This window comes from Diceros bicornis, chromosome 32, assembly GCF_020826845.1.
Source record: "Diceros bicornis minor isolate mBicDic1 chromosome 32, mDicBic1.mat.cur, whole genome shotgun sequence".
NCBI classification, from domain to species: domain Eukaryota; kingdom Metazoa; phylum Chordata; class Mammalia; order Perissodactyla; family Rhinocerotidae; genus Diceros; species Diceros bicornis.
The window spans coordinates 15,583,457-15,655,545 of record NC_080771.1 but is presented as its reverse complement, the minus strand read 5'-3'; the positions used below and the strand labels follow the sequence as shown (position 1 = coordinate 15,655,545).

Sequence of the window (72,089 nt, the reverse complement as noted above, 5' to 3'; positions counted from 1 at the left end):
AGCAAACCCAGGAACAAACTGAATCCTTGTGGTGGTGGCAACAGAGGCAGCGGGGGTGGGAGATGGCAGTGGCTACAGTAGCAGCTCCATAGACTCTTTTCTCTTGCTCTTTTACGCCAATATTGACCCAGTCATGGGCCATGTGCAACAGAATGGGGATACTAAAACCTCAGGTTTTAAATCAGAGCAGCAGGAAAGGGGCCACTGGGAATTCAAGAGTATGGAGAAGATTCCGGGAAGGTGGGCAAAAGAGATACTTTGAATCTCTATGTGAGGTCTTGGGCTCTTCTCTGAACAACTCATGTATGGAACTGGTCAGAATGAATAATACAAATTTATGAAGATTGAACAAATGTGTGGATCACTTCCAGGTCCCAGAGTGAACCTTGGATGTTTCAAATCCCGGACATACCAGAATTGTACAGCAAAGGCTTTGAAAACTAAACTGTCATTGGAGATACGGTTCAAAAAAAAGTGAGTCAGGACTTATGGCCTGAATCTAATCAGTGTGACTGATTGCTTTAAAAAAAGTTCTCTAAGAGATTTTGACAGGACTCTCAGTCTCTTAACGGCTTTAAATCATCTATCATTATCATGCACCATGAAGTAAACAGTCTTCAAATGAATGGAAATTTGAAGATTTGTCAGTGAAGTAGAATCTTTAAAAACAGAAATTTTAGAACTGGAAAACACAATAATATACATTTAAAAATCACCAAAAGAACTCATGACATAGGAAAGGGTCAGTGGACTTGAAGACAGATCAATAGAAACCATAATCTAAACCATAGAGAGAAAAAAGTTGAGACAAAATGAACAGAAACTCAGGGACCTGAGTGACAGTGTCAAAAGGTCTAACATTTTTGGCATTGAGAGACTCAATAGGAAGGAGAAAGAGATACATACCAGCAAAATATTTGAATGAACAATGGCTGAAAACTTCCCAAATTTGTCAAAGTCTGTAATTCATAGGTCTAGGAAACTCAGTAAAGTAGGTAAATGTACGTAATGTAGGTAAAGTAAACCATGGCAGACACGTTATAATCAAACTCCTGAAAACCAAAGATAAAGGAAACTATTACAAGCAGCCAGAGAAAAACAACACATTGCACATAGAAGAAAATAATTCAAATGACTCCAGATTTCCAATCAGAATCAATGGAGGCCACAAGAGAGTAGAAAAGTGTTTCTTAAAGTGCTGAGAGAAAAAACAAATGTCAACATAGAATTCTCTATTCAGTAAAACTATCTTTCGGGAATGAAAGTGAAATATATTCTCAGATGAAAGATAATGAAGACAATTTGACATCCATAGACACGCTTTAAAAGAATGCAGAAGGAGTTTGTTCAGATGGAAGAGATATTATAGATAACCTTAGGGATGAATTAAGAGCACAACAATGGCAAATATCTGAGGAAATATAATAGACTACGTTTTGTCTCTTACACTTTTTAAAATATGTATGACTATTGAAAGCAAAAATTATTACATTGTCTGAAAGTTTTTTTCACAGTATGTAGATGTAATATCTACGATGTCTACAACATAAAGTAGGGATCCCTGTCGTTGCACGGTGTTTATATTTTACTTGGAATGACTTTGCAAGGAACCAGCATCTTATTTTATTGCATAGTTCAAAAATTGTGTTCTTGAATAGGAAGACTCAATGTAGTTAAGATGCCAATTCTTCCCAAAGTGATCTTTAGGTTTAATGAAATCTCCATCAAAATCTCAGAAGATATTTTGTAAATATAAACAAGCTGATTCTAAAATTTATTTGGAAAGAGAAGGGAACTAGAAGAGCCAAAACAATTTTGAGAAAGAATAACAGTTAAGAGACACACTTCTTGATTTTAAGACTCACAAAAAAGCTTCACTGATCAAGGCTGTGTGGTATTGGTGAAAGGATAGACACATAGAACAGAATAAAGAGTGCAGAAATGGAGACAAATATGGTCGATTAAGTTTTGAAAAAGTTACAAATGCAATTCAATAGAGAGAGCATAGTCTTTTCAGCAAATATTGCTGAAATAATTAGATAGCCATATATAAAAAAATAAAAGAACTTTGATCTAAACTTTACGCTGTATGTAAAAATTAACTCTAAATGGATCATAGACCTAAATGTAAAATATAAACATTTAAAAAAAACTTTGAGAAGAAAACATAGGAGAAAATCTTTGTGACCTTGAATTTGGCTAACTCTTCTTATTTATGACAACAAAATAATGATTAATAAAAAAATGATAAATTGAACTTCATCAAAATTAAAAACTGTTGCTCTGTAAAAGACACTGTTATGGACATGAAAAAATAAGCCAAGACTTCAAAAAGAGTTTCAATTTACATACCTAACAAAAAACTTTATCTAGGATTCATAAAGACGTCTTCACTCTCAACAATGGTAAAGCAAATAAACCAATTTAAACAGGCAAAATATGTGAACAGATACTTCACTGAAGAAAATACATTAATAGCAACTATATACATGAAAAGCAGCTTAATATCAATTAGTCATTAAGGAAATATAAATTAAAACTAGAATGATATACTAATAAACACCTATTAGAATGGCTAAAATAAACTTTAAAAATATAACAATATGACAATACCAAGTGCCGCCAAGTATATAGAACAGTTGGAACTCTCATCCACTGATGGTGAGAATGCAAAATGTTGCAGCCACTTTGGAAGACAGCTTGGTGGTTTCTTATTAAAGTAAGCATACACCTACCACAGGACCCAGCAATCTCACTTCTAGGCATTTACTCTAGAGAAATACCTATTTATATTCAGACAAAAATCTGTACATGGATAGTTATAGTAGCATTATCCATAGTCACCAAAATCTGGAACCAACTTAAATTCTCTTCAGCATTTGACTAAATAAACAAATTGTGATGTAATGAAATGCTACTCAGCAATTAAAAGGAACAAACTATCGATCACCACAGCAACGTGACTTAATCTCAAATGCATTATGCTAAGTGAAAGAAGCCAGTTCAAAATGTTACATATTATCTGATTTTAAATGTATTGCATTCTGGAAAAGACAAAATTTTGTCTTTTGTCAAAAAGACAAAAGGAGAGAGAATAGATAACTGATTGGCTGGGGTTAGGAATTGTGGGAGTGTTTGACTATCATGGAGCAGCACAAGAGAAATTTGGGGGGTTTTGGAATTATTCTGTATCCTGTTCTTGGTGATGGTTACACAAAATTATACATATGTTAAAATTCATGCAATTATACAGTACATGTGTGTGGTGATGTGTTGTAATTAGTATTTGGGTGGTGACCATGATGTAATCTATGCAGAAATAGAAGTACAATGATGTACACCTGAAATTTTTACAATGTTATAAACCAATGTTACTGCAATAAACAAAAAATTAAAAAAAAAATTCATGCAATTATATCTACAAAAAAACAGTGATTTTTTTACCATATGTAAATTTAAATATGTATTTATATTTATATTATATTATAATATTTCAGAAAAGACCGTATGTAAGTGTGTGTGTGTGTGTATACACACACACAGAAAAAGAGAGCACAATTTTAAAAATCAGTAGTGCAACTTGTTAACATCGCTTACCCAATTGTTCATTTATTTATTAATTCATACATCCTTGCCTCCATTCAACAGATAGTTTCTGGGCCCCAACTTTAAGGCAGCTAGAACTATTTTTAACTTCCTACTTTCTCCATTCTCCATACTCTTCTGCAACGATGAGTGAAGACTGAAAGACAGAAATTCCACCTATAAATAAAGAGGGATTTTGCTCAAATTCGAGGCTACTATTTTCTATCAGTGAATTGAAGGAGAAAAAACAAAGTGACATTTGATTATTTTCTACCTCCTTTTCTCCCTCCCTCTCTCTCTCTCTCTTTCTCTCTCTCAGTCAATCTCTCTCGCTTCTGTCTCTTTCCCCCTTGGTTGTTGGGTCCGGAGGTTCCTGGCTTTGAGAAAACCTGCATATTGAACACAGGGCAGTATAGCCCTAAGCTCTTGAGACAAATACTTTTTCTCTGTGTTTTTTTTAATCTTTTTTTTTTTTAAATTTGTGTCAGTCATTTCTAAATCAGTATGGTAAGACACTGAGGTTTGGATTTGGGGGAGGAGAAATCTTTTTCTAAACTTGCTTACTGGAATATAGTACTAGGTTCTGTAGCCAGTGCCCTTTAAAATGAATAAGATGTACTCTGCTATTATTCCCTATACACATATTATCCTAGAGTATTCTTCAAGGTGCAAGATGGTGTAATCGAGATGCCAAAAAAAAGTGAAAAATTCTTAGTTCTTCTAGATGAATATATTTAAGCACATTTTCTTCCTATTTATGAATATTTATAGTTGCCCAGTATCAATTGTAGTACCAGACACAAATTATTTCTAGATACAAATTGCCTTTATAATTAAGGGTTGAATGTATTTATTTATTTATTTATTTATTAGTAAGAGTGTCATGACATAAAAAATGTCATAAATTCAATAAATAATTTATTCTATTCTCAAGTTAAAGTACAGAGGTAGGTAGTCCAAAGACAGAATGAATTTCTTCATGAAAGCGGAATCTTTCAAGCTGGTTTTCCTCCATGCCTGGATTCTATTTCCAATATGAACTCCTAGTTCAAGATAGCTGATCCAAAAGTAGCCATCACGTTTATAGTCCAACCCAGAAGAAAGAGGAAAATAATAATAAGGGGCCAAGATACGTAGTAACTATCTTTTAAGCTAAAGTTACAAAAATCTGCTACAGAATATTTTTGCTTGAATCTCCCTCATTAGAAGTTACTGATGTAGTAACATCTAGCTGAAAATGAATCTATGAAAAGTCATCTTCATTTTGGGCAGCTCTGGTCCTTATAAAAACAGTAGTTGTAGTACAATGGAAAAGGGGAGACCAAATGTTGAGATGATTGATATTCTCCATCACACTTGTCACACAGTAGTGTCCATGATTCACCCTTCAAATATTAGTCACTTCTTTTTAGAGGTAGTAGGATTGTTATTCTTGGCTAATTATCTGGATAATCATCATATATGATGACATTTTAGATTTAATTATTTGAAACTGATGGTATTCAGTGAGCACTGATTATTTTGTGGAGAAAAGGAAATTCTCTAAAAATGAAGTATAGAAATATTCAATCATGAATTTTCATTTTATCTTCTATCCATACACACACGCATAAACACACATACATACAAATCTTACATCTTTTTAATGAAAATTTATACCAATAATATAATATGATATAGTAATAAAATATTTTTACAGATACAAAAGTGGTGGAATCATAATGGTATCTTTGTTGGTGCCAAGAATAGAAGGAATATTATATTTCAGGAAAGATCAGAGACAGTCCTCTTCACTTTATATATTTGTCCAGAGGGAAATCTATGTTTATTTTCAACCTAACTTCACAGGTCAGAAGATGAAAACATGCAAAGTCGGTAACGCAACTCTACTAAGTAGATGAAAAGGTCAAATTCCCAAGCTTGATCATGTGTCAGAACTGCCATTTATACGGAGAGAGATCCAGGTATTCATAGCTACACATTCCCAAATTATAGTGGGTGTTTATTCAAGTGGCAATAATAAAGTATTTTCCAGGTAAAACTTTATGTCAAAAATGACATTGTTCCTGGAATAATTGGCTTAAAGTAAGAGCTCTAAATATATTATTTTATATTTCCCTACTGAATTATAGAGTGATTAGGTAAGGGGACTCTGTCTTCACCTCTCTAAACCTTGATTTCATCTTCATTTTGGGCAGCTCTGGTCCTTATAAAAACAGTAGTTGTAGTACAATGGAAATTGTAAATTGTACAATTATCTTGACTGTTAAGATAATAAATACTCAGTCATTCATAAATCCATTCCACAAATATTTATTGAGTACCACTTATGTGTTAGGAAGTGTGCCAGGCATTCTGAATGATTTTTCTTAAAGAGAATGGTAAAAATTCATGAATATTCTAATGAGAGTCATAATACTCTGGTTTTACTTTTGACTAGGCCATTTCTTGGCTCTGTGATTTCAAAATGCAGGCTTCAATTCTCTGTTCATTTGCCTTGCTTACTGGAGTAGAAGGGTAAACCAGAAGGATATATTAGGTGCATTTTAATGACGAAATTCTATTGTCAGAATAACATTTATTATAAAATTAAATTTCCATATACTTCTTGAGCCGATACTTTAATTTGCACATTTGTTCCTAGATCGGCAAATTTCACTAAGGCTAGTGTTTCCTAGAGGTCATTATCGTTTCAGAAGCATATGTTCATTCAACTCACAAAACGTGTTTTTATTACAAGAAATCAGAGCACATGCATCTTCCCTCCATAATTTCAAGTTGATACAGTATGAGAGATTAACATTCTCCCAAACCTTCTGCTACCCTATCTTATGATGGCCAGATATTTGATACCAAAAAATAAAGAGTTTCCTCCTGAGGCTGCATTATTTATACTTTTACTCATTTGTGTAGGAAGCAATAATATTCTCACTGTGAATCTAAGTTCCTGTCAGCACTAGGGCTCTCCTGGTAATCACTTCAATGTACTTTGAAACTCTGCAAGGTGGTCTGCTAGTAAATTATGTAGACATCTATATTTTTCATTTTCTTTGGACAGTTAATTTATGTTGACTATAAATATAAATCTTTCACAGATGTAACTACTTTTAGTCCAAGGCTGTATGGAATATTTACTACCCCAGTAAAGCCCTGTTTGTCTTTTCTTCTGGCATGAGAGCTGAATAGGCAGGTTAATAGCCATGCTGGCCAGTCAGCATGCAATTTGGTCTCTGCCATAAGCTTCATCAAGCAGGAAGGCCATTCCAGCATATTGGTGTTCCAGGAGAGAGGACAATCTTGTCTCCTTTTGCACGTCAACAGATTGTGTCAAGGAAGACAAAAGTGTTTCTAAAGGCTGCTTGGAGGAGAGTGCTGTCAAAATGTGAAAGATTCTCTACTATCTTCATAAGGTCAGACTGTATTATGAGATACGCTGGGTTGGAAAAATAGACACCAGACTTTAGAGAAAGATAATACTGAAAGGAAAATAAATACAACAATACAAGTTGATCATGGTGGTCCAAGGTATATCTTGATATGCCAAAAGCCATAAGAGCTTCCAAGCATCAGAACTCAGAATCGGATTTTAGGAGGAAAATGCATACCAACAGTTAATTCTGGCATCCTTAGGACACCCAGAAGCCAAGCAGGCATCAGTCATAGCTGTCAGAGATCTGCACAAACAAGGAAGTTACAGAATGACCAGAAAGTGAAACAAATTGTTCAACTCATCATGAGGAGGAGCTGCTGTAGGAATTCTTTCACCAATTCTTTTATGATTAAGGACAAGGTTCCTGACATAGAAAGGCATTAGGAATACCAGATACTTTTTTGATTGCTTTCCTAGACCTTATTTCAGGAAACCATTACTCCTGCCACCTTCCATTTATATAGTTCAGTCACTGGGACACTGGTGGCTTTTATTAAAAAGAATTCCAATCCCACATTCTCAGTGAATTGGGCTAGAGTTAGGAACATAATCCAAGCTGGCACAATCAGACTTTTTTTTTTTTTTTTTTGGTGAGAAAGATTGGCCCTGAGCTAACATCTGTTGCCAATCTCCCTCTTTTTGCTTGAGAAAGATTGTCACTGAGCTAACATCTGTGCCCTTCTTCCTCTCTTTTGTATGTGGCATGCATCCACAGCATGGCTTGATGAGCGGTGTGTAGGTCCATGGCCAGAATCCGAACTCGCAAACCCTGGGCCACCGAAGCAGAGCGGGCAAACTTGACAACTATGCCACCGGGCTGGCCCCACAGTCAGAATTCTTGTATCAGTAATTTGGCAATTGGAACAAGGTGAGAGTATTTTCTGTCTTCAAGTGGCTGGATATTTAACATGTAAGCTAAGGACTATGCGCAGCCATAAATTGTGCAGTGTGAAACAAAGAAGCAAAGAATGTCAGTCTGAGCAGAAAAGAACAAAACAGTCATTCAGGAAGTAAGGAGGAACAGTAGAGATGGGTTCCTCATGGCATTGGAATATCACTTACCTTTTGACACAAAAGTTTGGTTTCCATGGAATATCTTGTATTCTTATGATACATTTTATACAATTTGTTAACTTAAGAAAAATCTGTTAATTGCAGAAAATGAGTCTTACCTAAAATACAAGAGATAGAGATAGTGGAAGACTACAATGGATCTCGACTCATCAATTTTGTCAATTGGAGTTGAAATTGGGCTTGCCATATAACCAAGGAGATAACAAGGTATGTCTGGGAACTAAATCCGAGTTGGTGATAAAGAACACCGACTCAAGACACATTTGTTCGTGGACCACCAAATTCTGGATCTAGGGCTTAGTTTAAAGCCATGAGGGTCTAAAAAGTTTTTCTATCATCAGAGCTAAGATAGAAACTAAGACTCTCCATTAGGGCACAATTCAGCAAACCAATGAGGGAGGGATGCTTATAAAACCGTCTATCAATTAGGAATAGTATGCAACTTGTCTACGTATCTGTAATTTTCTAATTATTCCATACATCAAGGGAGAGATAACTAACACTTAATAAGTTTGTATAACTTGAGTTCATATAACTTACCAAACACAGGCCTAGTTCATTTAATAATGAAGTTATCCATTATTATCCTACTTATTCAGAGGAGGAAACCAAGGCTTAAGGAGTCATCTTTCCACGGTCAAAAAATTCAAGATTTGATACACCTCTGTGACTACATATTCCATATATAACCTTTCCCCTACACTTTGCCATTTATCGTTTACCACCTGCTATTTATTGAGTGTTTTCTGTATGTAGGCAGTGCAGCCAATACTTTATTTATAATATCTAATCTTTCTAATCATCCTAAGTCCAAGTAGGTATGTGTTGAATGTGACTGATCCAGATTTTAGATTCCAAAGTGTTTGGTTCTGAAGCCTACCACATTAGGCTACTTTGATTTTTTTTTTTTAATTAAGAACATTTGCATATTTGGCTCTTTCCTAGTTGCTAGAAGGAGAAAACCTTCTATTTTCAAGAAACTTAACATATATTCAGGGAGATCAGATACTGGAGAACCAACTACAATGCAATTACAATATTTAAAATCAGGAACTGTAGAGTTCACTCTGGAATATATATCAATACCCTCAGAATGCAGTGGAATAAAATAGTTCTTAATAAGGTTAGGCTTCTTGAAGAGACTTCTGTTGACTTTAAAATGGAATGGGGTTTTGTATTTTAGGGATTTTTATTGGTAGCTTCCTTTTGCAATTATTCAAGAGTGCAGTTCTGGGGTGGTACTAGTTTGCTAGGGCTTCTTTAACAAAGTACCACAAACTGAGTGGCTTAAACAACAGAAATTTATTTTCTCACAGTTCTAGACGCCAGACATCCAAGATCCAAGTGTGGCAGGGTTCATTCCTTCTGATGGCTGTGCCTTTTTTGGCTTAGCTTCTTGTGGTTTGCTGGCAATCTTTGGCCAAGAAGCATCAGTCCATTCTTCGCCTTCCTCTGCATGTGGCATTTGCCCTATGTGTGTACATCTTTGTGTACAAAGATGTGTACATCTTTATCCTTTTTATAAGGACACCAGTCATATAGGATTAGGGCCCACCCTAATCACCTCATCCTAACACAATTAGTTATATCTGCAGTGACCCTGGCTCCAAATAAGGTCAAATTCTGAGGTACTAGGGGTCAGGATTTCAACATATGAATTTCTGGCAGGGGACACAATTCAACCCATGACAAGGTGTTTTGTAGATGAATAGTCTCTAACCTTATCTCTTTACTTGCAACTTGATTTCATATTTGAAGTTGCTCTTTGGGCTTACAGATACTGACTTTGAAGAAGATAAATCGCATCCTCCACATCCCTTCTCTTCTCTATCAATTCCCCATCTTCTGGCTGTCTTCTACTTCATCTCTCCTTCTTTGCCTCCAAGTCTCTGCCATCTCTTACACAACGTCTCTATAATAAGAGAGCTTTTGCTGGTCCATTTGTATTCGGGAAGGAGATTTTGCTGACTACATCACTTCCATCTGTTCTGGATGATTAAATTTCTCTTATATTCTGACCAGGCCATAAATCCAGCATTATTTTCAGGCAATTGCAAAATTGTTCTGTTCATGTCTTTTGTCAAAGAATAAACCAATCAGTAAATTTTACTGGGAAGAGAGTCTGTCTCATAAATTTCTTTTACAAACATCATAAACAGTCATGCTAGAAAAGAGCCAATTTTAATTCATTATTTTTATTCTATGTCATTCTTTTTGAAAAAGATATTTAAAGGTTTTTTCTCGCTGACTTCCACATTTAACATAGAAGTGTTTGGAACTGCTGACTCAGCACAGAGCCTAGTAATGCTTTCATTGTTTCTTTCCTTTACAAATGTCATTCAGCATGTAACATGATTCATTTGTTTTTCCCAACAGTTGGAAAGCCCAAACCACTTGCCATTTACATGAAGCCAGACAGGCATTAGAAATTGATAATAAGAGGGAGATCCAGGAAACTCATTTCAGTTTAGCATCAAAGTGAAGCCCCCTTTTCTGTCCCATTCCTCAACCTCTCCTTGTCTTCCCCAAAACCTGACCTCTAGATTTGCCTAAGACTTTGGATTCTATACAATTCTCTGAGATCTGGAGATCAGTAGCATTTATTTTCTTTGGACTTTTGACCACATCATTGACATAAAGTCATGTCCACTTTCCATTGGTCTCTGTATCTCATCTCCTGTCAGCCCTTCCACAAATACTCCATAGTGGTTTAGTGTTCAGCCAAGTGTTGCACAGATCCCATAAAGAAGACAATTGTATGCATTTAGGATTATAAAAAAGATATTAAAAAGTGAGAGTTATTCAGAAATAATAGAAAATTCTCTTCACAACCATATGTGATAATTAAGAACATATTAGCTCAGTAGCTCTATTATTGGCTAAGTGGAGCAAATATATTTCATTTTTATAACTCCATAGAAATTTTAATGGGCATTTAATCTGTTAGGTTTCAGTTTCTAGGAGGGAAATATCCTTAATCTTTTCTACTATGTAACAAATGATGTCTCAGTTTACCTTGGTCTTCTGAGAAGTAGAAATAATTTACCACAAACTCCACATATAGCTTTGAGTAAATATTCAAAATTGAATCTATGCATGTATTAAAAATGCCTTCACTTTGTCATTGTGGCTGTTCATTATTATTTACGTTGGGATGTGGCAAGAGAACAGAAGAGAAAAAATACCCATTTATTCGGAAATGGCCTCTGTGAGTCATTGAATCTGTTAGAAACTTTTCTAGATAATCAGGCTTCCTCTTGCCCTGTGTCTCTGAATCAAAATCAAATTGAGTTTTGAAAGAAAGACTTGAGGTGGCCAAGCGTCAGAACCTACAGATTTTATATCATTGATATTATTGACAACATGTATGAATTTTAAAATATTTTTAATATTACAGATTATTGAGGAAAATCTTTGATTTTTTTACACCAGAAATAATGTACTTCAAACTGAGGAAATCCTACATTATAAAATGATATAGTTTGTTACAGAAAAAAAAGAAGAGTAGTGGATAGAGATCAGAAGTCTTGATTCTCATATACTTCCATGTTACAGATGAGTAAATCTAAGTTCACAGAAACCAAGAAAATATCCTAAGGCCATAAAGGAAGTTAATTACAAAACAATTACCAAAAAGTGAGGTTTCCGAGTGAGTCCTAGTCAGTTACTTATCCAACATGGCTTTGGATGCCTTTGGTCACTTTTTCCAAAAAAACTAGTTCATATAATGAGACAACAATAAATAAATAAGTTATCAGGCCAAGGGAGCCACGGAAATTGAAGAGATTCATATAATTTCATGAGATTATAAATTCTATTACCCATCATAAGAAGCTGGATGGCATCCCTTCTATGAGAAAATGCAAAAGATACTGTGAATATAAGTAAATGGACTTTGATCCACAAAATCCCTAAAGGTCTGTAATCTAGTCTCTATTTTGTTTTGTTTATTTATTTTCGTTTATTTTTGTTCTTGTCATTAACTTGGCTTATGTTTGTTTAAAATTTGTATTAAACTATAAAACAAAGAAAAAGGGGTAAGATTAGTAAATTAATACTTATTAAGTGCCTTCCAAATGTTAGAAATTATGCTGGCTATTTTCATGTATCTTCTCCACTGATTCCTCACAGCAATACTGAATTTAGTTGTATTAATCCCAATTAATAAGAACAGTTATTGAAGCTATGACATGTATAGACCAAATTCAGAGCAATCGGAATTCCAAAAAAGTATAGAGTGTGATGATTGAAAAATGACTTTAGAAAAATCAAGGATCTTTACTCACATTTTTAAGCAGTTGGGAAATCTCTCTTTTTGTATTTGTCCTGTAGACACCTTGATAAATGCATTGTAATTCTATGGTTTGATTTTATTTAAACTTCAGAATAAGTTTTGAAGATTTCTTAGATGGTTAAATTGTGACAGGCAATAAGTATTAAAATAATCAGTTTCAAATACAATTTCACAAACAACAAATTCAGCTAAGAAAAAAATCTATAAATAATTAAATTTGAAAGATGTCTTTTTACTGGTAATGGAACACTGTGTGAAATCTTACCTACTCCATAGCCCAAGTTCACTTTAGTAGATGTTGTAGAGGCCTGTCATGGACATAATCACCCCAATCATTTCATTTCTCAGTAAGGTTCCAGGAACTAAGGCTTGACTGGAACCATCATCATGTTCTCAAAAAATGTGTCTCATTTCTGTGGAAAATACATACAACAAATTAAAGGAACTGATCTTTCATACTATATTAAGTGTAGTAACTGTACATGTTGATTATTCTTGACAAAGGAATTGTGAGTAATGAACTCATCCAGGCTTTCCACAAATTTTATGAGTGTCTGGTGTGCCCCACCCTACGATAAGCAGTAGTGATAGAAGGATGAATGAAGCATGAACCCTTCCTTCAGGGAACTTGCAAACTACTGAGGTAGATACACATTAAAGAGATGCTTTATAACACCTTGAGATAAGAGATAAGTAAAACTATATAATACCAGAGGAGAAAAGAATATTTGTCATGAGGTGATCATAGTAATACATTTTAACACTTATTGAACTTGTTCCATATGTCAGTGTCTTAAATACTTTATGTGTCTCAACTCATTTATTCCAAATTAAATTCCTGTGATGGGTACTTTACATAAGTAATATTTTTAATCCACAAATATTTACCACAGTGGTACAATAATTAACTTCATTTTACACATGAAGACAGAAAGATTTAGAGGGGTTTAGTTGTCTAAGGCCACACAGTAGAGTACACAATGAAACTGGGTAATTTGAATGGAGTTTAATAAAGGAGCTCATCTATAAAGTATGGGTAAGTTTGGGGAAACCACAAGGGATAGTGCTGTACCCCTGGGTTAATTACAGTAGGAAGCAGGGAGCGTTTGCCATCCACTTGTATAAGGGGGCAGGAAGGGAAGGAGTTAAAGGAACCTGGAGAGGTAGCTGGATAGAGAGATTCACCTGATAGGAGCTGTGGCCTTTGGTAGAGGGTCACTGCTGAACCACAAAACCCAGGTTGAACGTAGTCAGGGGAATAAATATCCCAACATCTCTCTTCCCTGGCCTAAGATCTACTGCTGGTGCCTCCACTGGCTAAAACCACCTGGAAGTCAGAGGTCAAGGGATAATTATGTAGTCCTAAGAAGGGAAGAGATGGGTCGGGAGTAAATATGAGCTGTGGTAATTGGTACTTACCAACAGAGGGGAGAAGAGCACACGTTCAGAGGAAGGTGAGGTGATCGGTCTGAGTGAGGGTGCAGCTAAGGTGCAAGAGATGGGGCTAATAAAGAACTCTATCCTGCATCACTTTTGCACTCTTCCATAGCACCTTCCTATCCATCTTATATCTTTAGCAAAATGTTTTTTTCAAAGTTAGGTACATGAAAGTTGTATGGGACAAATAGGACCAAACATGTGAGTAGGGAAAGTTGACTGAAGAGAATATTGGGAAATTTTGATCAGATTACCAAAGGCATCCACACCTTTTCATTTATTCATGGACATATATTGAGTATCCACCATGTATCTGGCATTGCTCTAGGCACAAAGGAGAACAAAAGACGGTTTCTTTCTTCAAGCACTTTGAGTCCAAATAAAAAGTACAAGCAAATCAATGATTACAATACATCTTGAGAGGTATGTAAAAAAGCACAAGATGCTATGGGAAGAAGAGTAGGACTTAATATGTTATAAATATCATTCCATTTAATTCTCACCACCATCCCAGGGAGATGCTATTTTTATTGACATTTTACAAATAAGTTAAATGAGACTTAGAGAAGTTAAGTCACTTACCCAAGATCTGACAGCAAATAAGTGTCACAGTCATATCTCGCTCCAAAGTCCATGTTCAAATTCCTGTTATAAAAATACCTCTCTTTGTGTCAGGCAATAGAGGTTGACAATTTGGCAATACTCAGATTACTGGGGTAACTATGATATGGTTGTGGATAGAGACAACAACATGGTTTTTAAACAGGTCGTAATGTTTTCCCCATGATGTAGCTGACTGTGTTCCAATCCTGTGGTCAGTTATTGACATTTTCTGGAAAAAAAAAAAAAGTGTAATCTCGAATATAATTCAGATTTCACTGAAGATATATGTGCATATGTACCATCTTGCTCAGATAGTTTCATGGCCCACAGCCTTTTTGCTATGCTCAGTCCTCATATTATAAGTTATTTATGTTCCTGGCACATCATATATTATCCACTGTGATCATGTGAATGTTCATAATCCTCCTCTCTTGGTTCTGTACATTTTCGTCTTTCATCTACTACCCTCCATTTTTACTAAACAAAATAAAAGAGTGAATGTAAGTCTCCTTAAGGATAATTTTCTGCCATCGGGTATGAATGAGTGTTCCATAACTAAGTATTGTGGGAAATATTAAACCCACATTATGAAATAGAATAAATAGAGCTTGGAAAATTGTCAGTCCTTGGTGTGTCTCTCTACTCAATCATGAGATTATATTCATGTTATTTAGTCTTTGAAATCTTTTAAAATATAACAATAGGGAGCTGCTATCATGTGGTTAAGAAAAACTCTGATAGAACACATTTGTCTTAATGCTACTTGACTTTTGTTTCAATCTTATAAAGTATAAGTAACTGCACTAGAAAGAACTGCTGTAGAAAAATATTAGACACTGGAGGAAATAAAGTAAATTTTCTTCAGCACCTAACTATGTGCCAGATAATACTATTGTCATAGAATTATAAATCGGAAATGATTCAGAATAAAAGAAATGCTTCTGCCATTTGTTGTTTTCTTCTGCATTTCCTAAATAATTACAGTAATCCCTCTTTATCCACGGGGGATACATTCCAAGACCCCCAGTGCATGCCTGAAACCACGGATACTATCGAACCCTATATGTACTATGTTTTTTCCTATATATCCGTGCCCATGAAAAAGTTTAATTTATAAATTAGGCACAGTAAGAGGTTAACAACAATAGCTAATAATAACAGAACAATTAGAACAATACACTGTAATAAAAATTATGTGAATGAGGTCTTTCTCTCTCTTACCCATGTGATATTCAGTGACCTTGGTTGACCGCGGGTATCTGAAGCCACAGAAAGTAAGACCGCGGATACATGGGGACAACGGTAATCCAGTTTCGTTTTCAATATGCCAAATGGATAAGCCATCAAAAAGGACTAGATGATTTCAAAAAGAATATAAAGTTTTTTCTTGGAATATATATCTTTTAATTTTGAATGTCTTATCCTATTTCCTAGCATTGTTCTTATTTTCACATTTGAGAATTCCCCGAGGTCATAGGATTCTGCCTGCCTTTTTTTTTTTTTCTTCTGAGGAATATCAGCCCTGAGCTAACATCTGCCAATCCTCCTCTTTTTTTTTTTTTGCAGAGGAAGACTGGCCCTGGGCTAACATCCATGCCCATCTTCCTCCACTTTATATGGGATGCTGCCACAGCATGGCTTGCCAAGCCATGCGTTGGTGCTCATGCGGGATCCAAACCAGTGAACCTGGGGCCGCCACAACGGAGAGCATGCACTTAACCGCTTGCGCCACCGGGGACCCCTGCCTGCCTTCTTTTACGTACCAGATATTTAGTACGAGTTTCTTCACCAAATATTACTGATAGTTAAAAATATTACCATTTGATGTCAAGCCCAGTACTTTCACTGATTGGCATTTTTTCTTTGGTTTGAAATTTTATTTTAAATGCAATTTTTATTCTTTATTGGAATTTGAACTCTGTGCTTCTGATTTTACCCACTGATTGTGGGAATCAAAAGACCTGAATAACTCTAAAGTGTTACTAGTTAATCCCACCTAAGTTTTTAACACGAAGATCCATATAGGATATCTATCACCTTAACTTGGTGATTTCAGTTATGCTTCTCTAATTTGTTACCATTAATTAAAGTTCTATTAACGGTGATGAATTATTGACTTCTGTGCTCAGTGGAACAATATAAGGTGGAAGTGTAGACGAATAAAATCATAGAATGCTTTGTAGAAAAGCATGATTGGAAAGAAGCCAAAACAAGAAGGGAAAAGTCACTCAAGAAACACTTAATTCCTCCACTGCCATTTATCAGTGATTGTATTGATACTGCAAAACTTGATCAAAGTATTAAAATTTAATTGAAATTCTAAATGAATGAATTAATGACTTTTCTAATCAATGGATCCCTTTCTATAAGCACATATGTTTTGGGGAGGGGATTGAAAATAGAAGAATTCTCCAGTAAGGGGTCAGGAAACTAAAGTAATAAATTGTATTATTTGAACATGGAACAAAATATCTAAAGCACAGTAATATAAAATTAATTACAAGAACAACAAAATAAACAACTAAGGCTGTGTTACATACCATATTTAAAAGCTAGTTTTTATTCACTCTCCATTTCACTATACCCACAATTCTACTGGAGATCCAAAACAATTATAATTCAAAGGTCATGCCCTCAAATAATTGTTTTTTACTTGGAGGTCAAAGCTTAAACAAAACCAAGTGAATTAATGATCTCCAGTGTAATGTGATCAGCATCAAATGTCATAGAGTTCAAAGGAGCAAGACCATTGTAAAATGACATAGTCATAGAAAAATTCCAGGGGAAGTGATGTTCTCAGGATGTGCAGAGTTTAATAACAACTCTAACAATGACAACAGATATTTACTGAGCATTACTTTATGTGCTAGACAATATGTATTATACCCATTTTATAGATGAGGATATTGAGTCGTAGAGAGGTAAAACGACTGACTCACAGAGAATGAGATAAGAGTTATTTTACTTGGAGGCAAAATGAAGAAAGTAGTGTGTAGGTGATGTTCTTAGTGTGTGTATTATGTTTACATGGTTACTCTCCACCATTTAGAGCAAGACTTCATTTGTGGACTAGTGAAATCTGTGTTTAGAGAGGTACAGATGAGGATTTTGAAAAATGGGCAAAGGTTTAAAATTTAATCTGGAATCAGTAATTTAGAAGAATTAATACAGTTACATGAATTGGAGGAGTTTGAGTGGTAGGTGACTGATCCTTTAGAAAGCTAATTCTTTTAAGTATCTTATTTTAAATTGTGGCATTGAAGACAGACAGGAAATCATAGTCATGACAGACAGGAAGACTTGGCAGAAATGTATTAATTGAAAATGAAAATAGAGGAATAAAAATATATGCAGGATAATGACTTTGAGACCAGTGGGGAGAGGAACATTGGCTGAGCATCTATTATGAGCCAAGAATTGTAATTATTAATTAAACCATAACTTCTCTAATTTTATCTTCTCACAAAGACTCCATGAAAATTATTAGTATAGCTAATCAATAAATCAAAAATAATATGGCTCAGATAATAACCTGCACAAGTTTGCACAGCTCAGACATGGGAGAGTTGGATTTCATTGAACCCAACCCTCTCTTTCTCTAAAGTACTATCCAACTCCCCAGGCGTCCCTCCTGAGACATTGCAAGATATCAGACTAATTAAAATCTTAAGAATGTGTCAGAACTGTCATGAGTAAGGCAATAAAATGAGTTTTTTGATTTACCTTCAGCTAAACAGAAAGTTTACTTTATCAGACCATAGAATATCCTCTGCATGCTATGCAATTTACATTTCATCACATCAGACTTAATTACAATATAACGTTATCATTGATTGAGTAATCTTCATTTTATATATTTCTGCCCTTACTCCATCTTGTTCTTGTTTCTATAGTACTATTCGAATAGTTTCCAGATTGGACCCGAAAGCATTCTATGTAGGAAGTTATGGCTAGAACATTCATCTTAACGTTTCTTCTCCTTATGGATATGTAGATTCTCTCTTGTACAGCAAACTAATTAAAGTCCCTTCTCAACACAATATACAAACGGCACATAAATATTTAACGGCCTGGTTTAGCATTTTTATTGGATTCTATGATACATCAAAGTATACACTGTTTAAAAGCTGAATCTCAATGATATAGTGCTTTTGAAAACCCCATCATGCATGATGTATTTTACCAATAAAATTTAAAGAAAACATTTAGGCTGTACTGAAGATAAACTATGATTCTTTACTTATTCTATGACTTGAACTTGAGCATTCACCAATAACTCATTATGCTTTTTATTAGTAGTAAGAAGTACTGGATGAGGCGTATAGGATATAACATAACCCAAGGATTATCCTGCATAACGTGGCCAGTAGGAATTCCCTGTAGGCAAGCCTAGGAAAGTGTTCAACATTTTTGACCTTACCTCTTCAAAAACTCCATCTCATAATTTCAACTAGCTCTACCTATTGGCCTTCCCATTGTCCACTCTCCCCTATCTCCAGTTGTTCCTACATCTAATTCTGTCCCCTCGAGGCTTCAAGTCTTTCAGGTTTGTTTTTAGGATTTCCAAATATCCTCTGCTGTCACAGACTGCAGTGAACCCATAACTTCTCAGCAAAGACTCGCCACCGCTATAAGCACCTAATCTTTGCTATCATCTTGGGTTCACCATACTACTGTTCCTGCTCTTTCAAACAAACCCTATTTATGAATACCAGATCTGTGAGCAGTCCTCAAACTATCCATGTGGTTTAAACCTTTGGCTGGTAGTTCATATGTGGGCCTAGATGTAATTTGTGTGGAATGTTAACAGTGAGGTTGAACCAAAATAAGTCAATGAGGTACTTTTCCTATTGGTTTCACCTTTAACCTTCTTGTGGCTCAGCTTGGGGTCTACCCTCTAAAGCAAACATAGCTGAGTTGATAACCGTTATTAAAATGGTAAATGGTTCCAATATTTTGTGCTATTTAAAGAACTAGTATTCTCAAGATTATTTGCTTTTGACAATTTTGACACCATACAATACACTAATAACAGGTGGAGAAAAACTGATAACAGGTGCTGAAAGTACACTATCCCTGGAGTACAGTTTTCCAAGAAGAGGAAAAATAAATACTTAGGTCTAACATTAACTCTCCAAATGTTATTGTTTTAATTATGTTTGTGTTATCAGTTGAAAAAAGTCCGAGTAGAGGCACGTGAAGAGGTGTTTTCAGATACCGCAAGGGCCACACAAATAGTCATTGGATCTTTGAGAATCTAAATGGTAAAACTTAGGGCCTGAGTGGAAATCAGGAAGACTGATTTTGTGATGTTGTTAGAATTGTTGTTGTTGTTGTTGTTTTTACTTAGAAGAATCTCTAAAAATATAATAAGCCTACAAAAGAGCTCCTGTGTTGCCAATCCATAGAAGTGTTCATGGTCAGGGATACTTGAGGATGCCCAAAGCAGAGAAGGATGTGGATGAGAGATTGAAGGCTGTTTCCCTAACCTAACTTGTTGTGTTTTTCACTTTATAAACGGTTTCAGTTATTCCGATCTAGAATTGTAACCTCCTAGTTGATATATCAGGAGGTTTTTCTCCAATTATACTAAACAGGTTGCAGGTCCCAAATACAGCATATTATTTCATGTTTCCTTACCTTTACTAATGATGTTCCTTTCCCCTGTTATATCTTACTTTTCTTTTTTTAGTTAACTCTTTTCTTTCTTCAGTCAAGATTCATGTGAGAAGTGAATATATTGATATTGTTCACTTACAAAGTATTTGGGGGCTTATCTCATAGCTTGAGGCATTGTAGTTGTTCAATAATTATCTGCTTTTGCCATTTTTTTTTTTTTTGGTAAGGAAGATTAGCCCTGAGCTAACATCTGTTGCCCATCCTCCTCTCTTTTTTTTTGCTGAGGAAGATTGGCTCTGGGCTAGCATCTGTGCCCACCTTCCTCTACTTTATATGGGATACCACCACAGCATGGCTTAATGAGCAGTGTGTAGGTCTGCGCCCAGGATCCAACCCTGTGAACCCCAGGCTGCTGAAGTGGAACACGTGAACTTAACCAAGATCCCACTGGGCCGGCCCCTGCTTTTGTCATTTTTATTGCTACATCATCCTCACTGAGAAACCTTTCCTGACCTCAACCCTCTCCATATTTAGCTCAAAGACTCAAATGTTATTTTTCAAACTGTTGTTTTTGCTGCTTTTGTTGTTGCTATTGTTATTGTTATTATTAGGTATCTCTTAGTGACAATAGAAAATCATAGATTAGGCAAGTGGGAATACATATAGGAGCAAACTAAAATATATTTTTTATTTTACAGAGTATCATGTTTCTTTGTAGAGCCAGTCTTGTTATCATATGGACATAAGTATGGCATTAAACCATCATAAACTTTCATGCTTGGGCATAGGTCTGTCTGGGGCACATCTCTTGGAGGCACTATTTACATACACTATAGTTAATGCGAACGAAAGTCTGTGAAAAACAATGTCATCCCTAAAGATGTGCAATAATGCGGCATTGCTTGGGTGCATCCTAGAAGCTGGGTAGTTACCAAACTCACTTAATTTCATGTAGGCACCTTAAGACCCAATGAGTATATAACAAGACTCATTTTGCACAGTTAGTTATATGAAATCTGGTATTTCTTTGCTCAACACTGATCCAGGCTCTTTGTTTAGTGATGGGAACACGTAGAAGAAAATGGCCTAGTTTGCTGCCAATATCCTCATCTGTGGTCATATCTCACTTTACCTACATAATTAAAATATTGTCCACATATATGTGACTCTTCGAGAAAGCTTCATTGTGGATATTATGACTAGAAAGCCAAGAGGTAACTCCTTTATCTTTGACATGCTATTCCATCACACACATCATTAAGCAAAAGAAAAAGAAAGATTAAAGTTCTATTTCCTTGGGGCTGACCCCATGGCTTAGCGGTTAAGTGCTCGTGCTCCGCTACTGGGGGCCTGGGTTTGGATCCCGGGCGCACACCAATGCACCGCTTCTCTGGCCATGCTGAGGCCGCATCCCACATACAGCAACTAGAAGGATGTGCAGCTATGATATACAACTATCTACTGGGGCTTTGGGGGGAAAAAGGAGGAGGATTGGCAATAGATGTTATCTCAGAGCTGGTCCTCCTCAGCAAAAAGAGGAGGATTGGCATGGATGTTAGCTCAGGGCTGATTTTCCTCACAAAAAAAAAAAACAACAAAAAGTTTTATTTTCTAGATGGCTTGATTTATTTTCTCTACCTATCTCCATGTCTTTTGTTGCTTCTATTGTCCTGTGGTGGGGCTATTTCATCACTTTTGAGTTACAAAATTGAAGAAAGTGATGAAAGCTTTAGATTTTCCAAAAATGCACATTCAAATCCATAACTGAATTTTTTACACAATGTCATGGGAATAACAGTTCCCACAAGGAACTATGGACCCATGGGTCCAAGACTAAATATCCTGTCTTGACATGAGTACAGCCATGTTTGGCCGCTCCATTGACCCACAGCCACCAGCACAAAAAGAAATATAAAAGCTGCTTTCTGCGTGGTGGGAACTGGCCCTTCTCCCATGGAGGTAGTTGCAATGTGTAAAAATCTCAAGGCCCTTTGGGCTCCACAGCCTGGGGCAGACTGGCCATCTGTGCCAGGCTGGGATGATAACCCAGGTAAACAATGCACGTACACAACTGCCGTGCTGGGACGATAGCCAGGAGGCTCAGTGCACGTATGCCACTGATAACCATTTGTGCATGGAAACACCGGATGCTTGCTCTGAAAAACACTCTGTAACTGCTTACTCTGAAAATTATTGATGCTATAAAAAACTGCTGAAAACCGAGGCCTGGTGAGAGTTCCACTTGTGGAAGGGACACCTTGCCCAGGATGTGTGATCCCCGCCCAGCTGTGTTGATTGAAAGGACTCTCCCAACAGTGGGGCGTGGATGTTATGAGTAATTGATTTGTTGTGAAGTAATTGATTTATTATAAAATAATTAATTTGTTGTAAATAATTGATCTGATGTATTGTCTTTTCAGTCAACCTGGTGTTTCTCTTTCCGGTTGATTTGTGTCATTTCCCTTCAGTCTATGTGGATGTTTTCCCTTTCCAGTCGATCTGATGTTTTTCCCTCTCATTATATGATCTATTCGAATCTGCTGCTATCTCAGTTGATGTGGATGTTTTCCATTTCCAGTTGAGCTGATGTTTTTCCCTCTTAATATTTGACCTATTTGGATCTGTTTGCAGACTATCTCCTTTACTATCCTCTGTAAAATAAAATATACCTTTAGTCCATTTGTTTGGAGTGAAAAGTTTCTTTTACATCTCCGATCAAATCCCCAAACCTCTCATAATATATCCTCACTCTATGAATTTTATATTCTGGCTGAGGAGATTGTGTTGGCTCTTTTGGCAAATCATGCAGCAGTCAATCACAAATATTCATCACCCATTTGCTGAATATGGGATTCCCATGGTTTTTGACTAGTTTAATTCATGCTCATCTACATATGTGACATGACTGATATCATATTGGTATAACTATGGCATTAGACAATCATAAGCTTGTATGCCTGAACATAGGTCTGTCTGGTGCGCACCTCTTGGTGGAACTATTTATATAAACTACTGTACATGCAAATGGAAGTGTGTACCTGGAACACAGTGTAACCCTTAAAGTTGTGTAATAATGCCACAATACAGCAAATACAGTTATTCTAGGAAAACTCACCCCAGGCCAGATTTGTCTGTATGCCAAAGAAAAAACACTGCCATGCTGAGCTAACATCTAATGAACTTTGTATTCTTGATTATGAAGAGGACTAATTCCAACTAATTCCAACAAAATGATAAATGAGGGTGATGCAAAATATAATCATATCTATATAAGTAAGCCCTTAAGATAATTTTAAAATTTATAGCTTATGTTCTAAAACTAAGTATTTGCTTCTACATCATATTCAACTTCTAATGAACTTCATAGTAGAAGAATTCATTTGAAACTATAGAATAGGGAATAAGAATTTTAAAAATTATAACAGCTAGTCTTTAAATTCTTTTGCAAACACCATAAGCATAAACATAAGCATAGTGTTAAAATATGTCAATCATATTTAATTGACCATAATCTCCAAATATACCATTAGAATTAATTTCACATAAGATGCAAATTTCAAATCGGAACAGTTTAACATATGATTTGAACTAACTCTCCCAATATTAAAATAAAAATATCTACATTTTTGAATAGTAAAAAAACAACCTTCTATAAAGTGATATTTTCTTAAACTCACAATGAATAATTTACTTGCTAAATAATGGCATGTTGTATCTGATTTATCAAGAGGCAAAAATAAACCACTGACAAATGAGATTCATTGTGCCAAAAAAAAAGTCTTATTAAAAGGTATGTTTGGTGTGGTTACAGAATGTCTAAGCGCTATCAAAAGTGTTTAAAGCGCACACACTACCTCAGACTTCACAGTAATTAGAACATATAACAAATCTTTAAGCACTGTGAAAATCAATGTTATTTCACTGTTGTAATGGGAGGAGGACTTACATCAATGTTTCACCTTATGAGTGAAAATCAGTTATTTCCTTTTCCTACCTCCAAACACGGATATCATCAGGACCTTGCAATTATATTATTACCGAAAAAGCTTTTATAATGTTTTAATTTACTTACCCTTTCTAACTATTATTTAACATAATATGCTTTTATGGCCTCGTAGTAGACAGCTCCTAGCACCAAGGCCCTTCTCTGCCATTTCCCAATGATAAACCTTTGCCATGTTACTTTAACTCTCTGAACCTCAGCTTTGTCACCTGCAAAATGAGATTAACTATACCTATCGCTTAAGGTTGCTTTGAGGATGGACTGAAATAGTGTGTTTTATAAAACACTTAGCACTGATTTTTCAGTTAAAGGTGAGCGTAAGGGCATTTTTACTCCTCTTTCCTTTATAACACAGCCAAACCAAGAACAATAACAGCACTATCATCAGAGTATGCAACAACAATAGCAAAGCAGAATGGAAAATAGTACTCTGTTATCAATGAAATTAGGGAAGGAGGAATCCATGGCTATCAGGCACAAGTAAGAATGGTCTTTGAAAAACAGTGAAATTAGACCACAAGAGGGATGGAAGGAGGGTGAGAGTTGACCTAGAATTCTTCATGTCAGAAGCATGATGGGAATTTCCCTGCAATAAGTGTCAAGATCTAGAATTGCTTACAAAGATGAAATCTAGTGGTATCCAGATACCGTGGCATGAAAAAGATCAATACCACAGAATGGAATGGAGGTAGCACCAGTTGAGGTAAGACACAGCAGATCAGCTACCAAAATTTTCTATGACCCAGGCCCGTATGAAATGAGAAGACAGATTGTGAGTTGAAATGAGAAAAGAAAGGGAGCAGAAACCACCAGATCATTCCACCACCACAAGCTGGTGCTTCAAGACTCACTGATGTGAATACCCAAAGCAGAGAAGAGCTGTTCTTTTGAGGCAGAAAACAGAATAAAATAAGTGACAGACTGTTTTTGACATCAAATAAATGATTGCCTCTCTCTTTCTTCAGCAAATAACCAGCAATGAGCTTCCTCCATTCAAACCGAGGGACCTTTGGAGAGATCATGTTTGCTCTGTCAGTTGTTGCCAATGTGTGTGTGTGCTCTTGTGTGTTTTTATGTGAATGTACTTGTGTGTGTATGTACTCATGCACATGCATGTTTTGTATTCTCATGGTATGATTGGTAAAGCTGGTTGTTTGCTAAGATAGTATGGCTATTCCAGACATGGCTCAGAGGATTAAAACAAAGTCAAGGACCAGGAGAATATAGACTTCAACTGATGAACACCAGATCTCTCAAAAAAGTTGGACAAGATAAAAACTTATCATTTAATAGTACACAACAATTAAAGAGCAACCTAGCACGTCTATGATGCTATAGGAAATGGAAAATTGCATGACATGTAAAAAAAATGATTACTTTCCTTACTTTGAAGTCTATTCTGTCTGAAATTAATATAACTATTTCTGCCATTTTCTGATTACTGTTAGCATGGTATATTTTTCTCCACTCATTTACTTTTATCTATGTGTGTCTTTATGTTTAAAGTGGATTTCTTGACAATATGTAGTAGGATCACCTTTTTTGACACAGTCTGATAATTTCTGTCTCTTACTTTGTACGTGTAGATCATTGACATTCAAAGTGATTGTTGATAGAGCTGAATCAATTTCTGCCATCTTCATTACTGTTTTCTATGTGTTACAATTGTTCTTTGTTCCTATTTTTATCTTCCACTGTTTTTCTGCCTTTTGTGGTTTTAATTGAGCGTTTTGTATGATTCCATTTTCTCTCTTTTCTTAGCATATCAATTATACTTTTTTTTCAATTTTTTATTTGTTGCTCTAGAGTTTGCAATATCCATTTACAACTTATTACAACTAATCCAAGTCCACTTTCAAATAACATGATGCCACTTCACAAGTAGTGTGAGTACCAAATAAGAACAAGATAATCATAATTCCTTTGTCCCTTCTTTTGTGTCTTTGCTGTCCTTCATTTCCTTTATGTATAAACATATATATATATACATATATATACATGCACACGTAGACTTAAGATATAAGATATTTACATAAGCATACATAATCAAATACATTGCTGCTATTATTATTTTGAACAGTTATTTGTTAGATCAATTAAGAATAAGGAAAAGTAAGTGTCTTTATTTTCCTTCACTTATTACTTCTTCAGGGCTCTTCTTTATGTCGATCTGCGCTTCTGACCTATATTGTTTTACTTTTCTCTAGAGAACTTCTTCTAACATTTCTTTCAGGTCAGGTCTACTGGCAACAAATTCCCTCATTTTTTTTTTGTCTGAGAAAGTCTTTATGTTTCCTTAACTTTCGAAGGATAATTTTGCAGGATACATGATTCTAGGCTAGTGTTTTTATTTTTCCTCTCTCAACAATTTAAATATTCACTCTACTCTCTTCTTGTTTGAATGGTATCAGAGGAGAAGTCAGATGTAATTCTTATCTTTGTTTCTCTATAGGTAAGGTGTTTTTTTCCTCTCATTTCTTTCCAGATTTTTTCTTTATATTTGACTTTCTGAAGTTTGAGTATGATATACCTACATGTAGGTTTTTTTTTTTTTTTTGGCATTTATCCTATCTGGTATCCTCTGAGCTTCCTGGGTCTTTAGTTTGGTGTGTGATATTAATTTAGGGAAATTGTCTGTCACTGCTTCTGTTCCTTTCTCTCTTTCTTCTCTTTCTGGTATTCCCATTGTTCCTATGTTACACCTTTTGCAGTTGTCCCACAGTTCTTGGATATTCTGTTGTGTTTTTTGAATCTTTTTTCTCTTTGCTTTTTTAGTTTTAGAAGTTTCTGTTGTCATATCCTCAAGCTCAGAGATCCTTTCCTCTGCCATGTCCAGTCTAGGAATAAGCCCATCAAAGGCTTTCTTCATTTCTGTTACGGTGTTTTTGATCCTGAGCAGTTCATTTTGATTCTTAGAATTTTCATCTCTCTGCTTACATTATCCATCTGTTCTTGCTTGTTGTCTACTTTTTCCTTGGAGTCCTCAGCTTATTAATCATAGTTTTTTCCTAATATCTGATTTGATAAGTCAAACATCTCTGCCATCTGACTCTAGTTTTGATGCTTGCTCAGCCTCTGCAAACTGTGTTTTTTGTCTTTTAGTATGCCTTATAATTTTTTGTTGAAATACAAACATAATGTACCCAGCACTAGTTCCTGTGGAAGTCTCTGCTTCTGGCTTTCTGCTCTGGTAAATTGTGATTCTCTGTTTCTCCCTGTCTGTCTCTCCAATTTTGGAGACGGCAGTATGCTCTGTAACTTCACTTCTCTGACAGATGTAAGAATAGGTTTGGTTTTTCCAGTTAATTCATCTTTTTACTTATTAGAACAGAGTGGCAACTTTTAAAGCCACTATTCCACTGGGTTTAATCAATTTTGTTATTTAAAATATCCAACTTTTGGCTTTGTTAATTTTCTCTATCATTTGTTGTCTATTAATTTCAGTTCTTATCATTAATTTTCTTCCTTCTACTTCCTTTAGATTTAATTTGCTCAGTTTTATAGCTTCATAAAGCAGAAACTTAGATCATTGATTTTAAACATTTATTCTTTTCTATTGTGAACATTTAAAGCTCTAACTTTCTCTCTAGGCATTCACTACTTAGCTGCATTCCTCAAGTTGTAAATACATTCTATTTTCCTTATTCTGTTCAAAATAGTTCCTTATTTTTCTTATTATTTCTTCTTTGTAATATGATTTATTTAGAAGGATGTTCTTCACTTTGCAGATATTCTGTTTATAGTATTAGTTTAGATTTCTGATTTAATTCAGTTTTTATCAGAGAGCATACTCTGTAAGATTACAATATCTTGAAATTTGCTGAGACTTATCATATGGCCTGACATAAGGACTGTTTAGTTATCATTCTATCCCATTTGAAATGAATATACATTCTGCATTACTTTGGTGAAACATTGAATAGGTAAACATGGTTGATATTGTTTATGTTTTACTGATTTTCTTGTCTTGTTGTCCAATCAATTACTGACAAAGGTATGTTAATGTCTCCATGTCTGATTATGGATTTTTCTATTGAACCATTTAGTTCTGTCAGTTTTCCCTTTTAGTCCCTCAACTGTCTACCTTGTTGAATTATTTTTATAGTCATTGCTCTTGGGATTGCAATGTGTATCCTTCATCACATTAAAAAATATTTTATATTGTATTACTTCACATAAGATGAAAGAGTCTTGTATAATTTTTGTGTAATTCTCCTTATTCTCTTCCATCCATCATTTATCCTCTTGTCATATCGATTACACCTAACTATATTATAAATCTCACAATGCAGAGGCATAATCTTAGTTAAAATAATTCTGCATCATTCAAGTGATGAAGAGAATAAAATATATAGAAAGATATAATATTTGACATTTGCCTGCATATTGAACATTTATGGTGCTCTTTTTCCTGCCTGTAAATCTGTGTTTCCATCTTATGTCCTTTCTCTTTCACCTGCCATGTGGTGCAAGTCTATTGGCAATAAATAATCTTAGTTTTTGTTTATCTGAAAACATCATTATTTTGCTTTCATTCAAAGGATAGTTAACTGTATATAGACTACTGAGTTTATACTTTTTTTTTCTTTTACTCTTTGACGATGTAATTCCAAGGTCTTCTGGCGTCCACTGACCCATGTCAGCCATCGTTTGTATCATGCGTCCCTTGTATGTAATGGGTGTTTATTCTGGCCTTTTTTTTTGTAACTTTTTTTTTGCCTTAATTATAGATTCACGGGAAGTTGAAAAAATAGTACAGAGAGGTCTCACGAACCTATCACCCAGCTTTCCAATATGTTATATAGACTACTACATAATTATAACGCATTATTAAAACCAGGAAATTGATTGACATTTACAATCTGATCTTACTCAGATTTCATGATTTTTTGCATGCACTTTCATTTTTATGTATGTTTTGGTAGACTGACAAATGGTCCTCCAAAAAAATGTCTACATCCTAATTCCTGTGACTTGTGAATTTTATCTTATATGACAAAAAAGAGTCTTTGCAGATGTGATTAAGTTAAGGACCTTGAGATGAGATTATCCTTGATTGTCCAAATAGACCCTAAATGTAATCACATGTATCTTTGTAAGAGGAGGACAGAGGGATATTTGACACACAGGGAGTAAAAATCAATGTGAATATGGAGGAGAGAAGGACTTAAAGAGTCTGGCCATGAAGACTGGCGTAATGTGTCCACAAGCAAAGGAATGCCAGCAGCCGCCAGAACCTGGAAGACGGCAAGAAAGAGATTTTCCCCTAGAGCCTCCAAAAGGAGTATGGCCCTGCCCACATCTTGATTTTGGCTCTGTCATACTAATTTCAGAATTCTGGCCTCCAGAATTGTAAGAGAACAAGTTTTTGTTGATTTGAGCTACCAAATTTGTAGTAATATTTTACAGCAGCCTCAGGAAACTAATACGTGTCTTTGTGTATAACTTCCCATTTCTATAATTTTGATATAGTAAAAATGTTATGTAAAAGAAAATACACAGTATGTAACATTTAAGGTTGGCTTTTTCTATTTAATATAATACCCTTAAGATCCATCCAATTTGTTACATGTGTCAATAGTTGGCTCTTTTTTATTGCTGACTAGTAGTCCACTGTATTGATGTACCAGAGTTTGTTTAAACATTCACCTGTTGAAGAACATTTGGGTTGTTTCCAGTTTGGACTATTACAAATAAAGCTTCTATGAACAGCCACATCCAGATTTTTGTGTGAATTTAAGTCTAATTTCTTTAGGGTACATAACTCCGGAGTGAAATTTCTGAGACATATGGTAAGCGTTTGTTTAGCTTTTTAAGAAACTGCAAACCAGATTTTCACAGTGGATGTACCATTTTACATTCACCCCAGCAATGTGTGAGTAACTAGGTATCTCTGCATCCTCACTACCTTTTAGTGTTATCAGTATTTTATTTTTATTTTAGCATTCTAGTAAGTCTGTAGTGATGTCTCATTGTGATTTTAATTTTAATTTTCCTAATGGCCAAAAATGTTGAGCATATTTTCATATGTTTATCTGCCATTTTCATCTTTTCTTTGGTGAAATGTCTAGCAAGTCTTTAGCCCATTTTCTAAAAGTTTTTGTTGGCTTGTTTGTTTTTTATTTGTTTGTTTCCTCATTGTTGAGTGTAAAGACTTCTTTATGTATTCTGGAAACAAGTCTTTTGTTAGAAAGTTGATTCACAAATACTTTCTCCCAGTCAGCAGCTTATTTCTTCACCTTCTTAACAGAGTTTTTCAGAGAGCAAAGGCTTTGAATTATTATCAATTATTACCATTATTACCAATTATTACCAAGTTCAATTAATCTATTTTTTTTCTTTCACAGGTCATGCTTTTGGTATCATATCTAAGAAGTCTTAGCCTAGACCAAAGTCATTAATATTTTCTCCCATAATCTTTTCTAAAATATCTGTAGTTTAAAATTTTACATTTATATCTCTATTCTGAGTTAGTGTGTATAGAAGGTATAAGGTTTAGGTTGAAGTTCATTTATGGGTATTGATGTTTAATTTTTCTCATACCATTTGTGAAAAGACACTATCTCATTCTAAAATTTATCTTTATCTTGGTTTTCCTCATTTTGACTATGATGTGTCTAAATTTTGTTTTCCTTGTATTTATCCTATTTAGTGTTTTCTGAGCTTTTTTTGATTTTCAAGTTTATGTTTTTAATTAACTTTTAGGAATTTGGGGACTTTATTTCTTCTAATATTTTTATCTGCCCCGTTCATTCTTTACTCTTCTTCTGTGAATTCAATTTTGAATATTTTTAAATTATTGATATTGCCCCACATGTCTAGGAGGCTCTGTTCATTTATCTTCATTTTTCCTCTTATTTCTTTATATTGAATAATTTCTATTGTTCTATCTTCAAGTTAACCTACACTTTCCTGTGGCATATTTAATTTGCCTTTAAGCCCATGCAGTATTTTTTTTTTTCTTTTTTAGGTATTGCAGATTTCAGTCCAAGAAATTCTCTTTTGTTCCTTTTTGTGGTTTATTTTTCTCTGCTGATATTTCCCACTAACTCATTCATTACAACTATGCTTTTCTTTATGTATTGGAACATATTTATGTTAGCTGTTTTAAAAGTCTTTTCTGCAAATTGCAACATCTAGATCATCTTGATGTCATTTCTATTGACTTTTTTATTCTCTTGATTAAGGAGAACATTTTGCTACTTCTTCACATGCATATTAACTTTAATTATACTGTGGACATTGTAGATGGAATGTATTAGAGAATCTGGATTATGTCTCCTTCCTTCAGGTACTATTGATTTTTATTCTATTAGGCAGTTAACTTGGCTGGATTCAAAACTCCAAAATCTATTTTTCCTTCAGTGAGCAGCAGCTGAAATCTCTGCTCAGTTCTTTCATTTTTTCACCTGTTGTTTTCTACTGGTTCTTTGGCATCTCACTAGTGCAAGCTCAATTCAGGTGTTATGCAAGGATTTGAGCAGTATTTATATTCAGATTTTGGATTCCCATGTCTGTGGGCTCCTACCTTCTAAGATATCCTCCCTACTTTCCAGTTACTCTGACAGCTCCAAACTTTATTCTCTTAGTCCTTAATTCAGTAATATTGTGATTTTTCAGCTTGAGTTTAGGCATCTAGAACAATGTCGACTACCCTCAGGTAAAATATAAATAGAATTATCAGCTAGTGTATTTGCTCTTTTTCTAAATTTGACAACTCTCCTATCTTTTCCTTTTAATTTTCCAGTACCTTCAAATAATTCTCTCTATATGTGTATGTATGTGTGTGTGAGGGTGTAAGTTCAAATTCGGTTCAGAGTTTATAAATATTATCTGCCAGATGAATAGTCTGCTACAAGCTGTGCTGACATTTCTTGAAGCAGAATTCCCAGGATTTTGGATTGTAATGAAAGGAACACGGGAAATCTTTGGAGGGTTTTAAGAAGGAGTGTGATGTGATTGAATTTAACCTTTATAAACTGCACTCTGTGTGTTAATGTGTTGAGAGTTTTTGTTTTGGGGGGTTTTTTGAGTATAAGATTAATGGAGAGCGTCAATTGCTGAAAATCCAGGCAAGAGATTGCAGTGACTTGGATATATCTTAGAGTGGCGAACATGGATAAAAGGTGGGTTATATTGTTTTGTGACTTTGGGCATGCTATTTTATCAATCAACTATAAAATGAGGTAATGATACCTAAAGCTCCTTTTTTTCGTGGAGATAAAATAAATAATATAAGCAACACCTTAGACATTACCTGACACACAATAATGCTCTTCGGCATTTAATATTTTCTCTGTATGTATTACATGACAAATACTGCATTTTGAATGCAGAATCACCCCTCTATTCATGGCTCTAATCATGGAGATACACGTTAATCAAATATCAAACAAATATATGAAAATTGTAATGAAATAATTGATATTGAGTTGTTTATGATGACACAAGAGTGCATAATAAGATGACTGAACCTAGTGGTGGGAATCATATATGAAAATATGAAATGATTCTAGTTTACCAATAATAATACAAGAGTATTCTACTGACTGACCTCAAATTCATGTTAATGTTAAGAAGAAGAGTAATTGTTCTTATGAAAGTGAGAAGTGAGATGAAATCTGAATAAAAATAGGTGAAGTTATTTAGGTGGAGAATGTGGGTGAGTAAGATTGCTTCAGAAAGAGGAAACGGTGTGTACAAAGGCCCCCAAACAGAAGAGAGCCTGGAACCGCGGTGGAAATTGAAAAAAAATTGTGATTGCCGCAGAGTTTGAGGGTGATTATGCTGCACGTGGTGCTCAAAATAGTCAAGAGTCAGGCTATCCAGGAGCCTTGCATGCCATGGAATGGTTTGGTCTTCATCTTTAGAGCAAAGAAAAACTTTTTATGAGTTTTAGGCAAATTGCTCAAAGAAACTTCAGCATAGAGAACAGACTGGAGAGAGAAAAAATCAGATGAATCAGGTCTCAATAAGTGTGGAATGATGCTAGATGATGTAGATATAATGGTGGTGGTGGTGGTGGCCATGCTGCTGCTAGTGCTGCTGTTTGTGATTTTGTTTCCTTATTTGTAAAGAAGAAAAAATGGCAGAGAGAAGATTGCCTATTTTGGGGGGTACTGGGGCACAATTTCTGTATGTCTGATATTTTATGGCAGAAAAAAACTGGCAAAGAAACAAGATAAAATTAGTCTATTTCATACTTCATTAGCACCAATAGTAGAAAGAGTTTCTGGGTCTTCCTAAGCATTTACTGATCCTTGCAGGTAAGCAAGAGTTGCTTGGAGCTAATTATTAGGGTTTCAGTGATACTTGAAATGTCTCAACTTAAATACTTAAAAGGAGGTTGGAATCCAATTTTATTTTAACATAACATTATCTCAGCAATGACTTTATCATAACATAAAGCATATCAGATAGAATTTTCCTCTTCACTCAGTCAGATTGAAGTTCTGTGCATCAATAAAGACACAGAGCAATTGTACAGAGTAAATCATCATACAGTCCCTAGATGCATCTGGAAAACTATTAAGAACCAAAGAGGAGACTAATGAAAAGATCTCATGTGGTTTACAGAAATTGCATGCTTTGGTCTTTTTCTCCAGATATTTTCTTTGTTAGTTTTTTCTGCCAAACCTGGCAAAAGCATATTTATTAAACTGCCTCTATTTCCCCAATGTGCTTTATCTCTAGGAAACCAAGAATAGAATGGTCCAAGGAAACATATAATTAATTTTCTTTATCATTTCTTTATGAGTGTGCAAATGAATAAAGGACTTGACTAGCCCTCTAGTCCCTTCTGTCTTCACACACATGCGCACACACACACACACACACACGCACAAGCACATACATTACCCTCATAAATAATATGAAGTCAAGATCTTGTGAAAGCAACAATTTCCACAATATGTATGTTTCTGGATATCTCTGAAGTGTTTCATTTGTCATACCAATTTTACTTCCCCAGGACCATTTATATGGAAGTTGATGCTTCCTGACCCATGTCAACTCCATCTAAATGGAAAAAGTGGCATTGTCCTCTAGAAGCATAGATAGCACAACTAGAGTAATCATCTTTTCAGACAGCAGCACCTTGTCTTTGTAGAAAAGTATTGAACAGTTTCAACTATATAAAAATCCATTAATGCAGCCCCATTAAAAATGTCAAAAGAAATGATGTGAACCACAGAAAACCCAATTGACAGAGCTGGATGTTTGGACTCATAGTCTCAATCCCTGTGAGCATTCAAGGAAATCAGTGGTCAAAATGGGTATCTTGAGGGTAGAGAAGCAATCTGCTTTTGTTCCTGGTCACTTTAACTAATAAATATGTGAAATATGTGTGTGTGAACATGTTGGATTTTGATCATTAACAATCACACATATAGCTTACTGTAAACGTGAACAGTGGCTCACCGGCTACACAAAATTTACTATAAAAGAAAAGTTAAAGCTCATATGAGGTGTCTGCTTCTGACTTCAGAATATAAACTGGTCCTGATGCCTCCATATTTATAATGATTTTTTTTTCTTTTTGAAAAAATGAGGGCAGAGACTTTTCAGCTGTTTAAGACCATGGTGAGAAATATGAATACTCTTAAATGAATTATTTTAGGAGTGTATATATTGCTGTGCATGTGTGTGTATAAGTCAGCTCTGATTCTCCCTTGATTACATATTACCAAAGCCATCTGAGAGGCAAAGAAGGCTCTGTCTGAAGTTGACGTCAAGATGCTGATGACTAAAACAGAGAAAGCTTTCTTTGAGTATCATCAGCATTTATTGTCCCCAAGAACGAGTATTGGCCTACCAAGCACTATGACCATGATAAAAAAGAACGTCCAAAAGACTGAAGAAACTCTTTGACTCTGCCAGCTAGAGTACCTTGAATATCTTTCATTTTAATGTAGATAAAGAGTGTCTGGGTTTTATTTGTAGTTGAACTAAATTAGAAAGAAAGGCATAAACATATGGTCATAAGGTGGGAAGACTCCATACATAAATGGTTAGTTAGGCTGCTAACTAAGGGTCTTAGGTAAATAACAAGTGTTAAAGATTAAGAGGGGGAAGATATGATTATAACTGAGGTGGTTAGGAAAGACATACAAGGAGAATTGGGCCTTAAAGTGAAAGGCAAGAAGGGCTTTATAGGGAGGAGGTGCCATGGATGAACAGATCTCATTTGTTGAAATATGAGCAATAAGTCAGTGGTCAGGATATGGTATTTGAGGTGGCAACAAGGTCATAAATTTAGAACGATAGGTCAAAACATTAAAAAAACTACCCCTGAAATGGCTTTCTCCTTCAGCACATCCTTATAAATCTTGCTACAGAGACTCTCTTTCAGTGTTCACAAGGAAAAGAGAGTTGGCTTGATGACTGACAGTTTCAAGTTCAAATTCCAACTCTTCCATTTCTGAGTTGTGTGACACGGGGTACATGACTTAACTTCTATGAACTTCAGTACCTCCAACATAAAATGGAAATAATATTGCCTACTGAAAAGGGATTATAGCTTGTGGTTAGAAGCACATACTCTGGAAGTAAACTTTCTGGGTTCAAATTCTGGTTCCACCACTTATAAGATCTATACCCTTGGTAAAACTTTTTAGCTCTGTGCCTTTTCTTCATCTATAAATTAGGTTATAACATAGAGTTGTTGTGAGTATTGAATGCATAATTTCTTATAAAAGTACCTGGAAAAAAGTGCTTAAAAACTGTTCATTATTAGTGTTTGTGTTATTGTCATTATATCATGGGTGGTTTGAAAAATGAAACGATATATGTTTGTACTGTGTCAAGCATAGTGTGCAGGATATAGTAAAGATGCAACAATGGTGTTTCATCTCACTCCTGTTTTCCTGCTAAGAAATGTCAGGAAATCTCATTGACCTCCCATTATTCTTCTAATAGTCACACTCTCTGCCGGAAATCTTCCTACAAACAGTCAAAATTAGCCTTCTCCCAAGTGCCAAAAAGGAACTTTCTCACTCTTAATCAAACCAATTATTCAAGGCCCATACAGGAGATTAAAACTCAATTTCTATATGGCACCATTCTTAGTAAAAACCTGTTGACACAATGATTCTCATTAAGCCATTGATCTCAACGATGAACTCATCTTACCTAACACAGTTAAATATATTTCATAAATACATTCACAGAAACCAGGTACATTCTCTGTCTGATCCTTTAATTTATATCAAAACTTTGCTATTTTCTCCCCACATAAAAAAATGTATAGCCCTCTTCTCAGTAATATACATTTTTTTATGTTGGAAGGATTTCCCAAATTTCATCTAAAAGAGATGAGTGAACAGAAGCTCAGACTGGTTAACTAACTTGCTTAACAGTTACTGATAAGATGCTAATCTATGGAAATCATCTTAGTTTTTCTTTTTAAAACTATATTACTTTATACTTGGTAATAAATACATTTTTAAAAAACACATACAGTGTGCCTGAAATAGCAAGCCACATTAACAGTCTACTAAAATTAGCATATTTCTTAATCTTGTTTAAAATCTAAAAATACTGCAGTAGCCTCATAAACAATTACAATTTTTTAAATAAACATCACTGCAGTACCAGGAATTGTCTCAATTGAGGCAATCTCTTGCCATCTGCTCCTGAGAAGCCATACAGACTTTAGATTTGGTAAATGGTTCATCATCCCAGTAGCTTCAGGGACATCAATAATAATTTCTGTAGATAACAGATTATCTGTCAGAAAATTCCATGTGTTAACTATTTTTCTCTATCACATTTTCAGAACTAATTAAATACCTAGGCTAATCAGATGTTGAGATTTTTTTGATGTGATTTGTGAAAAATATATTATAATATTAACTTAGGGGTTTCACAACTTCCCATTGCTCACTGTCTGAAGATTAAGTCTTTGTTTCCTAAGGATATTATCCTTAAAAGTAGTTGAAAAGTATACATGGAACATCATTAATGTGAATTCTGCACATTTTTTTTCTTTTTTGCAGCATCTGGAGAAGTTAATGGAAGCTACAAATAACAAGTCAAGAATAAATGAAAGACACTAGAGGGGAGCGATGATTTTCCTCTTTGGAAGCAAGTTAGTTGTAACTCCTTAAAATGTGTACAGAAACAGAGACCCATGTGCCTTGCATAGGACATTGCCATAGGTTTGAACTTCCCATTACACACTGAATGTTTTGGATGAGATCGTAAGAATGTTGCATGAAGGTGTAGTAGAGAGAATTCCAAGAGCTGGGAGGAAAAAAATCTGAAATTAACTTGCTTTGTGACCTTGGAAAAATCACTTTCCCTTTCCAAGAGTTAGTTTTATCCTCAGCACAAAAAGAAGCTTTGTATAGGTCTGCAGTTCTCAATGTTAATTTATCGGCACCTCTCCTAATCAAAGCCATTCACATGCTCACCATAACTTACTATCCTTGAGTGCTGAAATTCTGCGGCTGAAAACTTTCCTACTTCTCTACCAGATAAGGGACCATAGTGGAATTCAAGAGAATGAAAACAACAATATGCTTTACTTATCTGATCTAATTAATGTAAAATTATATCATGCAAAATCACATTAAATGCAACACCGTATCAACTGATTATGACCAACTAATCTATCACAACAGGGCTATTGAGAACCACTGGGCTGGGTAATCTCACAGCTAGTTCTTATGGTGTTAAAAATTCTCTCTCTCTCTCTCTCTCTCATTCTCACACACACATTCTGACTTTTGCTAACTTACTTACTTTAAACATTATTAATTGCTACAGGTCTTTGATTAATTAATTGTAAGAACTCTAAGTTACCTAGAGTCTGACTGACCATTTGCTGGTTAGTTCTATCGTCCCCATCAGATGTCAATTTTGAACAGATACCTGCATCCTGATGGAGCAGATTATCCAAGAGAAGAGCAGGGTATAGTCCAACAATGGTCAGAAATAGTGTCTTCAATAAGGTGAGAATGGATACTGATGGAAGGAAATGTATTGGAAAAAGAGATATTGTGGATCTCGTAAGTGTAAAAAGCACCAGATTGGTCTGTCAACAAGGAGTCCTGTTTCTGGTTAAGTTACCGAGATCCCTAAGAGCAAAATGAGGCAAGTACACAACAGGGATGGGACTCAGTTATGTGAGGGACTCATAATGAGTCTATAGTCCAGATATTGTAAGAGGCATACCATGCTCAAGACACAGTGACAAAGGGTAATATCATATGAGTTTCTAAAGATTAGGCTGGATCTACTTAAATCCCTGCTAAATAAGTTCACAAGGAGAGCACAGCTAAACTACCTGGAGGCATGAAAGGGCTTATTGTAAAGTGTTTCTTCTCTCTTACTCCTTTCTATTAAAATTGACCTTCCTTATCCTCCATACTCCCTGGGTCTGTTCTCTGCCTTCCAAAGAGACAACAAGCTAACTAGTAAAGTGAATGATCAGTAGATATTTACCGAATAAATATATTATCCATTCCTCATTTTTCTATATGCATACTTATTTTAAAAATAGTTTGTATTCACTCTTATGGCCAAAAAAAAAAAATGGCCGTGAGAGCAAATGTATAAAATATAAAAGCATTAAAAGTAACAAAATGAAAAAAATAACCCCAAATCATCCCCAAAATGTGACTATTTTGATGTGTTCTCATCTAGTAAATCAGCCATGTTTATATAGTTGTGAACATTTGGTATGTAAAATTTTATTTCCTAGGAAATAAATCTCTCCAAAATTATATCAATCATTTTCATGTTGGTTTATACAAGTCATACATATTGTGATTGGATTACATTCCATCCAGTTAATGTTTCATCATTTGTTTAACCATTACCTTATTGTTAGGTAATTTATTGTTTTTTAATCTTTACTTTAAAAAATGAACATGTTTATGCATTAGGGTGTTTACTTTTTCTGTTTAATATATTTCCTTTAATATGTTTAACATCAAAGAAATTAAATCAAGAGGTGTCAATGTTCTTTAGAAATATTCTGATTTGTATTATCCTTATTACTCAAAATACAAAATCTTTCTAAGTTTAAGTCCCAGTTTATTCACAGAAAATTTGGATAAACTTTAAATGACATTTTAAGCCATAAAGTGTTTTCAAATAAAAATGATGTATCCTGATTATTTTGAAAAATTAAACTGTAAAGTAAGATTTAAACAAGGAACATAAACACAATTTTCACAACTTTCCATATCCAGAAATTGCCATAGTTAATACTGGTAAGACCTAACCAAATATTTTTCTATGTAGATGTAAAGATAGGAGAAGGGATAGAAGGATAGATTGATAGGTGTTTCAATTTATGTGTATGCATATGTATTTAAAGTGATTTTCTTAGATGCCTTATTTCATTTAAAATAATTTTATTTGATTTTAGAAAAATGAGACAAAAAAGAAGGAAACAGAGCTATTGACATACTAGGAAGCATGTTCTCACCATATCAGGTAACCATCTATGAAACAGACTTCTAAGATAAAACAAAAAATAACAGAAGCAAAAATATTACAGAAGAAATGTTAATATAGATATCAACTTTATTGTTGTGAGGCTCTGCTATTAAAAGTAAGGAATTTAGCTTATACTACAATTCCTCTCACTACCCTTCCTCTCCTCTCTTGTAGTTATATTGCCAATGTTTACATCACTTGTATTTTGTTCTATAGTTCTATTGATCCCCCTCTCCTACACAGCTGAGAAGAACAGATCATTTTTCATGACATAAATTAGCAGAAAGAATAGCAAAGAAAGCTTTAAGGTAGATGAGTATGCCTATCTCTCTCTCAATACTGAGTTCTTCTTTGCAACAATTCTGACATTAACTATAGGTTAATACGATATTAACTATAAGACAATATGGACTCAAGAATACTTGATTTACATGTGAGTTGTAACATGTCCATGGGAGAAAAAAAAACAATTATATATCTTGCCGAAAATTTTATCGATTACAAGACTCCATGTTTAAGTTGTTTGCAATTCAAACCCTTTCTCATGTCATCAGGACATTTACCACTACACAGACACCTCACAACATCCACCCCCATTCCTCTCCTGGAGAGAACATTAAGTCTATTTACTTATATTCATGGTTACTTGGCTAATTATGACATATGTAAATTTCCATCTGGTATCATTTTCCTTAATGCTAAAGGACAAGACTTCCTATAATGTTGCTTGTAATACTGGTCTTGTAATGGTAAATTCTCTCACCTTTTGTATGTCTGGAAAAAAAAAAAGGTAAAATATTTCACCTTTATTTTCGACAGATTTCTTGTTGGTTGTAGAAATCTAGGTTTACAAACGTCTTCTTTCACTGTGTTAAAGATGTCATTCCAGTTTGTTCTGGCTTGCGTGGTTTCTGGTGACAAGTCTGCTGTCATTTCTTTATCTTCTTGTGTATGTAATATTTATTTTTTCCTTCTGGATGCTTTTCTTTTTTTTTTTTTTGCTGAGGAAGATTCTCCCTGAGCTAACATCTGTTGTCAATCTTCCTCTTTTTGCTTGAGGAAGATTCACCCTGAGCTAATATCTGCAGTCTTCCTCTATTTTGTATTTGGGTCACCACCACAGCATGGCCACTGCTAAGTGGTGTAGGTCCATGCCTGGGAACTGAACCTGGACCACCGGAGTGGAACGTGCCAAACTTAACTAGTAGGCCTCAGGGCTGACCCCCCTGGATGCTTTTAAGACTATTATTTATAAATGTTTTGTTGTTGTTGTTGTTTTGGGGGTTATTCAAATTTGAATAGAGTATTTTATTGTGGTTTTCTTCATGTTTCTTGTGCTTGGGGTTTGTTGAGCATCTGGGTCCTGGGGTTAATGGTTTTTAACAAGTTTGGAAAACTTATGGCCATTATGTGTCTTCCAATATTTTTTCTTCTCCATTTCCTCTCCTCTTGGAACTCCAGTTACATGTGTCCGTCCACTTCAGGCTGTCCTGAGGCTTACTGAGAACTTGTTCACTTTTTCTCCTCTTGTTCTTTTATTTGGAATTATCCTAGTGGAAAGATGAACTTTTGGTCCTGTGTAAGCTTTGTGTATCCTTCTGTTTATTCCTTTTCGGGGTTTCCTTCTTGAATATTGAATACCTCACATGCATGTGCAGAAAAATCCTCAGTCTAGAATTGAAAGGGACCACTCTGCAGATCTCTGGAACAACCTATGAAATTCCTCTCTAGTGTTTGCCCCTCAACTTCAAGCTGACTTGGCCTCACCAAACTCTAAACTCTGTCTCTTCAACTCAGCAAGACCATTGGGTTCTGCTTGGGTTCTCTTCACTGTGCTGAAGTTTGGAACTGTTGTAAATTGGGACTATTGGAGGACTCACTTTTCTTCTTATTTTCTTCTCCTAGTGATCATTATCCTGTGCTGCCTATTGACAAATATCTGAATAATTTGGCTTCATGTAGTTCATAGATGTACCTTGAAGCTTATCTTTCCTTGTTTTCTCTATCTTACCATAAGCAGACCTCTTATCAAGAAAAGATTAAGTATTAAAAGAATAATATTGCATATTTGTAAGTCCTCTCCTTTTTTAAACACGACTCTCATTTCATTCTGTTGTGTGGGACTCAGTTTCCATTTAAAAATATAGTATTCTTCTTTCATGACCCACCATATCCCTAGTTCTCATATATTTAATCAAAACACTGTTAAATGGATATTTCAAGATGCTAAAACTTACTTTTAGGGAAATCTGTGTCTGACCAAGATCTCGGGGTTTCTGCTTCTCAGTTGTCATCAATCTCATCCTCTCTTCAGTCTTCATACTCTTTTTGTTATAAATTGTGCATTTAGTGGCATTTGTTAAAATAATTTTTTCTTTGTTTTACAGTTGTAGCTATTTATCTATTTCTCAGGTGATGGGTTTACTTATATATATTTTCTAATTCAGTGTCAAGGGAGAAGAGAATTTCAGGGTGGTTTAAACGCAGTGGAACAGGTGCATAGAACTGGGATGCAAATATTTTTGGGAGGACTATGTCTATTTCTAAATGTTTATACTTTTTACAATGTGTATGTATATGGTATGTTATTAGTGTATATTCATGAAGATTCTCTTGTATATAGAATTCCCATTGCGTATATTTTTCTCAAATTGTTGGGAGCCCTGTTTAATTGCTCAAAATATATTTTTTGTATTTTCTATTTACTAGAGCCAATTTGTAACATATAACCACCAACTTTCTTTCAAAGAAAGTAGATATCAGTAGTAAAACTGGAAAATGATATATTATTTCTACCCTAAACTGCCTACCTCATATAGGCTAGATAGCTGCCAAGCATTCTGAATATCCTATAGACAGGAGAGTACTTGGAAAGTTCGTGAGAATTTTTTTCATAAAAAGAAAATCAGGCTTAAGAGAAAAAAAGTAAAATACTGTTAACACCAAACCGTTGAGAGAGGAACTCGACCACGAAAATACACAGCCTCAAAGTTCACTTCGAAAAGGTAGCACATATTGTTTCTAAATGGATTTTTTAAATCCATTTCTTGGTTTAGTGTTTGTATTACTCTGTATAATTAAAAGTTTTTCTCATGTGTAGACTTTCAATTTCATTACTTGTGGGCTTAATAGATAGGCAAGCTTGGAAAGGAAATATATGGTTCATAATGTTTCAGAATGATCTATTGCAAACAGTTTTATAGAAAACAGATACCTCCAGTGTAATATGCAATTCTAATTATCTTAGAATCATGTGATATACACAGCACAGCACATTTCAAATTTTAAGATAGTTTTTTTATATTTTCATTCGATTTAGCCCACTGCTGTAATCTGTTTTATGTCTGTGTTTTAATTTTGTTTATGTGCCCTCTAACAATGTACTTAATATCTCAAAGTGCTTTGCCAGAAGCTCTAAGAAAGGCATCCTTTCATTACCACAAATGGATTACTTTTCATAAGTCTCATTTCCCATATATTTCATTAAGTCTTTTTTCATATCAGAGCTGTTTCACATACACACACCTGAGAAAAGAGACAGATGCAAGATAGCCACCTGGGTCTCTCAGAGAGGAATGTCCTCTAAATTTAAAATAGTAATGTATGCATAGACCTGCCTTGGCTTGGGGTAGATACAAATCATTAGATGATTGATACACACAGCAACATGAATGAAAAAAAGAGTACATTCTATATGATTCTATGTAGGTAAAAATCCAGGAAATGCAGTCTATAGTGACAAAAGTGATTAAAAATGGGCGTGAAGAAACTTTTGGGAGTGATAGATATATTTATTATCTTGATTATAGTGATGATTTCATGAGTGTATACATATATTAAAATTATCAAATTATACCCTTGAAATCTGTACATTTTAATGTATATAATTTATGCCTCAGTAAAATTCTTAAAATACTAATCATCTGTTTAACTGCAAAGACAAACTCAAGTGAGGAAACAGGAATAGCGGAAATAGCATGGGTTTAACAGGTAGATGACTCTGAAAGGCTAAATTCACATCTCATTGGTTCTATAACCCTGGACAAGGCATTCCTCTATCTGCACTATTGTTTCTTAAAACTTTTTGAGCATATTGTCCTGTAGAGTGATTTATTTTGCAGATGAAGAAAGCAGAGCTTAGGAGAGAGGTAAGAGCTGAAGTTTTTTTTATCTTTGCAAATAATATTTTAAACTATTAAATGACTTTATTAACTATTAGATATGATTGTGTAAAAAATGAAGTAGGAATCACAGTGTGATTTTCAGTTTTTCTACATCCCCTCCAACACTTGGTATGGTGAATGTTTTTCATTTTAGCCCTTCTAATAGGTATGTAGCAGTGTCACTTTGTAGTTTTGATTTGTATTTCTCTAATGACTAATGATGTTAACTTTCTTTTCATGGGCTTCTTTGTCATCATACCTCTGACCTCACCATCTTACAACATATCTTGTTGACCTGGCATTAGGCAACGTCTCTTTCAGTTTTTTCAGTTCAAGTTGTCGGCCTTGGAGCCGGGCACTAGTTTTACAATCTGCTTTCAACCTTTTTTGTTTTCAGTGGAACCTTTTTGGGGGCCATGTTTGCCTTCCATTATGTTTCTGCAGTATGTAGCAGTAATTTCTCTTAACTTCCTCCTGTTACTTCTTACATTTATCTTCCCAAGTAGTTTGTCCCCGTAAATAAGCTTTCTGAGTAAACTGTCTGGCAATTGGTTTTTAATGTTAGATCCCAAGAAATCTATTCAGTTTGCATTGGGCTTTTCAGATTCTACGTGTATTCAATGGTGCTAAATCAAACTTTGTATGTGAAAGAAATGCGCATGTCTGGATGTTTTACCATCTCATTCTATTTGGTAATTCAGTATGGTATTTGAGTGTCTGTCTTCTGTTGGTTGGCATTGCTATCAGCCTCTCCTTTGAGCTTATTTTAGCTCCAGCAATGTAACATAGATTTAATGTGAGCAGTATAACATAGATTTAATGATTCAAAGGTTGGTATCTTTTCCGGTTTCCTTTTTTGCTTTTATAAAGAAAATAAGGTTGTGTTTTTTGTTTGAAACAATACATAAGTAAATGCCCTCCCTGCCCAGCCTTTCCCCTGCTCCTGCAGGGTGCTAGGACCCCCGCTGGTCCTAGGCAGGGGAGGCCAAGTTAGCCTGGGCCATGAGAGGAGAGCAGAGTACTCTCAGCTTAGGAGCTTCCTCACAGTCAGAGCCAGAGAGGAAGAGCATTCAGGAATGGACTTTGGGTTTGTTAGGCAAAAAATAAAATTAAAAAACTTGACGCTCATGCCCACTATACAAATGAGGGCCAAGAGGCACCACCTCTGAGTTGGAACCATCTGGCAGTTGGAGTTAGGGTCCTGGTGCTGCCCCGGGCCCCCAATTTCCCAAGTTCTGGGGTAGGAGACAGGACAGGGAAAAGTAGCTCTCAGGACAGAAGTTGCAGAAAGAGGAGGAGAGAGGGGGAAGTCACAGCAATCTCTGTACCCACGTGGTAAAAAAAAAAAAAAAAAAATTACTGAAAAAACACCCAATGCTTAAAACTTTGATGAAGTTTCTGTTTAAATAGTTTACCAATTTTTAATTAGGTTCTTTGCTTTCTTATTACTAAGTTTTGGGAATTACTTATATATCTTGGACAAAAGTCCCATATTGTATAAATGTTTTGCAAATAATTTCTCACATTCTTTGACTTGTCTTTTCATTCTTGTAACAGTGCTTTTAACATTTCTTAACAGTATTTTGAAAACGGAGCAGAAGTTTTTAATTTTGATAAAGTTCAATTTATCAAGTTGCTCTTTGTGTATGGTGCTTTTCTTATTGCATCTAAGAAATCTTAATCACCAAAATTCCACAATATTTGCTCCAATTTTTTAAATTTATTTTATAATTTTAGATTTTACCTACATGTCTAAATGATCCATTTTGAATTTTTGTTTATGGTGTGAGTTATGAATTGAAGTTCAATTCTTTTGCATGTGGTTATCCAGCAAAATTTGTTGAAAAAACTTTTCTATTTCCACTGAAATATATTCACACCTTTGTCAAAAGTAAGTTGACCGTATAAGTGTGGATCAGTTCTGGACTCTATTTGTCCGTTGATCTATTTGTCTATCTTTTAATGCCAATACCATCTTGTCTTGATTACTGTTGCTTTGTAATATACCTTGAAGTCAGTTAGGGTTACTCACTCATGTTTGTTCTTTTTCAAATTTCTTTCAGTATTCTACTATCTTTACCTTTACATATGAATATTAGTTTAACTTGTTACTCTCTACCCAAATAAGAAATGAATTGCCTGATGTCATTTTGTTTATGATTGCAGTGAATATAGATCAAGTTGGGGAAATCAGCCTCTTAATAATATTAAGTCTTCTGACCAATGAGCATGATACATCTTGCAGTTTAAGTTTTCCTAAATATTTTTGTTAGTATTTTTTGCTCTGAAATCTACTCTGTCTGATATTAATATAGCCCCTCAAGCTTTCTTTCAATTAGTGTTAGCATGGAATATATATATGTATTTTTTTATTATTTTACTTTAACTTATTTCTGTTATATTTAAAGTTATTTTCTTTTAGGCATCATGTAGTTAGGCTTTTTTTTTTTTTAATCCTATACACCATTCTTTCTTTTAATTGAAGTTTTTAGACCATTTACATTTAACTGATTGTTGGTACAATTAGGTTTAAATCCATCAACTTGCTGTTTGTTTTCTATTTGTCCAATATGTTCTTTGTTCTTTTTATATCTTCTTTTGGATTAATTTAGATGTTTATGAGTTCTTTTTATTTGTTTGTTGGCTTACTAGCTATAATTATTTGTTCTATAATTTTTGTGATTGCTTTAATTTCATAGTATACATATTTAACTTATCAGAGCCTACCTTCCAGTGATATTATACTACTCCATTTAAAGTATTAAATTTTCAATAACATACTTCCATTACTCTCCTCCTGGCCTTTGTACTATTTCTGTCTTATACTTTACTTCTACAAATAACTGTTATTATTGTTTATATTTCATTTCTTTTATTATATATTTTTTATTATAACACTATATTGTTATTATTTTTTTAAACTATCAGTTATCTTTCAAAGAGATTTAAATAATAAAAATTTCTTATATATTTAGCAATGTCTTTCATTTCTCATGCTCTTCATTCCTTTGTATAGATCCATATTTCCATGTTGTATAATTTTTCTTTTGTCTGGAGGACTTTAAAAATTATTGCAGCGCAGAAGAATTTCAACTTGTGTATGTCTGAAAACGTCTTTATTTCACCTTTGTTTATGAAAGATATTTCTATGGATATAGAATTCTATATTGACAATTTCTTTCTTTCATTACTTTTAATATTTTAAAGATGTTTCTCCCTTTTCTTCTCACTTACATTATTTCCAGAGAGAAATTTGCTACCGTCCTCACCTTTGTAAGTTACCATTTCTTTTTTTCCTAGTCGCATTTAAAAATTTCTCATTATCACTCATCTTGAGCAATTTCATTACATTGTGCCTTAAGGGTAGTTGTCCCCGTGGTTCTTTGTTGAGCTTCTTGTGTCTATGGGTTTATAGCTTTCATCAAGTTGGAAATTTTCAGCCAATAATTTTTTTTTCAGATCTTCTCTGTCTTTTATTTGTGAAGGACTTCAATTATGCATGTATTGGGCTATTTGGAATTTTTTTTACTTATGACTGATGCTCTGTTCATTTTTTTAGTCCTTTTCCTCTTTGGATAATTCATTTTGTTGTGTCTTCAAGTTTGTTAATTTTTTACTGATATATCTAGTCTGCTGTAATTCTCGCTCAATTTTTTTTTTTTTTTTTTAATATCAGACATTGTACTTCTCATCCCTTGAGGTTTGCTTTGGGTCACTTTTATATTTTCCATAACTAAAATTGAAAGATGGGAAGAATTCATCAACCAAACCCTGCATAGGTTAACACAGCAATTTAGTTATCTTTGATTGTAGCTGACAAACAGTTAAACAGTCTGCTTTTTTCTGATTAGTGAGACTTCATATTAAAGGGGTAACCAGGAGTGTGAAGTCAAAACTTTCTCTCAACAAAAAAATAAGCAGTTGCCAATTAAACTCATTCCATCTCTATCTGGTAGACAAGCTTTGAAATAATTTTGTTGTTTGTCTCAATACTGCAACCTATGGGAAGTCATTAGATTTTCCTGACATTTTTTTCTTTCCAAACTCCTACTTAATAATAAAATTTCATGAGAATAATTCCCATCAAATCTTGTGCTAGGTATCTTCTGTTTTCCCACCACCTTGCTTGTGACTTGGAGGTTGAACTTTGTGGACAGCATCAGTGGACTCCAGTGCCCTCTGGTTTTGGTTAGGTTAGAGTTAGACCAATAGGATGCCTAAGTAGGATATTAGAGAGCAGGAGGAGAGTGAGATCAGAGTATTTATTTCCCTAGTTCCTCTCTGCTAGTTTACCGTGGGTTGGCTGATATATTTCCTTAAGGCCACAGATTCTGCCAGGCATCTTTCACATGCAGATCTCTCTCTGGTTTCTGCTAACCACTCTTTCCAGTACTTCTTTGAGCCTTGCTTAGTGGAAATAGCTCCTCTCTTGTTACTAACCCTGGGACATTTCACCCTCCCTTATTGATTTCCCCCAATTTGCTCATACTTTGGAAATAATCCCTTTACTAAACTCTTATGATTATCTAGCTTTAGTTCATGATTATCTATTTCTTGTTTAAGTCTTTATAGAAATAGCAGTATAGATATAAAAACAATGTTTTTGTAGAAGTAGCAGTAAAGAACTTTATTGTCCCCTAAACTCATTTTATGAAAGAGGAACCTGAGACAAAATGCATGTCATAATCTATAACATACCATATCAATTCTTCTCCTAAATAACAATAACATCCACTGATTGTTTTATAGTGATAAAGTCACAGACCTAGAAATCGCCCAGATAGATTCTTACAACTTAATGCGGATAAAATTGAGGTTCAGAGAGGCTGACTTTCCCAGAATCAAATAAAGCTGGTCAAAGGAGAACTGAGATTAGAACCAGTTACTTGATCTGATGGTCTTTGGGCTATATGGACACAATAATAGGGTTATTGGAATTAATAGAATAATGTCAATAGGATAGGGTATTTGAAGTTTGAAGTGTCCAAGAATATGTGAATTTATGAGATCTATAATGTCGATCATTCCACTAGTGGATGTGGTCAATATATTAAAGTCTAACTATCCAATAGATTGGGGACAAATGATATTCATAATTCCAATTTTTGCAACTGTGAATTCAATATTTTGTTAATTAATTGTTCATCCACTTAAATATTGATTAATCATCTATTCTATGTGGGGACCCTGGTAGCCATAGTTAATACAAGGGCAAAAAGATATGCATACATACAGCCTTGTGGAGGTGACAGGCTGGTTGGGGAAGTGGACATATAAAAGCAATCACAATATAATTTTATCAGTGCTATTACAAAGAAATCAAAAGATGCTATAGAAATATTAATCACAAACATCTCAATCAATCTTGGTTGACAAAAGAGGATCACAGGAGGATATTATGAATACATAATATGAAATGGGATTTGAATTAGCAGTAGGGTTTCTCAACTTTGGCACTATTGCCCTCTGGACTAGATAATTCATAGTTGATGAGGGTGGGGTGGGATTCTCTCCTATGCATTGTGGTTTGTTTAATAGAATCTCTGGTCTCTTCACACCAGATGCCAGTAACACTACTCAATTTAACAATCAAAAATTTCTCGAGACATTGTCAAATGTTCTGTGGGGGACAAAATGCCCCACAGTTGAGAACCACCAAAGGAAGAGACATAGGGTCAAGAATCATATAGAATGTAGGAGTCTGAATAATGGCCACCAAAGATATCAGGTCCTAATCCCTGGAACTTGTGTGAGTTTTACCTTATTTGGTAAAGTTTTGTAGATGGGATTAAATTAAAGATATTGAAATGATATTATCCTGAATTATATGAGTGGCTTCTAAATGCCATCATAAGTGTCCTTATAAGAGAGAGGCAGGAGGAGATTACACCCTTAGAGAGAAGGAAAGGGCAGCGTGACGATGGATGCAGAGATTGGAGTGATGCAGACACAAGCAACGGATTGCCAGCAGTCACCAAAAGGTGCACAGGCCAAGGAAAACTTCTCCCTTAGAGCCTCTGGAGAAACTGTAGCCCCATTGACACTTTGATTACAGTCGAGTGAAACTGATAAACTTATGGTCTCCAGAAGTACGATAGAGTAAATTTCAGTTGTCTCAGCCACCACATTTGTGGTAATTTGCTACGACAACCACGCATAACAAATACATAGGCAATATAGTCAGATAAAATAGAATGTAAAACGAGAAGAATGTATTAACAATAAAGTTTCTTAAATATGAATAATTAAATGTATATGTGTACAAGGCAGGACAGGAGAATGTGTATAAAAGAATGATGACAGTTATAGCTGTGGAAATAAGCAAGGACTGGATTATGCTGAGTAAACATATTTGTTTCTAGGGCTGCCATAACAGACTGACAAAAACTAGGCGACTTAACATAACAGAAATTTCTTCTATCACAATTCTGGAGGCTAGACGTATAAAATAAAGGTATCAGGAGGGCCATGCTTACTCGGAAAGGTCCAGGGAAGAATCCTTCCTTGCCTCTTCCTAGCTTCAGTGTTTACCAGCAATCATTGGTGCTCTTTAGCTTGTAGCTGCATCATTCCAATATCGGCCTCTATTTTCACATAGCTATCTTACCTCTGCGTGTGTCTGTCTCTGTGTCTACAAATCTCCCTCTCTTTATAAAGATACCAGTCATTGGATTTAGGGCCCATCTGAATCCAGTGTGACTTCATCTTAACTTGATTATATCTGCAAAGACCCTATTTCAAAATAAAGTCACATTCACTGGTACTAGGGCTTAGGACTTAAACATGTCTTTGTGAGGGCTATCATTCAACTCAGAACGGAAAGTGTAAACAATCATAAGAAATTGAGACTTTATACCGAGAGTAATGGGAAAACTCCCAAGGATTTTACTCAGAGACATTATTGGATAAGCATTTTAAATGATAATCCTTAACATTACAGATAGAATGACTTGGACTGAAAAATGTTGAGACAGGCATATCAGTTAGTAGGCTGTTGAAATAATCCAGGAAAGGCATGCTGGAGGCCTACACTAGTGAAATAGCCATGTTTTTTGAGATAACTGGATAGATTCAAAACATATATGGGAGCTAGACTCCACATAATTGGAATTTCTTTAGATATACGATGAAGATAAGGGCAAAACAGCTAAATCTATGGCTTGGGAAATTATGAGGACGTTGGCTGTATTCACTGAGATGGGTTTTAGGAGAAGCAGCAGTTTTAGAGTAGATGAAGAATGAGTTCAGTTTTGAATCTAGAGTTCTTGTGAACCCCATTTATGAGATGCCTAGATGAGGAAACAGATTAGATAGTTATATTTGTAGGAAATTTGGAAGTGATACATTCAGCAAATAGAAGGCAACTGACACAATGGAGAGGAAAATATAATCACAGTTAGGAGATTGAGATGGTGGAACAGTCAGAACGTAACCAACCTCAATATTCAAATCCTCCACTTTGCAATTAAGGATAGAGTTGACCTGGTCAAGGGGTTCTTGTATCATCTGGATAGAGTGGGAAATCTTTGCCAAAGGCAAAGTGTGTGGGTGAGGGTAGAAACACTGAAGCTGAATTGATAAGCACAGGTGACAGTTCTGAAAGAAGATAGAGGTCTAAGCAGCAGGCCCTGATTCTAGGATGTTGCCAAGCTTCATTTGCCGTAATGTGTTCCTAATATGGATCCTGTGCCAAGAGCCTGGATTTAGAGAAAACAGGAATCAGAAGCAAGCAAGACATCTGGGTCAGAGTGAGGCAAAGGTAGTTTAGGAGCACCTGAACTTTTACTTAGAACTGTCATAGCATTTTATGTATTGCTGTATGGACCAGCTAGAGGGAAGTGTGCCTGTAGGTCAGCTCAGTTTGAAGGATCAGGAGCAGAATTGGAGGCATACCCATTTTGACGTTCCTCATTCTCAATGCTCAGTCTCTGTAATGAAGAGCCCGTCTCCATTTGTTCTTTAAGTCTGATGTTTGACTGCTGGCAGCTTTTAAGCCTCTTTGCCTGTGTCCTATATGTAGACAAACTGATAAGGAAACCTGGGTGTTCCTTTGGTACAAGCAGGACATTCAAACCACGAAAAGTCCCAGCCCACACCAGAGAGCCCTCACTCCAGTCCCACCTCCTAACCACAGTAAAAATGCATGCCAGTCTCCTTTTCCTGCTTTCTCAAGCCATTTCTAATCTGCTTGAGAGGCCTGCCTGCTCCTTGCAGAGACCTCAGCTATGTAAGTAATCAACCTTTTCGTACCCTCTTGGTGTGTTTGTGGTATCGTTAGCGTCTCTGAACCAAATCTTTGGTGAAGGGTCCATCTGCCTCTGCAGGTGATCGTAGCAGTTTCTTTAGGTGTAGGCTGCCTTGCTTTGCTTGGAATACCTATTATGAGTCAGAGACCTCTTTTTGAAAAGCCAACTGTTTTGAGTTAGCTCTCCAAAGACATAGCATTGCCTATGCAAGAGCTAGATTATGTTTCTGTAATTCTCTCTCTCTGGCAACAAATCACTATAAGCTTCACCACAGCACTTATTTTCCAGAGGCTTAGCTATTGCATCATGCCTGAGCAAGGAGACTTAGACCCTTTGATGGAGCTATATTACAATATATGCGGTGGAAAATCCCCTTCTTGTCACATTTATGTGGTTGATGGCAACATAGGGATATTTTGCCATGTCCTATTAACCAAGAGAAAGTAAATCCATTGCCAAGATAGGAACTTATTGCTACTTCAATTCTAGTTGCCTCGATATCTGCCAGGGTACTTATTTTTTAGGTCAGTGTATGGTCCCACAAAGGCTTTTATAGATGTATATGAAGGCAAATGGCATCCCAGGAAACATGGTTCCGTGGTCCCATTAACGTATGTGACTTCCCAAGCTTGAATTGTACCATGTTTATTTTCCCCTTCACTTGTCCACAATTTCTCCCATTTAAGTTAGATTGTTCAATTACCATTAATTCCAGGCAATCTATTGTTTAATTGGATGGATTTCAATTGCAAATTAAGACTGCTGATTTCAACCAAGAAAGCTAATTTAAACCTGACAACAGGTTTGTTTAAAAAAAAATTCGGGGAAATGGTATGAGAGAATAGAGAATAACACAGACGTTTGTTTCTGTTTTAAGGTGTCACTTGTTTGTTTAATTAGAGCAAAACCGTAGTTTTCTACTAACTAACTTTCTAAATTGCAGAAATAACTAGCACCGTGACTCCTCATGTGGGGAATATTGTCATAAAAGGCTTACCTACCCATTTAACAATTCCAGGACAGTTTCTTCTTGCTTATCCAAAGAGTTTTGTCATTGAACAAGCTCCATCTTATAATCATTCTAAGCAAAAATATAAGGTTAAGTAGAAGTTATATGATGAAATATGTGGCACTGTACAGCACAAGAGAAAAAAGTGATGAAGGTACCCTCTCAGTAGTACTCAAGGAGGCTTTGTGAAATGTTAAGTTAGGCAGTAGCTCTCAAGAAATATGTAGAGAGACTCAAAGGTTGGTGTAAGCCTATCATCGGATTCTGGGCATATATCTGTTTAAGAGATAAAGAGAGACAAAACTCTTCCATTTGAGTAATATACCATATTACCCATGATCCTTCTTTGCATGATGGAAAAATATATTTAAAAACAAGCATGCCAAATCAGTTACTTTGGAAACTTCCCAATAAGGAGATGACAGTAGAAAAAGTATATAAATCAAGAAATAATTTCTGGGGGCCAGCCCAGTGACATAGTGGTTAAGTTCGCACTCTCTACTTCAGTGGCCCAGGATTCGCAGGTTCAGATCCCAGGCGTGGACCTACACACTGCTTATCAAGCCACCCTGTGGCAGCGTCCCATATAAAGTAGAGGAAGATGGGCAATGGATGGTAGCCCAGGGCCAATCTTCCTCAGCAAAAAGAGGAGGATTGGCCACAGATGTTAGCTCACAGCTAATTTTCCTCACCAAAAAAAAAAAAAAGAAGAAGAAAGAATTTACTTCTTTAAAAAATGACACTGACTAAAACTTACTGAGGCATTCTTAACATTTATGCTAGTTGCTCCAGCAGTGTTTAGAAAATGTACTTATGCAGAGTAGAATATAAAGGAAAGTATTAACGAAGATTCAGAATTTTTAAAGCACCACGTGGTGGTGAGTTTGAAGAATATACAGAAAAAGAATTTCAAGGTCTGAGCATTTTCAAAAGCAAGAGTAAAATGAGTTATGAGGAAAGCTTTATGTAGATAAATCTCTGGATTCAAAGTGAGTAATTCAAAGGTTGTTTTAATTTTCACACACTGGTGACAGCCATTGTCCATGCCGAGATTCTGGGAGGTTTATTTATAATATGGTAACCATAATGAAGTGTCTTTAATACAAGAATGATGGCAAAATGGGACATGATTATATTCCAAGTAAACATTGTTATTGTATTCAGAAAAATGGAAAGAAAGGACAGTATGTTTTCATAATGCGTATTATAACCAAATAGAAATAGTACTTAACAAGAATATCGATTAAGTAAAGACAAATGACTTTGCGAATATATTCCTAGGTTTTGCCCAAACTGAATATTAGGATTTTGATTACATTCCTTAGAAAGGATGAGCCTACACTGGCAGTTATCAATTTATGACAATTCCTTGATAAAATTTTATAAGGATTAAAATTGATTGGCTGAAATCAACAACCCTTGCTATAAGTGAAAATTATAAATATTTTATTCTATAATAAACTTTAAAGCCTGTTTAGAAAAAAGTAGAAATAGAGGTTTCCGAGTCAAGATAGCAGTGTAAGCAGACTCTGAACTCACCTCCTCCCATGGACACAGCCAATTTATAGCTACTCGCAGAAAAATTACCCCGAGACAGAACTGAAAACTGTATAAGAGGAACTCCTGCAACAAAGGACAATCCTAATCGAGGTGGAAGAGGCAGAAACTCCCTTCTGGAGAGAAAAAACGCCGCCTTCACGCCCGGGAGCAACCAACAGGTCCGCAGCCTCCCTGGAGGAGCAGGGCCCTGAGCCGGGGGAGTGCCCCAGCTGTGGGCATTTTGTGGACCCAGTACAATTGAGACAAGTGGCATAATATCTGACTTTGCCTGCTACTAAAGCATTGGGGAGAACCCCCAGAAAAGCTGGTTCACAAAGAAATTAAAACCGGCCCTTAAAGGGCCCACACACAAATTCACCCGTTTCAGAAAGCAACCTAAAATCAGCAGAAAGAAAGGTGCACAGTGCTTTGGTGAAAAGAGACTCACCTGATAGATTCTGAGTGCATTGCAGGGAGAAGTGAGACCTCTCCAGGGACTGGGACATTGGCGGTGGCCATAGTTGTGGCCTGGTGTGGGCGTGCTGACACAGATGCCATTGGAGTTCTCCCTGGGGCCTGCTAGCCCAGGTCTGACCCACCCACTAGAGCACCGATTTAATCCAGCTCAGCCAGGGCAGGCAGCCCACCCTAGAGACTGGCCCCACCCAACAACAAGCCCTCAGGCAACTTGTGGGTCTGCGTAGATTGGTGACTGGATTCTCTGCAGCCTGGCAACTGAGCCCACTTCAATGGGGCAGGGCAGGCACAAGGAGTGGGTGGAAAGTGTGGGGCGGTGGTGGAGTGTGTGGGGCTCCTGCTGTGGAGAGACTAGGTCCACTTCAGGAGGTTGGGGCATGCACACGGGGCAGGACTGTGTTGACTGTGTGTGTGGACCTGTGGGCGGCAGGGCTTGTCAGCTGCAGAAGACTTGTGTTTCTCAAAGACCCACATACGGGGTTTGCCCCACCTTCCAAAGCCTGAAACAATTTGGTGCTCCTGTGCCTGAGGCCAGCCCTACCCAGCTGCAGTCCTCAGAGAGCTAATAAGAGACCTAAAGGCTGGAGGCTTATAGCAATTGTAAGCCCCTGAGCATAACAACCTGCACGCTGGGGGCCTACTCACTTAAAAGAAATACTGCAACACAAATGTGGTATTAGAAGATGCAGCCAACTGTGCTGGGGCTCCCCACACCTGATAAAGAGACTGATGGGCCCACAACAACTACAAGCAGCTGAGCATTACAACAGCTGGCCAGGAGCATAACTCAGCCTCCCTGGGCACCTACAGGGCGAGCAAACAGGCCACAACAGAAGGACACACGTAGCCCACATAGGGGTCACCCCTGGAACATTGAGAACTGAGGGAAGCACACTACAGGCCCCCTAGGACATCACTTATATAAGGTCACCTATCCAAGAGCAAGAGACGTAGCTGACCTACCCAATAGGTAGACACAAGCACAGGGAAAGAGCCAAACTGAGGAGGCAAAGGAATACATTCCAAGTAAAGGAACAGGACAAAACCCCAGAAAATGAACTAAGTGAAAGAGAAATGAGCAACCTACCTGACAGAGAGTTCAAACAAAGAGTGTTAAGGATGCTCACTGATCTGGGGAGAAGAATAGATGAACTCAATGAGATGTCAACAAAGAAATGGAAGATATAAAAAGGAACCAATCAGAAATGAAGAATACAATACTGGAAATGAAAAATTCACTAGAGGGACTCAAAAGCAGAGTAGAGGATACAGAGGAACGGATCTGTGAGCTGGAGGAAAGACTGGAAGAAATTACCCAAACTGAAGAGGTAAAAGAGAAAAGAATTAAAAAGAGTGAGGACAGTCTAAGGGACCTCTGGGACAACATCAAGCACACTAACATCCATGTTATAGGTGTCTCGGAATGAGAAAAGCGAGACAAAGGGGCAGAGAATCTATTTCAAGAAATAATAGAGGAAAACTTCCCTAACCTAAGGAAGGAAACAGACATTCAGGTACAGGAAGCACAGAGAGCCCCAAACAAGATAAACCCAGAGGCCTACCACCACATCATAATCAAAATGTCCAGAATTAAAGATAAAGAGAGAATCCTAAAAGCCACAAGAGAAAGAAAAGTTACATACAAAGGAAACCCCATAAGGCTATCAGCTGACCTCTCAGCAGAAACCTTACAGGCTAGAAGAGAGTGGCATGATATATTTAAAGGGCTAAAAGGAAAACACTTACAGCCAAGAATACTCTACCCAGCAAAGTTATCATTCAAAATGGAAGGAGAGATCAAAAATTTCCCAGACAAGCAAAAATTAAAGGAGTTTGTTACCAAGAAACCAGTGCTACAAGAAATGTTAAAAGGACTGATTTAAGGGGAAAAGAGAAGACCACAAATAGGAAAAATTATCTATTTCAATGATAAGAGGGTAATGGATACAAATGCACAAAAAAGAGGTTAGATATGATATCAAAAACATAAAATGAGGGAGGAGGGGAGTTAAAGAGTAGAGCTTTCAGACAGAGCTCAAACTAAAGAGACCATCAATTCTGTATAGAAGGAGAAAGGAACAGAGAAGGACTACTAAAAGACTGAGAAAAAAAGTTAAAAAATGGCAGTAAGTACATACTTATCATCAATAGCTACTTTAAATGTCAATAGACTAAATGCTCCAATTAAAAGGCATAGGGTGGCTGATTCGATAAAACACCAAGACCCATATGTATGCTGCATACAAGAGACACACTTCACACCTAAAGACACTCACAAACTGAAAGTGAAGGGATGGAAAAAGATACTCCACGCAAATGGCAATGAAAAGAAAGCTGGGGTAGCAGTACTTATATCAGAGAAAATAGACTTTAAAACAAAAACGGTAAAAAGAGACAAAGAAGGGCATTACATAATGATCAAGGGAACAATCCAACAAGAGGATATAACACTTGTAAATATCTACGCACCCAATGTAGGTGCACCTAAATATATAAAGCGATTATTAACAGACATAAAAAGAGAAATAGACAGTAACACAATAATATTAGAGGACTTTAACACTCCACTTACACCAATGGATAGATCATCCAAACAGAAGATCAATAAGGAAACGTTGGCCTTAAAAGACACACAGATGGACCTAGTAGATATATACAGAGCATTCCATCCAAAAACCGAAGAATACACATTCTTTTCAAATGCACATGGAACATTCTCCAGGATTGATCACATATTAGGCCACAAAACAAGTCTCCATAAACTTAAGAAGACTGAACTAATACTACACATCTTTTCTGACCACAACAGTATGAAACTAGAAATCAACTATAGGAAGAAAATCAGAAAAGCCACAAATACATGGAGATTAAACAAAAGGCTACTGAACAACAATTGGGTCAATGAAGAAATCAAAGGAGAAACCAAAAAATACCTGGAGACAAATGAAAATGAAAATATGACATGCCAGAATTTATGGGATACAGCAAAAGTGGTTCAAAGAGGGAAGTTTATAGCAATACAGGCCTATCTCAACAAACAAGAAATCTCAAATAAACAATCTAACAATGCACCTAAAGAAACTGGAAAAAGAAGAACAAACAAAGCCCCAAATCAGTAGAAGAAGGGAAATAATAAAAATCAGAGCAGAAATAAATGAAATAGAGACTAAAAAAAAATAGAGAATATTAATAAAACCAAGAACTGGTTCTTTGAAAAGATCAACAAAATTGACAAACCTTTAGTTAGACTCACCAAGAAAAAAAGAGAGAAGGCACAAATAAGTAAAATCAGAAATGAAAGAGGAGAAATTACAACAGACACTTCAGAAATACAAAAGATTATAAGAAAATACTATGAAAAGCTATATGCCAACCAATTTGACAATCTGGAAGAAATGGATAAATTCTTAGAATCATACAACCTTCCAAAACTGGATCAAGAAGAAATAGAGAATGTGAATAGACCAATTGCCAGTAGGGAGATCGAAACAGTAATCAAAAACCTCCCTGAAAATTAAAGTCCAGGACCAGACGGCTTCTCTGGTGAATTCTACCAAACATTCAAAGAAGACTTAATACCTATTCTTCTCAAATTCTTCCAAAAAATTGAGGAGGGGGGGAAGCTCCCTAATCACTCTATGAAGCCGACATTATCCTGATGCCAAAACCAGCCAAGGACAACATAAAAAAAGAAAATTACAGGCCAATATCACTGATGAACATCGATGCAAAAATCCTCAACAAAATACTAGCAAATCTCATACAACAATACATTAAAAAGATTATACATCATGATCAAGTGGGATTTATTCCAGGTATGCAGGGATGGTTCAACATTCACAAATCAATCAACGTAATACACCACATTAATAAAATGAAGAATAAAAATCACATGATCATCTCAATAGATGCAGAGAAAGCATTTGACAAGATACAGCATCCATTTATGATAAAAATTTTGAATAAAATTGGTATAGAAGGAAAGTACCTCAACATAATAAAGGCCATATATGACAAACCCCCAGCTAATATCATCCTCAATGGTGAAAAACTGAAAGCTATCCCTCTAAGAACAAGAACCAGACACGGATGCCCACTCTCACCACTCCTATTTAACATAGTACTGGAAATCCTAGCCACAGCAATCAGGCAAGAAAAAGAAATAAAAGGGATCCAAATTGGAAAGGAAGAAGTGAAACTGTCACTATTTGCAGATGACAAGATTTTATATATAAAAAACCCTAAAGAATCCACCAGAAAACTTTTAGAAGTAATAAATGAATACAGTAAAGTTGCAGGATACAAAATCAACATACAAAAATCAGTTGCATTTCTATAAACTAACAACGAAGTAGCAGAAAGAGAAATTAAGAATACAATCCCATTTACAATTGCAACAAAAAGAATAAAATAGCTAGGAATAAACTTAACCAAAGAGGTGAAAGATCTGTACACTGAAAACTATAAAACATTGCTGAAAGAAATTGAAGAAGACACAAAGAAATGGAAAGATATCGTGTGCTCTTGGATTGGAAGAATTAACATAGTTAAGATGTCCATACTCCTAAGCCATCTATAGATTCAACGCAATCCCTATCAAAGTTCCAACAACATTTTTCACAGAAATAGAACAAAGAACCCTAAAATTTATATGGAACAACAAAAGACCCCGAATAGCAAAAGGAATCCTGAGAAAAAAGAACAAAGCTGGAGGTATCACACTCCCTGATTTCAAAATATACTACAAAGCTATAGTAACCAAAACAGCATGGTACTGGCACAAAAACAGACACACAGATCAATGGAATAGAATCGAAAGCCCAGAAATAAACCCACGCATCTATGGACAGCTAATCTTCGACAAAGGAGCCAAGAAACACACAATGGAGAAACATACAAGAAAGTCTCTTCAACAAATGGTGTTGAGAAAACTGGATAGTCACATGCAAAAAAATGAAAGTAGACCCTTACCTTACACCATACACAAAAATTAACTCCAAATGGATTAATGACTTGAATGTAAGACCTGAAACTATGAAACTTCTGGGAGAAAACAGGCAGTACGCTCTTTGACATCGGTCTTAGCAACATATTTTCAAGCACCATGTCTGACCAGGCAAGAGAAACAATAGAAAAAATAAACAAATGGGACTACATCAAACTAAAAATCTTCTGCACAGCAAAGGAAACCATCAACAAAACGAAAAGACAACCTAATAGTTGGGAGAAGATATTTGCAAACCATACATCTGATAAGGGGTTAATCTCCAAAATATATAAAGAACTCATGCATCTCAACAACAAAAAACTACCAACCGAATTAAAAAATGGGCAAAAGACCTGAACAGATTATTTCTCCAAAGAAGATATACAGATGGCCAACAGACACATGAAAACATGTTCAACATCATTAACTATCAGGGAAAAGGAAATCATAACTACAATGAGGTATCACCTCACGTCCGTCAGAATGGCTATAATTAACAAGACGGGAAACAACATGTATTGGAGAGAATGTGGAGAGAAGGGAACTCTCACACACTGCTGGTGGGAGTGCAAACTGGTGCAGCCACTGTGGAAAACAGTATGGAGATTCCTCAAAAAATTAAGGATAGAACTACCATGTGATCCAGTTATTCCACTGCTGGGTATTTATCCAAAGAACTTGAAAACACCAATGCATAAAGATACATGCACCCCTGTGTTCATTGCAGCGTTATGCACAATAGCCAAGACTTGGAAGCAACCTAAGTGCCCATCAAGGGACGAATGGATGAAGAAGATGTGGTATATATATACAATGGAATACTACCCAGCCATAAGAAATGATGAAATCCAGCCATTTGTGACAACATGGATGGACATTGAGGGAATTACGCAAAGTGAAATAAGTCAAAGGGAGAAGGTCAAATACTGTATGATCTCACTCATTAAGTAGTAGGTAATAACAACAAACAAACACATAGAGACAGAGATTGGATTGGTGGTTACCAGAGGGGAAGGGGGGAGAGAAGAGGGTGAAAGGGATAATTCCGCACATGTGTGTGGTGATGGGTTGTAATTAGTATTTGGGTGGTGAACATGATGTAATCTATGCAAAAATAGAAGTATAGTGATGTACACTTAAAATTTATACAATGTTATAAACCAATGTTACTGCAATAAACAAAAAACTAAAAAAAAAAAAGAAAGATACAAGTAGAAATAATAGTCATTGTGGTCCAGAAACAAGCTTTTAATTATTTCATTCAAAATGATTGGTGGAAATTAATTAACTTGGATGACTAAGGGGAAAAACTTTTTTTTTCTTATGCTGTGAAATTTTATTAATCATTCACTGTATCACTAATACTCTTCATAATACATGAATAATACACAATACATTTTGAACTGGGATGTCTCTTTTTTGTTTCAGGGTTATTCTTATCATATTCAGAAAACATATAACATTGGCTTATGAACCTGCCCAGGATTCACCTCAAATGCAACCATTGCATTAGAAATTTAGAAATGCTAATCCTATCTCTAAAAGGTTTGCTTTATTCAAAATACTGGGCAGCATCCTCTTTCTAGGAAAAATTCTTTTCTAATTTTTGGTGCCACCTCTGTGTTTTCTAATCAGACCCATCTCTGATCTGCAACATCATCATTCTCCCATTTGGGGTGGGAGAAGATTTCTATTGCTCTCTTATATAAGGACTAGCCTCCTAAGGGCATAGTGGAAGAAGGATCCTTAATTATGCACTAACTTGAAACCACGGATATTTCTGCACGACACTATTAAAGGTCTTTTTGTTTTTTAAGTTCTTCTCTGTCAGGGAAGGTCATCCTCTTGGACCAAGTGCAGCTTTGGGAGAGACAGACATGGGGCAGTGAGGGAGGAAGGGGATACCTGCCTAGCCAGCTAGATCAGTTGAATCAGCTGATTCAGATGGCCCTCACATCCTTAAACACCCTTCTCAACAGGACATTTTTTTTGGTGAGGAAGATTCTCCTTGAGCTATCATCTGTTGCCAATCTTCTTCTTTTTTTGCTTGAGAAAGATTAGCCCTGAGCTAACATCTGTGCCAGTCTTCCTCTACTTTGTATGTGGGTCGCTGCCACAGCATGGCTTGAGGAGTGGTGTAGGTCCACACCCAGGATCCGAACCCAGGAACCCGGGCCACTGAAACAGAGTGTGCCGGACTTAACCACTATGCCATGAGGCCAGCCCCAGGACATTTTTTTTATTTTAGCCATTTCACATACACGTTCATATATACTGCACTTAATCATAATACTGAGGATGTCCAAAAGAATACTTAATAAAATCACAACCCTAAAGCTGAGTCCATAGTGCTTTAAAATTATACAAATGCATGGTGATTATGAAAGGTGTGAGTTTTCGCTTCTACTCAGCCGCACCAAGATACAGACATTGACACAATCCTCATAATAGCTGGCTTTGGATTTATAACCATGTGTGAACCAAAAAGTCACACCTGGAGATTAATTCACTGATTCTACAGAGCACTTTGCTCTGCTCTTTGTTAGGTGTGCAACCCTGGAAAATCTTTTAACCTGTTTGAGTGTCATCCACAAAATATGGATCATAGCAGCCCCTGACTTAGAGTGCTCACATAGGGTAGATCAAGTATTTAAATACTTAGCACAGTAACTGGTACACTGAAGAGAGTGGAATGATGAGTAAAGTTAGGTTAATAAAATTAGGCTATTATTATTATAATTTCCTGGAAAGTGTCCTTGTAAAAAGAGCAGTACTCTTGCTTGAATTGTGTGAAATGCTACTCTGCCATAAAAGAGTTGCTAACAACATTGCTAAAAAATCACTGTCAAGGATGGTCTGTGCCTATGTTCTCAAACACCTCCAGCCTATTGCTTTAGAAAAACAAAACAAAACTACATTTATAAAGAAAAGCTCTCACGCTCTGAGAGAGTCAGCTTGAGGTGATTTTGTCCAGTGGGTTAGAACAAGATCTGCGGGGAGCCAAGGAGGGCAGAGCTCCGAGAGGCCAAGCTGATAATGAATCGTTAAGCTTTTCGGTGGGAAAACTGTACGAACACGTGGTGCTTCCTGAGGAGCAAGTCTCAGACTCTGAGTGTGCTGAAGGCTTTGCCTCTTGGGGAGGAATTAAATGGTCACAGTGAGAAAAGGCAAAACCAGACACTCACAACTTTGCTGAAATAACAAGGGAGGTAAGGAACCGCTGTCAGGTTCTCCTGAAAAGTGAGCCTGTGGACCTGGCCTCTCCTTTTCACAGACCTGTTGAGACAGCACTAATAGAAAACAGACCACACTGAGACACGGAATCTGATTCCTCTCCTATTCCTCTCCATGATTTAAGGAAATTGAGATTTAGGCAAGGAAGGAGGATCTACTGTGTGAAATGAAAACATAGTATACTGGAGGAAAAGAACTGAATTTGTTCTTTTCAAAATATAGAAAGAAAGGAAATAAAGTTTGAGCAAAATATGAAAAGAGGAAGAATGTTGATGAGACTTGAGATGTGGCCTTTTATATTATCTTTTAAAGAGTAACAGACAGAGCAGAACATCTAGGCTCATCTGTCTGCAGCTGCAAACTCAGAATGCTGTGCTTTGTCAGCAGAGCACAATCACTAAAGTCAATTGCAGTTTCATCTTTTCTCAAATATACATCCCCATCAAAACAATGGTAATGAATGGTATTGTGTCACTGAACGGGGCAAAGCAGGGAGGTGGCAGAGATAGCAAAGGGGTTGCCATAGATTCTGCTCCAAGAGTCCATGTCTCGGAGGTTTCCGAAAGGTGATGCTTGGCTGTTTCTTGAGGAGAGCACAAGTCTGCCCAGCTATAATGAATTCCTTCAAGAATCTGTTCAAATATGTTCATAGAGCCTTCCCTGATCACTCTATTTAAAACGTCCTCAACATTTACCCCTGTCATTCTCTATCTTCAATTCTTCCTTCTTTCCATTGCTGCATGCTCACACACACACATGCGCACACACACACACACACACACACACACAATATTTTGTTATCTGTCTTCCCAATTAGAACATAAACTCTCAAATGACAAACATTTTATCTCATTCTAGTGACAGGCACTGACCCAGTGCCTATCAAAATGTCTGGCAGATAGTAGTTTCCAAATAAATATTTAATAATAAATTACTGGAAGAATGAATGAATAAAGAAATCATCTAAGTAAGCAAGAATAATCCCGTGGGATCAGTCCTAAAATACATAATACGTGTATATATAGAGACAGTACTATTGGAGCACATAACCGACACTGTCCATTTAGATAGGCATTAGCTGGGTTTTTCTAAGTACAGATAATATGAGCAAAAGCTCAGAGTGGTACAAAGCAACATTGCTCATGGGTAATGGCTAGTAATAGCACATGTTCTGAACTTAGTTTCTGGAAGAAACATCAGGAGAGGAAACTTGATTTCAAGCTAGGATTATTCACTTCAACACTGACAATGTTGAGCTGGTTGGCCTATGAAAATTGCTAATTCTCTTTAATATAAGCAACGCACATTCAAAAGGAATCTTACAACCTCATACGATTGGAAACTTTTGCCAATTAAGCCTATCCTAGCGTGTCAAATGACAATATCAAAGCATGATCCCTGACACAAATGGACAATGAAACCAGTATTTGCACTCCTTGAGGGCAAGAGAAATATTGTGTCCATGATCACATCTTCAGCATCAAGCACAGTACATGACACATCTTAGATGATAAAAAATATTAGAGAGGGCCGGCTCCGTGGCTTAGCGGTTGGGTGCGCGCGCTCTGGTGCTGGCGGCCCGGGTTCGGGTCCGGGCGCGCCCCGAGGCACTGCTTCTCCGTCCAGCCCGGGGCCGAGTCCCACGTACAGCAGCTGGAAGGATGTGAACCTATGACGTACAACTATCTACTGGGGCTTTGGGGGGAAAAAAATGAATAAATAAAATCTTTAAAAAAAAAAAAAATATTAGAGAGTAGGAATGATTAGAAAAGTAGGGAAGGGGGGCCGGCCCGTGGCTTAGCAGTTAAGTGCGCGCGCTCCGCTGCTGGCGGCCCGGGTTCGGATCCCGGGCGTGCACCGACGCACGGCTTCTCCAGCCATGCTGAGGCCGCGTCCCACATGCAGCAACTAGAAGGATGTGCAGCTATGACAGACAACTATCTACTGGGGCTTTGGGGGAAAAAATAAAGAAAGAAAAGTAGAGAAGGAAGGGAAAAAGAGATCCATTAAACAGTATCATTCAAATGAATAAAGGGACAGAGTCCAAAGGAAAATCTTTACAGGTGCTGAGATTTGTAAGGACTACAACTTATGGATTATATTGAGCTACTTCAGAAATAACCAAGGAGATGCAAGCTGGTGAATAGTTTATAAAGGAAGACTCCTGATGTCAAATTGCATAGGATCAAATCTCCCTGATACATTTACTCACTCTGTTACCTCAGCAATTAACCTAATGTCTCCAAGAGGTAGTTTCCTCATCCATAAATAATTATAACAAGTAGCTCAGAGCACTGTTGTGAGGATTGCATGAGAGAATGAATACAACATACTTTGCTCAGATCTGGAATAGAACAGTGGTTACATAGGTGATGCTATTACTATTTTGTTATGAAGATTGTTATGCAAAAGGAACAACTCAGAAAAAAAATATTTTCCACAGTAAGAGAGTGAGATTCAAAGCTGAAAGACAGAAAATCAGACATCAGAGAAAAACCCCACTTAGTGAGCTGCAGATTCTAAGAAAGAAAGTGGTTGGCCCAGTCCTTGCAAGATATAGTGGTGCAATAGAACAAACATGGACTTGAGAATCAGAAGGGTCTGGCTTGGAACCTACCTTGGGGTCAAGACAAGTTCCTTCATTTCCACATTTTGAAAATGTGAGTCTTGTCAGAAATCAGTACAAAACAATAGATAAAGCACATCTTACACATCCTGGGTGTAATTTCAACCACAGACATTTTTGAGGTGTACCTTCACAGTCTACAAAATGACACACAGAAGTAGGATTAGGTTTGAGTCATTGCAGGGCAGGCCCAATTCTGTGAGTATCCGGCACAGCAGTATATTCAGCTAAATAGTACTTCAGCTGAATTTGATTAACTGTATGTCCAAATTTGAAAGTATTTACTGCTCCTCCATAAAGTGTTCTGTTCAATCCACAAATTTACATGCAAAAGAAGAAAGATTTGCAACAGTCAGTTCTACAAGTTTGAACCCTCTAAAGAGGGATAATTCTATGATAATTTTTAAACTGATTCATAGGGGAGCATTTCTAACCCTAGCTTGCATTATTTTTAGTCACATATATTTAAAAATTCTCTTGATCTGAGTAGAGTAGTATTTCTTTTATTTTGTTACATGCCTAAAATACACGAAATGCCATCAAAGATCTAGAGCAAAAAGATTTAGTAAATTTGCATAGAAGTTCTACTTGGTGAGAGAGACTTTCACACACATTGTTTTATGCTGACAATAACCTACTTTAGGTCTGGTTCCTTAGAAGCAAAGCCTGAGATAGAAATTCTTATGTAAGTGATGTTTTTAGGGAATGCCCTCAGGAGAAAACCCTAAGGGGGTGAAGGAACCAGAATAGGACAGGGAAGAAGCTAAGCAAAGAGAGTTTAGCCACTGAGAAGCTAATGGTCTCATAGGGAGCTCTGGAACATGAATGGTACCACAGAGTTGTCTCACTGTGTGCACCCCATATCAGTTAGTAACTGGATACAGTCTACTCCTGAGGGTAGGGCTTAGCCTCCCAGGCTAGAAAGCTTTGATCAGTTGAGACAGCTCTCCAGAGAAAAGTACGACCATGAGCCAATATCAACCATCATGTGCAGAAGTGAGAGATGGGTGCACTGGGCCAGTAAAGCAGATCTAGGCAGAACTCCCACAACATTTATTATAATTCATTCCTTGCATTTCTCGTATCCACTTGCTTGTCATATTCAATTTCCTCCATTCCATCAAAGCTCCTCCAAGATTGTGAATAGTTACAATTTCTGGGTAAACTTAGCGTCTCTGCTCCTATAGTTGGTCCTGCTATAAAGTAGCCACAGTTATACCTTCTTGTGATACTCGGGACCATTACACACACCAACTTCATAACTGCTTCCCTTGCCTTTGGGTTTACTTGCTTGAGGAGTCTAAAGAAACCAGGTAGCTAACACAGCTTTAAGTTTGGTGAGATTCTGTATCTTCCTCTGGGAACCAGGACTTGTAGACCCATAGAAACCAGTGTTGTCAGAACAAATTACTAAATTGAGTCACTGGAAGTGATAGTGACTATCATCTTTTCTACTTCCACTTTGTAGTTCATGGGCCCATATATTCTAACTGTTGAGCACCCAGTACCATTTAATGGTCTTTGATATATATCAAGTTGTATATTGCACTTTGAAGGATAGCACCCTATCTTCACAGGGTATCCTCTTCAACATAGTGCCTCAGCTGTGTCTTCAAAAGGTCATTTCACCCCTCTATTAACCAGAACTTCTGAATTGTGTGTATAGTAGGAAAGGACACTGTGAATAGTTCCTGACAAGTCTTAATAGGTAAGTTACACGGAATATACGTGTGTTAGTCTGGGCTAGCTGCCATAACAAAGTACCATAGACTGGGTAGCTTAAACAACAGAAATTTATTTTCTCACGGTCTGGAGGCTACAAGTCTAAGATCAAGGTGTAAGCAGGGTTGGTTTCTGGTGAGGCCCCTCTTCTGGCTTGTAGATGGTCTTCTCTTTGCTGTGTCCTCACGTGGCCTTTTTTCTGTACGCAGAGAGTGAGATTTCTGATATTTCCTCCTCTTCTTCCTATAGTGACATCATTTCTATTGAATTAGAGCCCCATCCTTATGATCTCATTTAACGTTAATTATCCCCCTAAAGGCCCTATCTCCAAAAATAGTCACAATGGGGCTTTGGACTTGAACATATGAATTTGGGGGAAAACACAATTCAGTCTATTACAACACCTAGTTTAGAGCAAGGCCATGCCATTTGCAGTAGAGAATGATATATCATTCAAAAGCAGCTCTAGGTAGAGAACAAGAGTCTTACCACGGGACATCAAGAGACTATGCAGTCAAAACTCCCTTTGTGGAGCTGCGTGTTGTCACTACCACTAAATCATAACAGTAGGCCCAGCAGAAATTCAACATAAGATGAAAGTTATAAATCTGCAATTGGGCTTAAACAGCTCCAGAGAGCATAAGTGAGCTGTAAAAATTGGTAGCCTAAACTTCATGTCACCCACCAAGTTTACACTGATGTCATTATCTAAGTTCACACTTATGGCCTTATATGGTCTTACCTAGTACCAGCTGAAGGCGTAAGAAAATTGATGAGCTTAATTCATAAGTGACTTGGCAGAGTATGTTGATGTGACCTGAAAATTGACTGATACTGCACTATAGCTCCACTGGTGGGGATTGGAGTTCTGAAAGACAGTAAGGAGAAGAAATCCTCGTAATGGGCAGAGCTTTGAGTGGGTCATTGACAGAGTCTAATGCAATAACCATTTTCAATATGAATTAGTTTCCTTATTTTTCACATAGGAGGCAGAATGTCAGTAATTTGCCCAGTGTTTCAAAACATGTAAGTAAGATTCCAAAACAAGGTCTTCTACATGCTTCAAAATCCATGTTTTTTTCTTTTCATGATAGCTAAAAAAAAAAAGTAAAGAAACAAAGACCTTGGACTCTTCACAGAACTCCCATGAATGAAAATAAACTAGCCTTCCATGTTGTCACAAATGCCTGGATTTCATCGTTTCTTATGGCTGAGTAGTATTCCATCATGTATATACACCGATGGGTTGTAATTAGTATTTGGGTGGTGAACATGATGTAATCTATGCAGAAATAGAAGTATAATGATGTACACCTGAAATTTATACAATGTTATAAACCAATGTTACTGCAATAAACAAAAAAGTGAAAATAAAATAAAATAAAAAATAAAATAAATAAATAAAAAAAAGAAAATCAACTAGCCTTGCTGTGGGTGATGTAAGGAGATGAGGATTAAAGTTCTGGTTCCACTCCAGGAACATAGCGACTTAAGAATTGTTGACTGTGTCACACAACTTTTGCCAATTGTTTTTTTTGGGCTGAGCTCAGGCTTTATAAATGGTAGCCCTTTCAACAAAAGTGATATATATTTTTTTCATGAATATATTTATATATTCCCATTTAACAGATTTTCCAGCTTTCAGGAGGCAGTATGGAGTAACATAGCAGAAAGTGAAGTGTGTTAGGTTCCCCTAACGTTAAAGCCACAATTTTCTTTAATGAGAATGTTAATAATGATATATTACATGATTAATATAAGGATCAAATAAAATGATTTTCATGAAAAAGCATAATAAACCAAGTGTTACATAAGGGGCCAAGCTGTGAACTCCATTATCACTTGGCTAGGTCTGTTTGCTCACAACTTTATCTCCAGTTCATTCACGGTTCCTAGAAATTAGAGGCATTCAATAAATATTTATTGAAATATAAAAAATTAATAAATATTAGCAATTATTTCTAATGTGTTGAGATCCTCATATCAGATGGCTGCAGATTATTTATTTGCAACTATATGATAAACTTTGGTAGTATTAACGTCCTATTTCTATTTAAATAAACAAATTTGAAAGAACTTTTATAAATATGCCATTATTTCCTTAACCCAATGAGCTTTTAATTATGGCGGTAATTGCATAACTAGTTCTCACTTGAGGGACTTCCATACAAAGTGACCTTCTGAAACATGTTTGAGAGGAAACAAATGTACTCTGTTTAATTTTGCTTTGCTTTGAAAAAAATTTGTGAACTAATTATTTGCATCACATTATTTAAGTTAGAACTCCACGAGGCAGGTACTGTTATCCCTACTCAAACAAACAAAAAAGTAAGCAAACAAAACAATGCTTTTTGAAAAAACAGTTGCAATCATTTTCATCCCTGTATCCACTTATTTTGCTATCTGACTTGACAACTTGTCCCATCGAAAGGAGTACCCATTTCCATACCTCTTAAATCTGGGCTCACCTTATGACTTATTTTGTCAGTAGACTCACTGGAAGTGACATTATGAAGTTTTGAGTCTCAACTGCCCTTGCCGGCTTCTACTCTCTCTGTTGAGCCTTGTCTTCTGACGTTTAAATAAGTCTGGGTCAGCTGCTAGATGATAAGAGTTCAGCTGTCCTAGCTGCAATCCCACAGATCTGAGACAGTCCACTCGTGACCAATATTTGACCTACAGCTGACCTAGAGAGCCCTGCTGACACCAGAAGAGCTGCCCAGCAGAGAACAAACTAAATCGCCAACCCGCAGACTTGTTAGGTTAAATATACAGTTGTTGTTGTTTTTTTTGTGTGTGTATGTGAGGAAGATCGGCCCTGAGCTAACATCTGCCAATCCTCCTCTTTTTGCTGAGAAAGACCGGCCCTGGGCTAACATCCATGCCCATCTTCCTCCACTTTATATGGGACACCGCCACAGCACTGCCTGACAAGACCTGCGTCGGTGTGCGCCCGGGATCCGAACCGGCCAACCCCGGGCTGCCGCAGCAGAGCATGCGCACTTAACCGCTTGCGCCACCGGGCCAACCCTATGTAGTTGTTGTTTTAACCGATGAGTTTGGGTATGGTTTGTTGTACAGCCAATAGCAGACTGACTCAGAAATATACAGAAATGTTGATTATCTACCAACTTAAGAGAATGGGTTGGTCTGAGATCAGGGATTCTATTTCAAGTATGTCTGAATTGCTGCTCCACTGATGTGATATATTAAAAACTTAGTGCCATATGTAGAGTTAAATAAAATATTTTACAAAATTTCTCCAGATATCTACAAGTCTTATTCCCTCACTTCCTTTAGATCTCTAGTCAGTTATCACCTTTACAAAATGCCTTTCCCAGGTTACCCTATCAAGATAGTATAAAAAACTACTTTTTTTGCCCTGCTTCCTTTATTCTATAGCACTTATCACCACTTAAGTTTCCATATGTTTGCTTTTCTGCATCTCCTAAACCACTACCGAGTTAAGCTTCTAGGTCAGAGATTTTGTATTTTTTGTTCATGGCTCAATTCCTAGTGCTTAGTATATTCTCAATAAATATTAATGGTATCAATTAATTAATCAATATTCTCCAACCAAACTCCCTAACGTTCTCTCATATATCCATGATAACTCCCATACGCCATCAATATCTACAGAAGAGACTCAGAAGAAAGTGTTCTAGTGAACCCCCTGATTCTCTTTATGTTATAGTTGCTAAATATTTTACAAATTAGTTTAGAGTTTAGTTTTCTGAGACAACCAATTAAAGAACTCCATGCTTTAAGCCTTAAATCACGAATTCTTCTAAGCTAAATTTGCCTGATCTTGGAAAGGAAGGAAAGTTTTCTTTTCAGTTTTTTTTTTTTTTTCACAGAATTCTTTCTAGATTAAAGCTGCATGTATAAAATCTAAATTTCTTGTTCGTTCTTTAATACATGACTTTCTGGTGCAGCTATTGGATGGGTCTCCATATAGAGAAATGATACTGTGCCATCAGTTAAAACCTCTCTTTGAAACCTTATTTGAACAAACAATGGGTAAAAGATAGATTCTCTAGCTGAATATGATAGAACATGGTGCTTTGGTTAGCTGACTTTATAACTTTGGAGAGACAGATCTGGTTGGCTAAAAACACTAATAGAAAGAAGCATAATTATCACATAAAACCTATAAAACTCAAAATGAATTGATCTTAATATTGCTGTCCCTCAATAGCCAGTAAGAAAATCTCCATTTTACCAGAGGAATACAGAATAAAGCCATCTGGATTATTGAAGAAAAGAGCATTCAAGTGACTTAGATTAACCCGAGCCTTATTTTCCAAGGGAATAGCTTCAACCACCCAGCTAGAAAGGATGTCAATTTAGAACTCAGTTTGATGTGAAAGGAAAGAGAAGATTAAGATAATTAATTGGCATCTGACCATGTTTAAAGAGTGGGAAGGTTTGGGTTGGAAAACAATCTCAGTAAATTGCATTATAATTATGAGAAGAAAATAGGGTCTATCTCATTGCCTGCAGGGAGCAAGAAATAAAGAGTCAGTATAACTTTATTCTTTATGAGGTGCTCAGAGTCTGCAAAACATTATTGCTGTTGTCATCAGTTGAGAAA

At 36.1% G+C, this 72,089-nt stretch overlaps 1 long non-coding RNA gene across 1 annotated transcript; it reads right to left on the bottom strand.

Moving 5' to 3' along the window:
* Nucleotides 1–12,772: 12,772 nt before the first annotated feature.
* LOC131396060 (uncharacterized) lies at nucleotides 12,773–53,245 on the bottom strand. The gene is made up of 3 exons (XR_009216421.1): nucleotides 52,903–53,245; nucleotides 14,403–14,652; nucleotides 12,773–12,796 (listed from the first exon to the last, which is right to left on the bottom strand). It is a non-coding gene; the product is annotated as an uncharacterized LOC131396060 (long non-coding RNA).
* Between the last annotated feature and the right edge of the window lie 18,844 nt (nucleotides 53,246–72,089).